A 59,838-nucleotide genomic window follows, 5' to 3' on the forward strand; every position below is an offset into this window, starting at 1 on the left:
TTTTCATATTGTTGCTCTGTGCCAATATTCATATATGACAGAATATCACTCACATGCAATTCTGCCTTTTGGTGGTGACTCATTCAGTGCCTGCTAGCTTAGCCATACTTTGAAAATTCAAAATATGCTCTTGCAAGTAGGTTGCAGCAAATGCCAATACAATGATTACATAAGGCAGAGCAATCTGCTGTCATGCATGGCTGCAGTTTTGTGAAATACCACATCACACGTGTCCTCACACATGCCAATATGTTTTTATGGCATACTGTGGATCGATTTGTCTGTGCCCTTATCAATGTATTCCATGATGATCTCAGTTTGAGGTGGTGATGCGAAATGGACAGGGCTTTGATCCGTGCTTCCTAAATCTCTATAACACTGGCCATTTGACTGGCAAATTTAGCTCCTGCTTCCCCAAATTGGAGCCACCTTTAAGCAGCCGCTGGGTCCCAGTAGCTTCCAGCCCTGACTGCTGCAGTGTTCACTTTTGGGAAGCTGTTAAAAACAATGAATACAGCTACAACTGACTTGAGAGTTGGAAACATTTGGTATGGTAATAAAAATGCTCCTGACAGAATGGTAGCAGCTAACTTAATAGATAATTTGCTTTATTCTCACTGAGCAATACCTACACATTTCTTTGGAAAGTGGATGCAGGGCTGAAGCAAGTGATATTATTCCCTTCCTGCCTCATATAAAGCTGACAGAGAAATCAGCAAGGAAGCATGCACATAAAGGTGTGATGCTATTGATTAGCTGATCAAAATAGCATTTGGATTTAGTAGAAAATGAAACACAAGTATTTTTAATATATATTTGAAATAATCAAACAAATGTATAGACAAAGTAAATTATTTACTGTAAAAATCTCCATATAAGCAGGTCACCATGTCAAGGTAAGGCCGCAAATAAAGTTCACTGAAAAATGAATTGCTTCTCTTCCTCAAATTTACTGCCACCTTGAATTAGTATTCCTCATGGTAACTGCTTGTCAAGCACACGGCCAATAAATAACGCAGATGGTGTAAACACAGCTATGTGATCAGGAAGTTAAAAATGGCTGAGCAATGCCTTTTGTGGTGTCTTTCCGTTTCTCAGATGTAGAGATTTGCCTACTCACAAAACTCTAAGTTATCTGTACGAGGCTGTGTTGGCTCAGCCAACAGTTCACCTCTGTTCTGCAGATTTTAGCCACATGAATAATTTCCAGTTCCGCTTTCCTATTGCCACTGATTTTCAAAAGGGAGCAGGCGCGATCAAGAGTATCGAGCCTTACTATTGTTATTGCTAAACCAAATGAGAGTGAAGTTGAAAAAGCTCTTGAATGGCCTCCTGGAAGCCAGTGTTTAACTCCTGGTGTTGGGATGAGAAATGTAGATTTTTCTACACCCTGGGAAGCATCCAATACTAGTCTGCATCAGAAAAAGGGTTGTTGAACAGACTGGACTTTGAGATCAAGCCAGAAGACTAATTCCTACTTTCTTGCCACAGCCTCCTTCCTCCTGGAACTGGAAACTGAGCCAAAAACCCCCAAGCAGCGTGTCTGGCCTTTGCTGTCAGCTGCCAGGGCCCTGGGCGCACCCACTGCCCTAATCCTGGGACCCCCATGTGCCCCATACCTGGCTGCTCCTCACTCAATGGCCAGATGTCCCCATCTGGTCATGGACGCATGATATGGGGCCACCTCTCCCCTCACTAAGCTGCTTCCTGGCATGGCCTTGTCCCCTCGTCAGTGGCTTTCAGGAGCAGAACATAGCCCCTGAATGGTGGTGCACAGGCAGAAGCTATCCCGTGCTGCCTCTAAAGAAGATAAGTTATTGCATTTCATTGCTTAGTGACTTAATCTTCAAAATAGTAGAGTCTAGAGCAACACTTGTGCCTTTTCGTGTAGATCCTGGGCAACATGGTTTGTTGGTGATAGATTTGGATGGATTGCCTTATTGGTGGCTCAAACCTTTGAGTATAAGAACAGTGAATAATAGCAAAAATAATTTTTAACTTTATTCCACTGAATTTTTGCTTAAACATTAAGTAAATTCATCATCTTAAGTAATTAGAAGTGATCTTTTAAAGTTAACGGAGCAGGATTACTTATTATTGGTAGATGTACTTATAGATTTGCGCACATATATACACAAAATCCTAATCCTACTTTCATTGTAATGTTACTCGTGCAATGTTTCTTTAGGTTAGAAGTTACACAAAATATACTTGGTTTGTCTAACCTTTCATGGGTCCCCAGAATAATCAAATAAACCCTTAGGTAAAGGGTAGCAGTTTCTATGTTTCATCCTGATCCTGGAACTCCAAAATTCAAATTGCACTAAATGAGGGAAAAACAACAGCATGGTTTCACACTGCCTCAGAGATGTCAGCGGAGTAACCTTTATTTGGTCCACTTGATGGTCTCATTCTGTGTTTCTAGATCAAATCTGACTTGAGCACGATGCCTGTTCAGACAGAATTAAATGTGGGTATTGTTCATCATGGTAATTCATTAATTAGCACTTGTATTTATCTCAGTCAGCTGAGTTTGTCTCAGGTTTTTCTCACTGCTGCACCAAAGGGGTCAGAAGAAGAACTGATGTCAAGTGTCGTGATCTAATGTGAAACATTGATGGTTTTGTGCATTTTATTTCGTTTCTCATCACATTTCTCATCAGGTTCCCATCTCCCCACCACCTCTCTCTGGACTCATCCGCATGGGCTGGAGGCTTTCCTCCACCCCCAGGTTTTGACCAAAGCAGCTGCGATGAGTAGAGGACTTGGGCTCTCTGGAGGAACGCAAACAATGCAGTTTTGTTAATGCAATGTCTTTTATGTATGTATTAAATATAAATAGGCAGATCCTCAGCTATGGAAGAGGCTGTCCTCATGTAGATGCCAGAATGTATGAGTCCTCTGGACAGCTGGAATCAGGTCCAGGCAGCAATCCCCGCCAGCTGCTGTACAGATGTGCCTGTTGGAAGTACTTATATTTTGGGAAACTCAACAAACACCATCTAATAAAGTCCTCCTCTCTTTGCCCAGGGCAGAGCCCCACCAGTGCACCGTTGTACCAAATTCCATTGATTACTTTGCAAATAATAGATATCTAAAAGATTTCTGGTGATAAAGTGCAATGATCTATGGAAGTGAATAGCTGGTGCATGCCTCAGAGCCTGATTTTAATCTAAGTTACGCTGCTGTAAATCCGGAGTGACTTTGAAAGACAAAGAGAGAGACGACAGAGAAAGGAGGTGGAGAAGCAAGGAGCGGGCAGAGCACACAGTTTTGCCATCAGGATTGCTGATAAAAGTGCGGGTGCTCTGCAGAGTGGGGTCATGGTGGTGGTCACTTCTCTTCAGATGAGTTACGATGGGTTTTACAGAAACTGCTCCTGTGTCAGGGGATTAAGACCTCTAAAAGGCTCTCCAGTAACCATCCTGGGAGCCCAGGCTCAAGCTGACTGGGAGAAAAGGTGCCGGAGCCTGGACTCCCCCCTGGTCCCTTCTGCCTCCTTGGAAGGGGCAGAGAAACCTCCCCGCATGGTGCTGGCAGAGGCAGTCCCTGTTGCACACAGGCAATAGGTGTGCAGAAGGTGCTTTTGACTTTGTGCGCCCAATCAGAGACATTATCACAGACTCCAGAAAGGAAAGAAATCACTCTGGAGCAAATTTTGTCACCCTAAACCAAGCAAGATGCCCAGCAAAATCCTGGAAAGTCTACTCAAATGAGGATTGCTGTGATTGAGCACAGCCATTTCGCACTACTCTTCTTCACCTTATACCTCCAGATACTCTAACCTGAACATAGTCCCCTCTTTTCCTGGGCCCTGTGCGCACCTACAACAAAGTAGGTTTATATTTAATATTTAGATATAATCTTACAGTTAAATTATATATATATAAATATACTTATATATTTACACATAAAATGTATGTGTGCACACATTGTATATAAATAAATATATCTCTACACATATACGATAATCTAAACTTCAAAAGAAGAAAAATAATTAAAGGTGGAATACAATCAGTAACTCATAGTGTTTCTGAAAGCCTGATACGAGGATATTGCTGAATAGGTAGGACAGCCCAGCTCAGGAACATCGGCTTTGATATTTTGAGTGGCGTGTAGAGAAAATTTCTTGCAATGATTAAAGAGCTGTAAACTGCTGCTGAGTAGTAACCAATGCTACATGCAAACGCGGAAATTGCTTGTTAAGTGTAATGCTCAGTGATAAGTGCTTTGATTACAGTCGTTTTAGGGAAGTCTGATATATGGCAGGAGCGAGATTGAAAGAATGTTAATTCCACCTTGGATCATCTCAAGCCTTGGGTCTGGTGAGAGACAGAGAAAACCTTTCTCTCCTGCATAGCTTTAAGTTTTAGACAATTCTGAATTATTTGGGGGTTTACAGGTGAAAGAAAGCTCAAGACATTGAGGCTATTAAAGCCTGTGAAAGCCAGAGTGCGAACCACCCCGTTGGCAGGTGCAGGTATGGAGGACCCACTAGTAGCTCTCCAAAGCTGGGCAGGCAGCTTCACTGGCTGAACTGTACTCTTAGACTAGTAAAACCAAATGAAATCCTGGTTGTAAAAAGTGATTTTTTTTCCCCAAGGAGGTAGGCACAACATTCGTTGTGAAACTATTTTTTATGAAGACACTGGAGATAAGATGGGAAGGCCTGCCTCTGAGGAGGCGCAGATTTGCACAGCTCAGGAAGCCAGCTGGCCGGAGCACAGCATTGGGTCTTCCTTCTCAGCACCAACTCTGTGCAAACCAGCCTCTTAAAACTGGTTTTGTCTGCGGACTATAGACTGGAGGAGAGTCTGTTTCTCCTCTCAGCCTGTCTCCTCTCCCACACTGGATTCAGGTTTGGGGATTTGCACTGCTCATTTAGTCTGTTGTCCTCCTGCCTCGCCAGGCATATCCCAGTTATCACATGCAGTTGCAGTAATGATCTCTAACTCAATTCTCTTTTTTTTTTAATACCCTCCCCCCCCGCCCCAGTTTCATACAAGGACAAAACATTTCATTTTTAAAAGTATGAATGAAAAGTAAGTAGCAGAATGTGGGGAGTATACATTGCTAATTCCTGATGTTTTAATGAACTCAATCATCTCATTCCTCCACTGAGCAGCTCCAGTCAAAGCAGCCAACTTAAGGCAATGCCAGGCTCATAACTGAACCTCATAAAATATTTTCTGCTGATTCTCTCCATTGCACATGCTACACAGACTGTGCTCATTGAACAAAGCAAGGAGTTTAAGGACTGTCTTTGACTGCTCACCAACATTTTGTCTTCCACAAAAGAGAGGCAACGTTAATAACCCAGAGAAGGAGAGGGAGGACTATGTGAAAGTCTGAAATTGTCCCTGTGTGGCTGAATGGGGAATGAGGCTGAAGAAGTAGCTGCAGGAAGACAAATGGAGGATAAGAAGATAGAGACACAGAAGCGGCAGGGGCAGATGGAAGAGTATGGACCAGGAAAGTGGGCGAGGGGTGAGATGCACAACAGCAACATGCATGGCACAGCTGGAGCCAAAGCCAAGCCCGGCTTTGATGCTCAGGGGTCCAAAGAACCTCTCTTTCAAAGTGTCACTTTGCTGTCATTCAAACTTTGAAGTGTCTCTTTTTTTATCAGAGTTTCGGGTTGAAATAAATGTGCAGAGTGAAATCTGGTAACATTATTTTGCTCCTACTCTTTGGTTCCTGACTAAAACCAGCCTTAGATGGGGATCAGGACATTTTCTAGATATATGTGCACAGACACACATGACCTTGCACAGAATTGCTTTCTGTCCTTTTCATGTTCAGCCCATCCATCATTTTAGTTGCTTTTTAACAGTTTGTAAATTCCCACTCACATTTGGAAACATCCCTAGGGAGCTTACATCCGCCCCTCACATTGGATGCCAGGGTGATATGTGTCTAAGAGGCACAATGCTGCACAGCGCTGTGCTACACAGGGACCTGCCAGCCCTGCTCGAGCTGCATGAGGTGCCAAAAATACCCAGCTGAAGAGCTAGAGATGCCACTTGAGCATCACAAGGGCCATTCCCCAGCAGGACATGTTAACCTGTGTAGAGGTCTATACCACCAGTCCCAAAGGCTGCCATTATTAGCATGACTACCTCAGGCACCCAGAAGATCCATGATCAACATGTTTCGTGTTGACAAGCCAGGTGCTGGTGGGTGCTTTAATAGTGAAGTAGATTAAATCCTTGATAATCCATAAGTGATGGGTATTGTGAATGTACCTAAAAGGACTGGCTTCACCACAAAAGTCTTCCAGCGCCATTAGTGGCATAAGGTTTGCTGGCCGCGATGAGTGTATGAATATATCAACCAAACAAAATGCCGTGTGGTCATTATGCTGCCCTTAATTAACTGGAAGGCACCTTCCTGAATGCCACAGAGAAATGCACCAGCTGCTGTTGAGTAGTCTTTCCTCTCTCCAAATAAGACCGTACTCAACAGGATATCTGAGTCCAGGCTTATTTTCCAGGCCCGCATCCATCTCCTGCTCTCACTCACTCAGTGTCAGGGCATTGAAGAGAACAAGTTTTATTCCATAGCTGAAAGTTTCAACGCAATTGGTTCTTCAGCCCAGCACATCCCGCCCAGGCAATGAAAGGGCGAAAGAGTATTTTTTGTCAACAGAATAAAGAATATGATTTTAATCACCCTCCTCTCTCATGCCTTTCATACCCTGAGTGATGGCGATGTCACAGGTTCATACTTTTACCTACTTGGTCTGCCTTCATTTCATTTCTACACATCAGCCACTCAGAAACAGCTAGCAGGAGCTGTGCCAGGCCCCAGACACGCAGTGATAAGGATTTCAGAGTTCATTAACTGAAAAAGAAAGTTTAGCAAAAATGTGGTTTTGGCTGTCGGAGACAGTGCAGCAACCAGACACAAGGTCTTTGACCATTATCTTTCTGACATTTCTAGCCAGGAAGCCTGTTTGAAATCCTTGACTGGAACAGGCTGTGAGTTTTCCAGCTTGGTATTGGAATATCATCCATGTAAGAATTACTTTTCCTAGCTTGCCTGAAAAGCTCATTGAGAATTGGTTTGCAGGTACCAAACCGGCCATTGCTATTTGCCTTGTACAACGATCACATATCTTGAGTTTCTCTTGCATGAAGAGATTACCAAACAACTTCATTTGGGAATGGAGGGAGATTCAGACAAAGGGTAACTTTACCTGCAGCACCAGGCTGCAAACCCGTGATTATCAATGCACCTGGAGTCTCTAGCCGTATGGGGCTTAGACAGAGAGGATCAGAAACTCAACACTGCTCTCCTCATGGGCTTGTATCGTATCATGAAGTCACTGGAACTGATAACTTGGACTGCTCGGGTAAATGATTTAATAACAGTGATGGCATAACTCTATGGCAATCTCTTGACATCAGTGTTGCACAAAGAGCTTCATGTATGAGATATACATATAAAAAAAGAAATGCCTATAAGAAATATGCACTCCTGCTTGCCCAATCCATAATCCCACTCCTTGTCTTGATTTCTTTTCTTTCCCCTTTATATATTTTTGCAAACACTTTGAAATTCATAAGAATGATGTGCCAGTTCCATGAGCAATCTTTCTGCCCTGTCTGGAATCCCTTGAATTACGGTGTACAGGCGATGAAGGAGGAGAAGCAGGAGAATCAAGGAGCTATGCACGTCTGAGCTATGCCCTTACTGCCATGAGTCCCCATCACTGCCATCCTATTGCCCCTGTCTCTTGTCTGAAAATTAACTCATCCAACACCAAAAGCTGCATATGGAGACTGGTGGTCCTTTCTTCTCCCTTGTCTGAGCAGAATCTGTTTGCTTGCTTTTGCACTACACAGGTGGACAAAGGGAGTAGGTAGGCTGATTGTTGCCACCGTTTGTCTTGTGCTAGGTGTTCTTTGGTTTGCAAATGTTCTGTGCAAAAGGGGATGTTCAGAAGGCATCTCCTAAAGCTGTCCTCCCAGCAACAACCTTGGAAAGCTTGTGCGTTCCTTTTGCTGTTGGGCTGAACATTAGGATGCCATCACCTCAGGCTCACTGGCCTGTGTAAGGCGAGTCCAAAAACATCGGACAGAAGAGCCACAGCTCATCTGCACTGTTCCTAATTCAGCCAAAAATATGATGGCAGGATGAAAGGAAAGCTCTTCAGGGATTATTTCAGAGTTACTGAACCCCAGCCCATCACCGTGCACTGATAAGATGCTCTTCAGCTCTCAGTCACTCCCTCTATCAACCCACCTATCTGTTAGAGGAGATTATAATAACCAGCTGCCTCAGATGGTGTTTTGAAGCTAAGCACTTGCAAATGCTTGAAGATGTTTGGATTAATGATAGGCTAAAAAAAAAAAGCCAATATGGGAAGTAAAGCTTATAATGTGCAGTAAGACGAGGGGCTAGATTTCAGGTTTTTCACTGGGCTTTAAATCATACATTTTCTTTTGAATAATAATGTAAAACCATGAAACCTTTGTTACTGAGAGGCACCATAATGAGCATATTCATTGCAATCAAAATAGTTTCTTGTAAAAATACTCAAGTTCTCTTTAAACTGCCAAGTTCTTAGTCAGATATTCAACCCCAGATCAGAACTTGAACTATTGCCATTTGCCTTAAAATTTTAAGAATCGGCATAAAAATAAACCACAAATAAATTCAAGTGCTGCAGAATACACAGACACAAGAAGTTGAAAGTCAATTGTTAAACAAGCAAGTGCTCTCCTAATCATAACAAAAAGAGAGCACCATAACACAAGGTGAAAATAACCAGAAAGCAAACAGAACACACCATTGATTTAGTCCTTCATTATCTAGGATAGCTTTTAATGGAGGAACCTGCGTGTGTGTCATTGCTCTTATCTCTCCAAAGGCAGTGTGCACGCACTGTAAAAATCAGTCTCTTCATTTTCTGCTTGAAAAGATCATTGCAAAAAAAAAAAAAAAAAAAAAGTGTCAGGGAGTGGAGGTCATGCTGATTTATTGGCAATTAAACCTGCAGGATTTCTGCACTCCTTTCAAAACAAAGTATCTCTGGGTAATTCAGCCTGGCAGATTACATAGTAGGCTATCTACTAAAAGGCATGAATCTTTTTGTTTGTGCACAACAGAAACAATTGACTTAGTCTTATTGAGGAAATTGCTGCTGGTTTCTGGAAAGTATTTGTAAAACCCATGGTGAGAGGGAGGTAAGTTATCTCTTAAAAACGTAAGATTCTTTCCAATAGTAAAAATGCTGGTTTTATTCCTCATTCATTGTTGAGGATACCAAGTCTACAGATAAACTTCTTCCCACTTAACAGTAAATAGATGACAGTGCTAAATATATATTCTAAATGCATTGCTAAGGAAGACCACATCTGCTTTTCTCCATGGCTGGTTTACCCATACTTGAGTAGGTACTTCTGCACGAGCTTTCAAGCGTTGGCCTGGTCTCTTTGTGATGATTTTCCAGCTGTATCATTTAGAAGTCTGAAAAAAAATGTCACCCTCAAGTGACATAACTAAACTGGCAAAATGTTCACTCTTCTGTTTTGCCAGAACTATCTCATGCAGGTTTGGTCTTATATCATATACTGAGCTAGCATAAGCTATACCAAACAACCAGATGCAAGTACGATTAATATTCCCACCCAAAGTGTTTCCCAGTGTTGCAACAATGTCAAACTCTTTCTGACTCAGATACCTCCTTATCTCTCTAAACAGTTTTGGATATCCAATGGTGTGGTCTTAATGTTTCAATGGTGATTCAACACATATATTTCCGTTCTTGGACATGCAGCATGTATTGCGGGAGGAATACTGCAATGAGCACCGAACATCTTTCCAATCAGTCGTTGGATGGTTGAGAAAGCACCTAATTATTAATTTTGCCAGATAATATTGCCCCTAAGGTTTCCTTTATAGTTACCTGCTTGTCTGATCCCTGAATGTATATTGCAGAGATACTCGGTAAAGAAGAGTGGACCCCAGGAGAAGTTAACAGATCCTCAGTCTTAGGAGGAGCTGTTAAGAAGGAAATTAAAAAAGCAGAGAGTGTATTCAGTCCCTAAAATGAGGGACTTTGGACTTGTCTGTGTATAGCTACAACCAGATCTGAACAAGAAATTCAGCACTGGGTCCCATTTAGGATATAGCAAGAGATGAGAGAGAGCAAATGTGGCAGGATGGTGGGAGAAGAAATCACGCACTGCACAGTTTCGCTGGTGGCTTTGCCCAGGGCGAGGGAAGAGATCAAATGCTAGGCTAGACTGGTGGCAGGAGAGAGCAAAGCGAGAGACATTCCCAGACAGAAAGCCCAAGCAAAAAGTTACGGTGTGGGAGGTGAGTAGGCAGACACACCAACCTGGAGAAAGAGGAAGTCCCTTTGAAGTTCTTGCTTCAAACAAGCTGCCAACGCAAATCGAAGATGCCGCTTGCAACAAGAAGTCCCAGGAGAAGCAGGTGTCCAACCAGTGCCAGACCAGCATTTCTCTCATGGTGTCCCTGGGCAGAAACAAAGGTTAACCAGGTCCTGCGAACAGCGCCCTGTTTTGCTCCTCTGGAGGAGACAACACCATTTCTGGGTGGTTTAACCTGGCAAACTCTTCTTATGCCAGCTTCCCGCAGGGCGATATGCCGGCTGCAGGTCATGGCGCAAATTGCTGAGGCGCTATGAAGCCCAGCACGACAGTTCACACGTGTGGCAGAAATCCCGTCACAGTAAACCGGGGCTCGCGGGGTCTCGTATCACATGTCCATGCCACTGGAACCCCAGCACTTGCCGTTCTGCTTTTTAGCAGTTCCTTTTTTGTCCTTCCTTGCTCTCTGTGCTCTTAGGTGTGACCTAAGAGCACTGATCATGTGTTGTACTTTAGATGACAGGATGGGTGACTGGCTTGGCTGAGGAGGTGCTTTCATGGCTCTGGGTGGCATGGGTCACATCCAGCTGATAACAGCCCTCAGAGAGTCCCTGCTGTGCCCTCTCCTCTCAGGAGAGGCAGATCGCAGCTGCTGGGCAGCAGGTTTCATCTTCCCGGTGGGTCTGTCCTCCACATAGCAGCTCTGGATGACCATCTTCTCTGCCTGGGGAAAGACTTATCCCACAGTGCGTGTATAAATGCCGCCTACCATCTACACCTCGGATTGAAATAAGAGAGAAGGTCTGAGGATTTTGACCCTGCCATGAGACAGGTGGAAGGGCCTCTTTTCTGCCCAGAGCACAAAAAAAACCCCAACCCAAACTGCTTCTTTTTTAATTTGTTTGTTTGCTTGCATTTCACCACCTGTGGAGAGCACAAGTCACCCAGAGCCGTGACTGTGCCCTGAAGGGGAGAGGACAGCCATCCTCTGGCAGCTCCCGTGCAGCAGCCAGGAGGGAGAGCTGAAGCAATGAGAGCAGCCTCAGCAAAGCAGCTGTGGCATGTCCTTGATCAGGAGGACCTTCATGGGCAGCCCTGCCTCTGCTGCATCTGTCCTGGCTCTGAGCAGGAGGTGACAAGGGTAGGGTGGAGGGCATCTCCTGCCACATCCTCAGCACCTGCTTCCACCTCTGCAGCCCGTGTTCCCCACGCCTCCTGCCTTGGGGGACTGCAGGGGTGCTGCACAGACATCCTGGGGAGCCATGTGAGGACCCGTGGTGTAGCACCATGACTAATGTCTGTCCCATTTTAAAGGTGTGTGTTGGGAAATAGCACCACATCCTTGTCATGTTTGTTGGACGAGTTCTGCTTTGCATGGTTGCTGTTTTGCTGTAGATTTCCTTCAGTAGCTCTGGTGCTTGTCCTGCCTGTGGTAGAAAGCTGAGATGGAGTGAGAGGGAAACCAAGGTGGTGTGTGGGCTTAGTCTGCTGGCATCTGCAGGTCTCCATTACCTTGTGGGACAGGGTAAGTTGCAGGAAGAATGGTTTAGTGCCTTCAATCCAAAATTTGGGGACAAGCAGAGTTCTGGGATTTTGCACAAAGCAGCCTGGCAGGGTATCCACCACGCCATGGCTTTCCAGCTTCTCAGAGGTGAGCAAACATGCAGCAGGGTGACACCGGTGGCCTTGGCTCTGACTGTTGCCATTGCTCCCAGCCCTCCACCACCTGCTCCCTCCTGCTCTCACAAATCGCGTGCAGGATTTAGCAGGCAAACCGAATCATGGCGAAGAAGCAGGGATCAAACTCTGCATGGACACTGAACAGAAACAAACACAGGTTCTGTGGTCATCTGGCAGCCGCCTGGGCACTAAGCAAAGGCGCTCTGATGCTGGCTGAGGCCGCAAGCCAGGGTTCAGAACAGGCAAGGACAGGCAGAGCAAGCAAACATCGTGAGAGATGTCACTGCCTCCGTGATGACACAGAAAGGCCCGTGGCGGAGGGCTGTCCCTGCTGGTTCATGAAGGGTGTGTGCCCTTCTCTCTGGCTGCGTGTTTGGTGGGGAGCAGCAGAGCCTGGAGCCCTGGCGTGCCCCAGCTCCTGCATGAGCTGCAGACACGGATCCAGGCTGCTGCTGAAGACAGGGTGGAAACCAAGCATTGCCCTGAGGTGCAAATGGTGCTCCAGCAGGAACGTGCTGGTTTTTGTAGGGCTGCTTCTGGGGGGCTGTGGCTGATGGGAACACGAACACCCTTGAGGAGCGACCCCCCAGCATCACTGTAGTGCTAGGGATGGTGCATCACATATCTGTGACACATGCCTGCCCTGTACCTGGTACCTGGCCTGGCAATGCCCACTCAAAATGCTCCGCGCCCCAGCTGAGCAGCTGGGTCAGCTCTGTGTCCTCCAACACTGCACGGACAAGCTGCTCCAGAATTGCAACTGTACATGCACCTCTAGAAGACATAATTCTGCCTCTGGCACGCTATTGAGATGAGTGTGATATGAGGAAGAAAGCTGAAACCGTTCTAGGGATTGTGCTGGGCTTTCTTTGGCCTCCCTTGGCCCCCTTCCCAAATCCACTGCTGCAGCCACCAGTCATTCCACAGGCAGCACAAGAGTGAAGGCAACTCTGGTTGATGTTGAAGGTGAAGGACCTGATGCAGAAGGCACTCCAGAAAGTGTCAAATCTTAGTTACTGCCTTTGACACACACTTGCTGGATTTTTAACAACATAGTATGATTTAAAGTAAAAAAAAAAAAACCTACTGTGAGCATGTTGAGGAGTAGAGAGGACCAAGGAAGATAAAGGTGACAACACTTTCCAGGAGGTATAGAAACATTTTATTTCATTTGCTACACCCTGGTTTAAATAAAATACCTGTTCAAAGGCCTTATTTTTGTTTCCACAAGGGGGTGGCAAATTCAGGGCACTTTCAGCTTTTATCTGTTTAGGTTTTGTTCCATTTGTTTTTTTTTTTTTCCACTAAAATATAAAAGGTGAGAGGGCATACATTCTTACTAAAACTCAGCTTGTGTTTTTAAAGGGTAAATGAAAAAATCTGTGAGCAGCTCTGATTTAAAGGCCAGGGTGTAATGCAACCAAGGGGTGGGAACAGGCGCCACGGGCTGTGGCCCACACCAAACCTTTCATGTAATAAACCGAAGCTGAAAGGATCCCGGATTCAAACATCTCTCTTTCAGGTTGCCACCTGGCCGGGCAAAAGGCAAGGCAACACACCCTGATTCCAAGAGGCAAACAATGCTCGGTTCGGCCTCATTCCTCCTCCCTCGGAAGCCACCGAGGTGTGGTAGCAACCAAGGCAAGCTGCAGCGCACGCTATCTGGAGGTGGAGGGATGGGAATTTAGGCAAAAGAGCCTCTTACAGGGACAGCGTTGCTGGTACCAGCAGTGCTAGGTCTGGTTTTAATGGTTTAGGAATGGAGGGTGCTTTCAGCATTAGGTTGCTTTAGTAATACATAATTAATATAAGTGCACTTCCATTGTCCGCCAAGAGGGCGGGAAGGCCCTGGCTGACTTCTGAAGCTGTAAAAAGAAAAGGTTGAATGAATCGTAATGTATTCAATCAATGGGAATTAGGTAGGAGCAAAATGAAAGTTGCTGAGAACAATTTATCCTGGTCGAAACTGTGCAGCTGGACTCTGTTTCCAAAGCACATGGTGCTTCACGGCACAGTAGAAGGAGCCTGTACATGCTGGGCTGAGCCTCCAGGCCACTGGATTCTATCCTCTGCCCTTGGGAGAAGATTCTGCCTGCTATAATCCTGGGCTTAATTCATCCTCAGTCTTAAAAAAACAAGAGGCTGTTCTGTGAAATTATTTCAAATTTTTAAAAAAACAACAACTGGTTCCTGCTAACGTGGAGAGGGGGAATTTCCTTGAAACACGTTCCCATCCTCCCTTATAAGTAAAATAACTGCAATGCATCAAGAGGCAGGTGAAAACTGAGCGTCCTTCAGAAGGCAAGGAAACCTTGGAAGGGTGAATAAACTTTTTTGCAGCAGCAGATCAGCCGCAGAACATTTCCCCCGTGAGCAACTTCCCAAGGTTCTCTTTATTGTGTTGTAAAACTGCAAGTGTACGCTGGACTGTAAAACCCCGCTAAGCAAACAGCAAAGTTCTCGCCCTGAAAAGCTTAAAGCCGAAGGCACGAGTGGAGGACAATGCGCTACAAGGCAAGGCAAACACGGCGGCAGCTTCATCTTTGTTAAGAGGGCAAAAAAATAATAAGGAAGGTTTAATGTCACGGGAGAAATGAGAAAAAGGGGAGGCAAAAAAATTGGCAAAATACACCAGCGCACGGTGGGCGAGGGGAAGAGGAAAGGGAAGTGAAACTAAAAGGAGGGTTTATGTTTTTAAACTTGGGGTTTTTTGGGGGGTGTTACGTGGGGAATGGAAAGTTTTCCCAGCAGGTGAGGATGCTCGGGGAGGGACGAGCAGCCCGGGCGCGCTCCCAGCCCGCAGCGCCCCGGCGGCCCCGGGGTGGCGGCGCTGCCCGGCGGGGCGGGCCGGGCCGGGGGCGGTGTCGGCGGCGGAGCGGGGGGGCGGGTTGTTCCCGGTTGCCATGGGGAGGCGGGGAGGGCGGTGCCGCCGCCGCTGCGCAGGGAGCAGCTGCTCCCTGACACATCCCCCCGCTGCCATATTGTGTCCGCGCTGCCGGCCGCACGGCTTCATGACCGCGGTGAGTGGAGTCGCCGGCCCCTCAGCGCCCCCCCCGCCCCCAGCTCCCTCGCTCCCCACGCTTGTTTTTGTCCCTTTTTTTTTTTTTTGTTTAGTTTCTGGGGGTTTAGAGGTTTTGGTGGGTTGGGGTTTTTTGTTTCTGGCGCTCTGGGAAGGTTTCCTGAGGGAATGGAAAGCGCGGGGAGCGGCGCGGCGGGTCCGGCTGGTGTCCCCCTCGGGGATGCTGCGCCCCGCGCGTGCAGGGGGGGCAGCGACCCGCCCCCTCCCCCCGCGTGGGGACGACGCGCGGTGGCGGCGCTTCCTCTTCAACCCGTGTCGAGGGCGGCGCGGGGCGTGGGGACCCCCCCACGCGGCGGCCGTGCCGGGAGCGGGGCCACCCCCCCCGCCCAGGTCCGTCCCCAGGTCCGTCTGTCCGTCCGCGGGTTTTCCGCGGGTGACCTCCCGCGGCCGCGCGGGCCCGCGCCTCCTACGCGCCTCCCGGCGGGGTGGTGGAGCCGGGGCCTGCCCGGGGCACTGACCCCGCAGCGCGGCCCTGCCGTGCCCCTGCTCTCCGGGTCACCCCACAAAACCCCGAAGCGGTTTATTTAACTAAACGATCACTCCCTTGCGCCCCGTTGTCCCCAAAATAGGTAGGAAGCCCCCCACGGGTGTGCGAGGGGTCCGTGGTTTGCAGAGGCGAGGGGAGAGCAGGAGAGGTGTTACGGGGGTCCCGCATTTTGAGGTAAAACGCTGGAAACTACTCGTGAGGTGCTCGAGGCAAGGCTGGGATCTGCACGTGGCCCGTCCGAGTTTTCTGGCTTTTGGGGGTTTTTTTTTTGGTGGAGTTGGGTGGTGAAGCGCAGCGGTGGCTGAGGAGCAGCATCCTGCTCCTGCTCGGACACGCAAATATTCCGGCTCTCCCGGTTTATGTGGGAGTGGGAACGGGCTTTTGTTCGTAAAGATTTGGATTCCGACAAGGCCCAGACAAAGAGTAGGGAGGAAAAAAAGTAAAACCAGAAAATAAGGAGTAACCTTGAGCAGGGCTCAGTAAACTCACCTCCCCACCTTGGTGACTGCCTAGGGGTGGACATTATGTGCAAAACGTAAAGTTGAAAATGCTGAGTTATGTTTGACTTGAATGCTGTGAAAGTCACTTGATTAGGTTCGTGGCTAACTTGTGAAGTCAAGATGTTTTTATATATGTACATATATATATATATATATATACACACACACACACACATGCACAGACACTCTTTCTCCAAATCTTGTTACCGGTGGACTTGCATTTACATGGACTTTGGTAACAGGTCGGTTGTAATATACTGACATGCAAATCAATTAACTTCTGTTGTGTTTCTTGGTTTGGGGTCTTTTTTTACCTCCTAGAAGTCTGTTGTGGTGCTATATCCATGCAAGATAAATTAAGCCAGTGTAATGTCAGAAAACTTGAACTCGTTTGCAGTTGTTTTTCTTTTCTTGGCAGGTGCTAACTCACATTTCCCAAGCTCTGCAGAAGATAGCTGGATGGATCAGCTCTGAACTGAAAACTGTGTAGTAGCAATTAACATGGCACAGGGCTTGAGCTGATGAACTTAGCCGAGTGCCAGGGTATGTTATTTCGGAGCTTGGCTGTGTGCTGCCGCAGCAGTTTGGCTTCTGCTGGGGGCACGCTTGTGTCTAGCTGCATGACTGGGGTTTTGTAGAAATACCGAGGAGGTGGTAATGTTTGCTTTGTATATTTGAGTTGCTTAAAATATGTATAGGACTTTTCTGTGCTCTTAGTCTTTTTTCCTGCCCCCCCACCCCAAATGACCCCCCACCGAGCAGTGCCAGTGCACAGGGTGTTTACGCTTGGAGAGCATGGTGGAGATGCTGTGTTGGCTCTACCTGCAGTGCTGCCCTGGGGAGCAGGGGGCTGGGAGGAGCTGGGAACACCAACCCCACATTGCTTCAGGTGTGTGGCCTTGAGTGCTCTTGAGGACCTTGCTGGAATGAAACTCGGCTGATGTCTTCGTTGTCAGCATCTTGACCAGAGAATGAAATTGTGACCCCTTTGGGTGCTGCTGCCAAGGCCGTACAGAAGGATCTCCATAGGGATTGCTCAGCTCAGAAGTAAGATTTTTTGTTTGTTTTACCCAAAAGGAACACCAATCAAGGAGCATGCTGCCTCAACAGCTCCAACTACCACAGGTTTTCTGCTAGAGGAGCCTTGCCGTGTCCTCTGGGGAGCTTGAGATGGAAGGCACCAGCATTCCCAGCAACTATCTCAGTGTCAGGACATGCTAGTCCAGTAACAGAACAGATACAGGGATATGTAGTGGTCCTGTCGGACTAGAAAAAGGACTGCCTGGTGAGCGGCTGTAGTGCCTGGGAAAGAAGGCAGAGGCTTAAAGCCATGTGAAGCTCATTTTTACCATCTCTTTTAACCATAGGCTTTTCTTGCTCAATGCAGTTGGCTTGGAAACCTGATGCATTGAGCAAAGGCAAACTCTTTTGGTGAAGGAGATAGTTTGGCACTTGAAGATGCTATGTATGGATTTAGTTTAAACTGATGAGAAACTGATGCAGTTCTTGCATGGAAACACTGCTTCCCATAAAAACAGTGGAAGTTTTGATGCTGGTTTCACTGCGTTGTAATTCCACCTTCCTCCCACGTTGTCATTTCTTGGCTTCTTATTGTTGGGGTTAAAAGGAGCTGGTATTTATGGCAGGAAATATCCCAGGCACACAGAAGATCTTTCCCAAATACAAGTTCATGTTACCTTATCAGAATGAGCTGGACAGCGGGATTATAGCTGTCAGGGTGTCAAAAAGTAGGAGTGTTGGCAGGAAGGATGGTGTGCCTGCAGCCACCACTGCTGTGCATCTCTTACATTATTCCCTCAACAGGGTGGTCTTACTGCGCCACTGTGGTGCAAAACGAGCTGTGTCAAATACACCTTTCCTTTCCTGGCTGTAATTCATGCAACTCAGCCTTTAGTCCCCGTAAGTAAAGGCTGTCGGCGGTATGGGTGCATGCTCACTACCTTTTAGCGCAGGTGTGAATTCTGTCCGTTTTATTCCATTTGGCTCCTTGAGTTTTCTTTTTATGGCTGTTGCGGTTCCTTTCCCTCCCGCTAATGAGGTGTATTGTGTGTAAGCTGTCACTGTATTGATTGTAACTTTTTGAGGGAAGTAGATGGAGGCAGTGAGTGCCTCATCCTCGCATATGTGCCTCGCCCCTTGACAACCGAAATGGTGTTGGGCAACTTCCTGCACTGAGATGCTGTTGTCAGCGGCACTGGGTGACTCACGTCAGCACGCGGCTCCGTCTCTCGACAAGTGCGCGCTTGCAGGCTGCAAACCCCGTCCGCATCCCGGCACAGCAACTGAGAGGGTCGGTTTGAGTGCGTGCGATGTGTCTCTTACCAGGTCAGTTTCCAAAGAAGATACCCAGAAGTAAAGCAAGAAAACCCTGAGATGCTACTTCAGTTTTATTCTGGCTGGACCTTTATGTGTGGTTCGTGTTTATTCGTTCCCTGTTGTGTTGCACGTGCCTTCTGTCTTAGTGCGTGCTCTGTGATGATGAACTGTTCGTCCCATGCTCGCCATGCTGGGTAAAAGCACACAGCAGTGCTCTAGGTTACGGCTGCAGAAGCACGAGGTTTGGGTCACACTCGCTTTTGGAGAGTGCTGCTGGGTGCTCCGCAGTGCTGAGTGCCCAGCGGTCTGCACAGTCAGCAAGCGGGAAGACTGGCTGTTGTGTCTGGGGTGGAAACACCCGTCTTACCGAATGGTTGCTCACGTACCAGGACCATTTTAAGAGAAGCCTGGAATTTGTGCAGATAAGAAGATTTATACCAAAAGACAACTATCTGGATTTTGACCTTTTTTTTTTTTTCCCCTCTAATGTGTTCATTTTTTTTTTTCTTTTGTGTTTAAACTCAGCTTGGAGCTCCCTACTTTTTTCTCAAAGGTTAGGGTGTGTTAGAGTCTCCATTAAACTGGCTACTGCTGCTGCAGAAATCACCCCCCACTGCTGCTCTTCTGCACACTCCGCAAGGATTAGTCTGTAAGTTGGGCATATTTTCACCCAGTTCCCACTAGCAGGAAATCCTAATATGATTTACTCGGGTCAGCAAGACCTGTGTGTGTTGGCTGCCTTGCAGGATAGCAGTTGCGGTCAACGGTGTTTGACGCTGCTTCTCCGGACTTGCTGGTGGGGTGGGTTTGAAATGCAGGGCTGGGCTGAGATCAGGTCTGCAGCCTCGAGCTCCAGCGCTTGTGGCTGTGTGCGGGACTTCCTCTGCAGCTGGTGACAAACCCGGTCTTTGCGTTACAGCCAAAGACCCGCACGCCTGGACGTGCCTTTGGACGGCATCATTAGGTACCTTTGACTCTGTTGTCGTGACCGTGTTTTCCACCTGTTAAGCACTGGATGGGTGTGATGTGGGTGACGCTGCTCGATCCTCCTGTTATTTTACTTACGCATCTGGGTGTCCCACCAGTGTGCGTCGTACGAATTGCCATTGCGTTTTTATTGTGGACTTCATGATGTGTGACTGGATGTATTCACAAAGCCCATCTCCTGGAGCAGTTTATCTTGATACCATGCTCAGGCTTTGTTTCTTCTCTCAGATTATTTTCAGTGCATTCCTATCTTGCTGGTTTGTAGCTGCTTTTAGTTTCCCAGTTCACGTGCGGTCCCCTGCTTACTTCCTTTTGAACACTCTTGCTGCATTACATTGTGCTTAGATTTGGGGCAAGTATATGGTTCCTTAAAAGCTGATTACTGGGTGTGGAGAAATCTCAGCAACTGGAGAACTTGTGCAAAGTAGAGCTGAGTGACTGTGAGCTGGGAAGCTTGCTGCCAAGCAGCAGCCAGTCATCCTTCATGCTCTGGTGTCTGAGGAACATCACCAGACCAGTTATCAGCCAGTTTGTTTTGGTTTAGGGATGTTGAGAAGTCAGAAGTAAGAGCTAGTAAGCTTTTGAGCTTTTGACCATGCCATATGAGAAGTGTCAGGTGGCATCTTGGGCTTGGACGGTCTACTTTTGCTAGCATGGGTGCCTTTCCTCTGTGTTTAGAGAAACTTCTATCTTCTGAAGGTGTACCTCAACATATAGATCCTGTATGATTAAACTGGGCAATTTTTCTATACGAGAAACCAACTTGGTCCAGTTGCCCTAGCGTGCAGCCACCATATAGAAGAAAATATGATTTTATGCTACAACCATTATAAGCAGAGGGATGATTCTGATATAAAGTGATTTGGAAACAGAAAGCCAAGTTCAACAGTTGTGGAGTAAAATTAAGAGCGAATTGGCCAGGGAAGCTCAGCACAGTGCAGAGCATCGCTTTGCCATGCCAGGGACTCTGGAGCAAAACTCGTGCTTCGGAAGCTGGAGCTGGGAAACAGTGATCGGTGGCAGCTTTGTGGTCACGGAGTTGTGCTGGTAATGTGGCGGTGGCTTTGTGCCACAGCTGCGATGCTGCTTTTAAATTGAACCTTGCGGAAGGGTCACTTGGAAGCTTCAAATTTTTGGTTTTCAGCTGGAAATAGGGAGTTCCGGTACTTCAAGGCTGAAGAAGGCAGAAAAGCTGGATGGAAATGATAGCGCTATGTTTTCTAGTGTTGGTAAATTGGTACTGACACCAGCTGAAATGTAACTATATTCACTTCCATTTCAAGGTGATGGTAGGGAAACGTGTGAGAGAGTTACCCTGGAAAGAGAACTAGCATCAGAATTATTTTGCAAGGCATTTGCTCAAATGGCTTACTTGTGAACATATCAATGGCTTACATTTTTTTTGCATTTTAGTCCATTTAGCAAGCAATGTACTCAATTTAAGGAACATGACCCAAAGGCATGTTTTGAAAAGCTGCTATTAGCAGTAAAGCATTTTTCTTTTTTTTTTCCCTCCCTTTCTGTGACACCAAGGGTTTTTCTTAATAGTTTAGATTTCGCTGCTGGATTTTTTAGAAAATTTTTTTCACTTGCCAGTTTCTTAGTTAGACTGTTTTCATGTGCATGTTTTAAATCTGAGGCACAGGGAGCCCTGTCCAACAGTGACTGCAGCCTTTGGAAAGGCTTCACGATTGCAAAGTCCCTGCAGACAGCGCTGGAATGAACAGCCCGGAGCCTCCGGGCCATGCACAGGGTCTGAATTGGGGCCTGGGCCTGTTCGTGACTTGACATATCATTTTTGTTGCAGACATTTATTTCAATCACAAAACCCACTTGTGCGTGTGTATATGTGTACTTCAAAAAACAAAAAACCAAACTTTTTTCATACAAGTTAGATCTCAGATGAAATCTTTCTCTCACTCCCTGACCTTCCCTGGGCTATGCTAAGGGTTTGATCCTTTCCCTTTTTGAATTTTACAGTGTTTCTTAACTTTTCTTGGTACTGGACCTTTTAATTGGTTTTCATTACTTTTTTTTTTCCTCCTCCTTCCTGCCTTTAATTAGATCAGAGAGTGTGGGAGAATATTGACATTAAAGGGGTATTAAAGTGGGAGAGGCTTGGAAGTATTTCAGCAAATACCTGGAAACACTCTCTTATCCTTTGAGCCTACCGATGCCAAGGTTAAAAAGAAACCCCTGAGCTTGCTTACGACTCTTATGGCTTGTCTGGTCCTTGGTTTTTTTGTTGTTGTTTTGGGGTTTTTTGGTTCATTTGTTTGGTTTTGGTTGTGTGGGTTTGTTTGGGGTTTTTGTTATTGTTTGGTTTTGTGGGGTTTTGTTGTCGGTTTTTGTTTTCAGACTGGATTCGAGAAGTTGATAACCACATTTTAATGTTTTTTTTTTGTTGTTGTTTTTTTTTTTAAACAATTATTTTTAATTTCCCCCCTGTTGCAAGCCAAGAGGAGCTGCCCACTCTTCTCTGCAGACAGCAGGTCCTGGCTTGCTGACATCTATGGCCGAGAGGTGGTTTTGTCCCTGGGAGACTGTAATGCTTTTAGTCGTCTTGGATACGTGACATCATATACTGTTGTAATCAAATATAGGCCTTTTGCAGGGCTGGCGGGGGGCTTTTGGGCTGACCTCCAGACCACTGAGCCGCCCGTGTGAGGTGGGCAGGGGCTGGAGCTGGGCAGCCTGAGACAAAGGAGATGAAGGAGGGGGAAAGGTTAAATTAATGGGGGGAAAAATGGTCTGGTGTCATGCTCTTAATGCTCCAGGTCAAGCGGATGTGGTGCTTTTCATCAATGGGTTTTCACTACTTGTGCCAAGATTTTTATTGTTGCTCTTCCTTCTAATGCACGAAAACTTGTAGCTGGTCCTTTGCCCTGTGCATATTGGCTTGAAAGTTCATCCTAAACCTGTATAAGTGAGCGGTGACAGTAATTTATTTGTGTAATTCTTGGGCTGTTTTAACAACACGATATCTACATTGGTGTATTTAAATCAGGACAGTCCCTGCTGTCAATATGCTTCCCATAAATGCAAGGGAATATGAAAAATGAATAGAAGAGTTTGCTATTGGTTTAGTTGTTTGCATGCAAAAGCATGTACTGATCTTTCTAAATACTCTCTCAGAGCCTGTATATGTTAGTGCTAAAGTTGCAGAGTACACAAACAGCCCAGTTCTGTGGCTAAGGCTGGTGTGCCCTGAGCTTGTTGCAGAGAGGGCAGTTGCAAAGCTGCTATCATTAACATGTGATATGGCTAAAAATATCTTATTTTGGATTGAAATAATATTCTACTCCTTAGACAATGCATGGTGACATTTGGGAGGGGGGTGTTTTTTTTTTTTTTTTTATTACATCTGGAGGTAAATGACTGCACTGTTAGCAGGTTCCAGGTCTCCCCACTGCTAGCAGAGGTGACCTAGTTGCTTGGCTGGTCCTACAGAAATAAATAGGTTGTAGAGAGGGTTGTCCTAACCTGGGGCACTGATGTTGTGCAGATGACAAATGGCACCTTTCATCTGACACCACTGGAGAGTGAAAAAGGGTCAAGCAGCGGCTCTGCTCATGCACTAATTTGGCACAGACAAGGCTGTGCCATCTTTTAACAAAAAGGCTGAAATCTTTCTTGCCGGGTAGGTGAGTCCAGGCGTGGTGACTGTAGTACTAAAATAGTGGCTATACACCATCATCTGCAATGCTGCTGGTTTTGTAGATCGTCGCTTTTGGTGGGATGGAGGTGTCTGCTACAGCTTTTTCCCCTGGACCTGCCCCAGCAGACTTCCAGTGTTGTTACCCGGTTGGCCTAGGTTAAAGCAGCTTTGTCTTCATGAAATGCTGACGCATCAAAGCACTCATTTCTGTGGCAGAACATAGAGATGCTCAAGGTCTTCTGTCAAAATAAAGTTGTAGCTGGGGGTTTGCAAACCTGGTTTAACCCCAGATGTGCTCTGCTAGTCTGAGGACCTTGCAGCCCTCGTAACTGTTCATAAATTTAGCTCTTCAGTGAGTTTGAAAGAAGATTGCGAAAAATATTGTCTTGTGGTGTTGAATCTCTTTCTCTGATCTGTTAGGTCTTCTCTGGACCTGATTGCCTCCTGAATATACCTCCAGCCTTAATCAGCCCCTTTGGACCTGGGCTGTGCTGTCTGGGTAGCAAGCAGCCTGGAAGAACAGGACTTCACTGGGCTTTGGGTGCTGGACCAGTGTTTATTGGAAGGGAGCTCCTCTCCTGGCTTTTCCATGCACTCTTGAGTGATGCCAAAAATCACAAGACTGCCGGAATGAAGGTTGTCTCTCTCGCCTCATTTCTGGTGCACCCTAACATTTATTCGAGTACTGTCATTTGATTTTGCAGCCTTTTAATCTTCTTACCCAAGAATCATAGTCCTCTGTCTATAATTACCATGCAAAATAACGTGGACCTCTGCTGCAGTACTTTGTGTTTGAGGAGTAGGTGTTTTGGTTCGCTCTTCATTTGAAGGTGTTTACACGAGATGGATGCTTCAATTCCTTAGGATTTGGATGCATGATGCTTTTAGGTTTTGAATACTTCGGCTATCGGTTGCAAATGTTAATACTAATTACCAGCAGCGTGCTGTGTTACTGCATACTTACTGGTAGGTCAAAGCTCATGGGACAGAGCGTAAACTCTTGCACGTTTTTCAGAGGTGTGCTTAAAGCACATTATTTCTGCATTTGCGTAGCTGGGGGTTGCCTTTCGGCCCTGCTTGAGGGGCAGGGACTGTCCCCAGGGGAACTGCAGCAAGTCTCTGGGCATTCAAAGTGCCAGCCGGAGAAGTGGGTTAAATGGTTGCCATCTGCCATCCTCCTTGGGTCAGAAGTGGCTCAAGGAGAGCTGTAGGAGGGCGACAGGGAGTGTGTCTCAGCAGCTGAGCAGGTGCGTGTCCTTTGGAGATGGTTTTCTTCCAAGGCTTCTGCTGTCCCTGGAGTAGCTGAAGAGGTGGGGAAAGTGCCAGTAAAGAAGTGAAAGATACATTTCATTGAGTGGCCTCGCAACGCTCCTGTATGCTTTTAACCTTGCCTTTCTGCTAAGTTTCCCTCTCCCCATCCCTGTTTCAGATCAGCTTGGGTGGGAGCACTGTGGAGAGCAGGTCCTAGGGCCTACCTCTAACCTCGTTTGCATCAGCCCTACTAGCTGTTAACAGTGAGAAACGTTAGGAAAAAATCTGAGCATCCAAGTGTATATGGTTTTATCACGATGTTGCATGGGAGAGCTTCTGTGGTCTTCTTAGTCTGCTCTCCTTGCTCTTCCAGTGGTGTTCCTACTGGGTCATCCCTGACCACAAGACCCTGCTAGCTTACAGCAAAGATGGCTTTGGTGAATCATATAACCCTTCTATAAAATATTGAACCCAAATACTGGAAGAGGTAATCTTGAAAATGACAGCTTGGAAGCTGTGTTCTCACAGTCCCACCTGGTTATGGCCAGGCGGAGCACACATGGAGAAAAAGAAATTGTGAGGTTTGGATGTCATTAAGGGTTTGCGTGAGTGAAGAGGGGCTTTGGAGACCATGCAAGCTGACCACTTGGGTGTCTCCAGATAGACTCTGGTGGCATTGCTGTACCTCCCCACCAGGCTGCTACCAGCAGAAAGCAGTGCTGTCTCAGATGAATAGATAGAGATGGTCCTATGGGCTGCATGGCCCTTGTGGGCTTGAGAGGTGAGGAGATCCTGTGGTCCACGTGGCCCTTGGGTGCTTGGGAGGTGAGACAGGCGTTAACATATCTGTTAATGAGCCCATCTGTGGAGTCAGTACCCCTTGGAGTTGTGGTGGTTGATCTTTGCCCAGGGGAACGGCGAGATTTGATGGCTTTGCAGCCCTTTGTGGTAAGGAGGCTGCCAGTGTTGGCGTCTGCTTCGGACTGATGCAGCAGGAGGCCAGAGTAAACTGGACAGAATTAGAGGTTACAATATTACGAGATCAAGCAAAGCAAGGGTAGGTTAGCATCGTATAAAGCACATTATGCCATTGGGGCTGAGGTGGTGCTGTCCAGGAACACTGGCTATCTCCAGAAAACCAGCTCCAACGGTTGATGGTCCTTGACGTTACCACTCACTGCTGCCATCATAATGGAGTTAAGTATTACTTAATTAAAATAACTCTGCTGTTTCTATATTTAAATTATCCTCAATGCAGCATTCAGTTTAGACCACTGGAGAACACCCTTTGAAAAATGCAGTAGTTACAGAACTGTGATTTTAATTTTTGTCTTATTTATTAGGTTATAATAGTCTAATAATGGCCTTCATAGCTTTCTAGAAAAAAACGTTTTCATTTCTGCTGATGTATTCATGTAGAACATGTGCGAGGTGGTGGCCTAGGCACTAAGAAGGTAATATGAGATGTGGATTTTTGTAATGCATCTACTAAGAGAAACACGGCACTAGCCTACATTATTTACTGCAAGCGTATTGCTTGCAATTTTTTTTAAAGTAGGGTATTAATTATTCTAATGATTCTCTGCTAACATATAATAGCATGCAAACAAATAGCGCATTGACACCACAAAGCCTACCTGATTTTATGTGCCAGTTTAATAAATTAATATGATTTTCTTTCCTCTATATTTTGAGACTATAAGCGTGCCCAGGCCATATTTGAGTTGTAAAACAGACTTCGTTGCCCCATTTCACCAAAGAAATAAATATAGGGACCTAATACTTGCATGTGTTTGTGTGTGCATGTGCATTTTGTTGATCTACTGTGTTGACTGAAGATTTGCAAAGGGATATTTCGTGCAACATGAACTGAGTGCTAAAATTATTAATACATGGCTAAGAGGTGTAAGCTAGTATGTAGCTGGCAGAAGAGGCGCTGAACAAACAGGTGAAGTGAATCGTTACAAGGAAAATGGTGCAACTCGTGTTGTAGCAGATTTGGGGTTTTTCTCACTGCATGAATTTTATCACTAGCTCTTTGTTTTTTTTTTAATTTCAGAAAGGGTTGAAAAAGTGACATAAACATATGTATATATTGCTGTGTTTAACGCCAGCAGTCACTGACTGCCAATATAAATCTGCTCTGGGCGCTTGGGGGAGAAATAAATTGTAGGGAGAGCAAAGCTATTTTTGACCAGCTATTTGAGCAGTTCGCTTTATTTATTTATTTATTTATTTATTTATTTAAATAACCAAGCTGGTAGTTAATCATGCCCATCCCTGCACTTAAATAGAAAATTTGGGGATGGTTTCCAGCACTAGTACTAGTAAGCATAGGTAGAGGTGTTACTGTCAAAGTAGCTTTGCACTTGCTGGTGCGAAAGCATATAAGCAGGTGAAGAGAGAAGTCGTTGCTGGTGTGAAACCCAGTCTGTTTTCTGGAGGAGTGTGCTGGTTTTGGCTGGGATAGAGTTAATTTTAATTCTAGTAGCTGTATTTTGGATTTAGCGTGAGAAGAATGTTGATAATACGCTGGTGTTTTGGTTGTTGTAAGGATTTCTTTGGCTTCCCATGCTCTTCCAGGTGCACAAGAAGCTGGGAGGGAGCAAACCCAGGACAGCTGACTCAAGCTGGCACAGGGGTGTCCCTTACTGTATGATGGTGTGCTCAGTATATAAATGGGAGTTAGACAGGGTAAATGCCACTGCTTGGGAATGAACAGATTATCAGTGCCATGGGCGCTGAGCGATTGCATTGTTTTGTATATTCTATTATTATTATGTCTTCCTTTGCTGTCCTATTAAACTGTTCTTATCTCAACCCAGTTGTCTGGGGTTTTTTTTTTGGTTGGTTGGTTTTGGTGGGTTTTTTTCCCTTTCCAATTCCCTCCCCCATCCCACTTGAGGAGGAGAGTGAGCAAGCGGCTGCATGGTCCTGTTTGCTGGCTGGGGTTAAACCATGAGAGGGAGGCACAAATTCTGGACCCCACGCCTGCCTGGAATCAGGCAGGGGCTGGCAGGGCTCTGGCTCCTGCTGGAGAGCATAATACCGTTGTATCCTGTTGCCTTTCTATGTCACCGCATCGTGCCTTCATCGCATACATTGCTCCCTTCCTCCGAAATAAGTAGGCTGGGGAAATACACCTCCGGGCAGGCTGGGCAGTGTAGTTACAAGGACACAGTGAGGCTGTTGAGTTGGAGCCAGCCGACGGTGTGATTTTTTTGTAGGTGGAACAGCCAGAAGGTGTACACAAGCTGGCCGACTCCTTGCCTTCGCTTTGTAGAAGATGCCAGTGCATGAAGCCATGTGTTTACTAAAATCGGTTGTAAGGAAATATCCAGTAACTGCATAGAGCTGTCTGGTGAGACATGGTATGGAAACTGTCCTAGTCTTGCAATTGTGCTCTTGGAGTAGGAACTAGAGCATGAAACCAGGATGATAGCACATGTACAGTGACACAGAATTGTGGTGGGTCTTTCCTTTTTTCCCCCCCCTTTCCTTTTTTCCCCCCCCTTTCCTTTTTTCCCCCCCCTTTCCTTTTTTCCCCCCCCTTTCCTTTTTTCCCCCCCCTTTCCTTTTTTCCCCCCCCTTTCCTTTTTTCCCCCCCCTTTCCTTTTTTCCCCCCCCTTTCCTTTTTTCCCCCCCCTTTCCTTTTTTCCCCCCCCTTTCCTTTTTTCCCCCCCCTTTCCTTTTTTCCCCCCCCTTTCCTTTTTTCCCCCCCCTTTCCTTTTTTCCCCCCCCTTTCCTTTTTTCCCCCCCCTTTCCTTTCCTGGATTTTACAGTTAATACAAACCTCAGCTTTGCTGTTAAACTGCACCCATAGTTGGAGTGTCTTATGTTTATAGTAGGCTGGTATAGCCCCTGTACATGTAGATATACACACCAGATCTTTAGGGTGGTTTTGTTGGCCTGTACTTGTGGTACAGTTATGTTGGCCAAAGCCGTAGGTGCAGCGAAGCTCCAACGTGGTCACACCAGCAGAAAAACAGCTGTTAGCATAACATAGTTTGCTGGATGACATCTTTAAAACTCTGAGTAAGAAGATGCTTTATGGTAGCGTAATGCCTCTAAAGCATAGGTAGCCTGTTAGACCTGGCATTCTGGGTGGCAGTTTTTAGTATGTTTATTGTTTTAAATTTAAGGAAATGTTCAAAGCAAGCAGTTAGCTGTTCTTGCTGCAAGAGGCCTGAGCTGCCACCCCAGCAGGTGGTTCCTTCCCATTGAGAGCTGGTCGCACCACCCTCTGCTCTGCGGGGAAGCCGCAGTTAGAGCAGCAAGCCCTTGTGGGAGGGGAAGGAAGCTCTTTCAGACCTGGGCAGCTCCAGCTGAAACGATGGGCTGGCCACATCTTTCCCTGGTGGGAACAGGGGGGCAGTTCTTGGGAATGACTGCGGCTTGTAGAGGGTCGTAAAGACTTCATTTGTGCTGAGGCCACAGATTCACTTTATGCTGATTTAAGTTCTGCAACTTATTTTTTTTACTCTTTAGGCACCAAAGGCAAACACACCTAAATAGGGTCAAATTACAATACAATGACTATAACTGCAGAGTTAATGTGAGAGCTGAATGGATCAAATCCTACCTGTTAAGGTCTTTTTTCAGGTTTCAGATGTTGACATCAAAATAGCCATTATTTCTGTGTCCTAATTGGCATTTCAAGATAGATACAGCAGTTTCCAAGTCCTTACCATAAGTTCTGGTTATAGAATCACAGAATAGTTTGGATTGGAAGTGACCTTCAAAGGTCATCTAGTCCAACCCTCTGCAATGGACAAGAGAGTCCCAGTCAGCCCAGCCTTGAATTTTTCCGGGATGAGGCATCTACCACCTCTTTGGGCAACCTGTGCCAGTGTTTTACCAGTTATAAACCAGGGGGAGTTAACATGTGCTCATGAGATTACCAACACAACCAGCTTGTGTTGGACCCTGTCTCTCATCAGTGACTGCAGTATTCTTGCACAGCGTGGAGATGCTATAAACCTGTATTTGGGTTTGGTGGGCTGCCATTGAACATGATTTTGAAGGTTTGCATTGATTTCTGATTGTCTCTTTTGTTGCAGACTGATAAAGCTAAATGGGTCCAGTCACTGGAATGACTCCGGATAAGAAAGCTGAAACGCCAGGAACAGAAAAAGCTGCAGGACTACGTCAGTGTCATGGGATGGGAAGCTTGCCCGATGCAGGCGATGCCGGCAGGCCAAAGGCCACTGTGGTGGACAGAGATTCAGCAGATGATGAGCTCACAAATTTGAACTGGCTGCATGAAAGTACTAACCTTCTAACAAACTTCAGCCTTGGAAGTGAAGGTCTTCCGATCGTTAGCCCCTTGTATGACATTGAGGGCGACAGTGTGCCATCCTTCTCACCATCCTGCTACCAGAACCCTGAAAAGACATCCTCCACTTCCAAACCCCCTTACTCTTTCAGCCTTCTCATTTACATGGCAATTGAGCATTCCCCCAACAAGAGCTTGCCAGTCAAAGAAATCTACAGCTGGATCCTGGAGCGCTTCCCCTACTTTGCCACGGCACCCACCGGCTGGAAGAACTCGGTCCGACACAACCTCTCCTTGAACAAGTGTTTCCGAAAAGTGGAGAGAAGCCATGGCAAGGTGAGGCCTGGCGGGAGGGAGGTGGATCAAGGTTGAAAATCAGGGGAAAATGGAGAAGACTCTGTGGTTCTCAAGGATTTTCTTTTTTTTTTTTTTTTTTTTTCTTCCCCTTTGTGTCCTCTAACACTTCATCTGCAGCTGGAGATGGTTTGGAAATATGACTTCTGACAAATCACAGGATGACAAAAGTCTCTTGATTTTCTTTAGTACTGACCTGGGTATAGCCAGCTGTGCTGCATCCTTTTTAAAGCTGGCTGATGTGATTTGCAAAGGACCCTGTTTCCACTTACTTGTGATTTTGTTATCCTTCAATACCCACCTGAAACTTTAGACATCTGTCTTAGGATGTCTTTTTGCTGAAGCTTCTTAAACTGATGCTCTCTCTATTTTCCCATACTGAAATTTTGGGGTGTGTTCCTCCTTCCCTGCTTTTCTAGCACAGGTGTTGCCCATTCGAGTGCAGATGTGGTCTTCTGTAGGGTGCCCTTGCTTACAGGCGCGCTGTATGTACATGGCTGAGTGTTTCTCAGTCTAATAGCTGTCTGGAATATTAAACTGACTCATTCTTTCACTTGTGATCTTCTTTTACACTTAGCACAGCTCTAGCTTTCCAATTACCCTTAATTCCTGCATTTAATATACTATGTTGCTTTAACGTCTGTCATAACATAGCAGCGTGTGTCTCTGCATGGTGCAGACACAAGCTTAACTTCTTAAAGTCAAAGATACTCTTTTCTGTACAAATTCTTTCTTCTTCTGACTTCTATGATCTTACCAGTGACTTCCTTCCTCCCTCTCTCATTTCTCATCCTATTCCTTAAAGAGCCAGCTCTGGCTTAAATAAACCAACAAACCACATACCAAAAGTCAACAAACAAATCCTGGACCCCTGTGCTTGGAGATCAGCCTAAGTGGTAACAGACTTGTTATCAGAAAGGCATGCGATGCCTGGCGTGCTTGACAGCTTCTTGCTGTAGAGAGAGGTCCCGGAGCTGCGTGGGCATTGGGAAGGACTGCTTTGTCCTGTTCGCACTGAACATCACCACTCCTCAGTATCCATGCTTTTACAATAAATTATTAGGGTGTTGTTTTCCCAACCAGCAGCTTTGCCCTGAATAAAAAAAAAAAAAAAAAAGACTTTTTACTGCTGTGTGGCAATGCCAGAAACTCCCCCATAGCTGAGACCTGCTGAGTGTTAGGATGGGCTTTTAATGTGGCTCCAGGGGACTAAGATGCTGCAAGCTGTGTCTGTGTGAAGGACACTGACCTGAGCAGCAACCACAAGCTGCTGCAGATGGCAAAGGTCCCCTTAAAGGGCTGGGTATCTCTCTCCAAGAAGGGAGACATGAGTTTCAGAACAATTGGGGCAGGAAAGGGAAATCTAGAACCATAGAATGTCCTGAGTTAGAAGGGACCTACAAGGATCATTGAGTCCAACTCCTGTCCCTGCAGATGACAACCCCACAGTTCACACCATGTGTCTGAGGGTGTTGTCCAGTCTCTTCTTGAACACTGTCAGGCTTGGGGCTGTGACACCTCCCCTGGTGCATCTTCCTGCCATTCTCTCAGGTCCTATCACTGGTTGCCAGAGGGAAGGGATCAGCACCTGCCCTTCCTCCTCCCCTTGTGAGGAAGCTGTGGCCACCATGAAGTCTCCCCTTGGTCTCTTCCAGAATCCTAAATCTGTGTATGAGTTCCTGCTGTCTGTGGATCTGCCCTTTAATGCTCAGCCGTTTCCAGCCCGGAAACCCTCACCGCTAAGTAGTTATCAGCCAAACCTTGTGTCCTGGCATTTGGGCAGAAGGAGCTTGAGAGTGTCCGGTCCTCTCATCACCCTGCTGACTCCACCAGTGTTGCTGGGCTTGGAGTGGCTGAAAGAAAGCCAAAGGATGGCTTGCTGCTCGATGTGACACCTGTGGCAGGAAAAACAAAACATAAAGTAGGTACCACCACTACCGGTAAGGTGGTGCCAATATGCCCTGTCAGTGTTTTCACAAGGCTCTGAAGACTGCACATCTCTCTTAATTCTTAACAACAGAAACTGCATTTACCGAAAACAAAAAACAAACAACAAAAAAACCCCACACCAAAAAAGCCCCTCCTGAAACTTTGCTGAAGCTTCCTCATTTCCAGCACATAGTAGTTAAATCTTTACTTAGAAAAGGACCAGATGAGAACACTGCTCCAAATTTTTCCTGCAAAGTAAGTCTGACATATGCAGACTCCTCAGGGCATGACTGGAATGCTGCAGACCCCTTTGGATGAGCTCCTTATGTGTCACTTGCAGTGAGCGGCTGTAGTTTGCAAGCTCGTCTTGCTGATTGTGCCGCCTGTAACCATGCACTAGCAATGCCTCTAGGTGCTTCCCTGAGAGGCCAAGATAATTTTGTATTTTCTTCCTTTTTTCTTTGTTAATGGCATCTTAATTGTGTCTTGAAGACAGTATGGAGTCAGCTTTCTTCTGTCCAGAGTGCCCATGGAAGCAGAGGTGCTTATGACATTGTTGCATGAGGAGCATGTTTTGTTTTGTAATATCAGGGTAAGAAGGGTTTTAAAGCCTTTCAAATGAATCTGGGCTCTCGGATGAGAAGAGTGTAAAGTCTGACAGGAGGGGAGGGTCTGTGCCCCCGCCCATGCCAGGGCAGGCTGCATTCTGATACCTCCCTGGCTATTGGTGCCAGCTGTCAGCTACAAAGTCATCTCTTGGAGGTCTGGCAGCAGAACTAGGAAGAGTTCTTCCTCATCGTTGCCATAATGCTAATATTTTGGTTTGGACTTCACGTTTCAAAGTGAATCTCCTCATTTCCCCCTCCCCCACCCCCCCAGTTACCCGCATGAGCAGGCACTGCAGGGCAGTTTTGGGACTCAGGAACTGGATTAAGTTTGGCTGGTGCTAATCTGGAAGAGGTGCTGCAGGAGCATGCTTGCTGTGCCCTGACTGTGCCCAGACATTGTCCACAAGACCCTGCTGTAGGAGATGTGGAGTAAAGAAACCTCCCAGGCACATGCAGGTGATCCCCCAGCACCAACTCTCTCACTCTGCAGAGCTAATTCCACCAAGCTGCATCTCCTGGTGTTGCAGGCATAGTTGTGGGTGGTCATTCTGTTTGCACATATATTTGTATCAGCCAGATAAATACTCTGCCTGTCACAGCAGGCTGTGGGTGTTCAGGAGTCTACGATGGCATTCGGAGATTGAGGGGAGGCTGTCCTTGCTTGGATCACTGAAAAATATTTTATGTTGTGTTTTTCCTTTAATGAGTTGAAGGGTGCTGAGGGGAAAGTAACTGCTTTGAGATGTCTCAGGAACCAGCACTTCACTTGAGAGGAGGAACTTCTCATGCCATGGAAACAGGATGTATGTGCGTCAAATCTCTGCCCTACTAAAATATACATTACCTTTTCTGTATGCACATATTGTGGTGCTGCCGTGTTTGAGTGGTTTTCAAGGTACACCCCAGGTGATAGACTCACAAGCTGAAATACCCTTTATTAGAGTTGCAGTTGAGCTCATGTCTGCAGTTACCAGACAAACGAGATTTCGGTGGTTCTCTGGTAATGGTGGGTGAGAGCTGCAACTGATGAACAGTAAGGAGACAGTGCTGGAGCTGGTACCTGGGACACCTGCTTGACTTCCAGCGTACTTGCTGTGGCCATGGTGCCCCTGAAGATGAGGTGTGATTGTGGGTTAGTGATCCTCAGAAGTTACAGGCGATGGTCTTTGCATCTTAAGAACTGTCACACAGCTTGGGGTCAGGAGAAGAGAGGTCTACAGTGGGATATGGCTTTATTTGAGGGAGTGGTGTCTGATACGCAGCTGGGAGGACCTGGAATGAAAAGTGGTTTGGAGTTGGAAGTGCCGAAGAGCCCTCCTGCTCTTTCCTAGACTTGTTTTTACAGCTGTGGGTTTGGGCTTTTTTTTACTAATACCACTGGGGAGAAAAGGTGCGAGGAGGCGGGAGCAGCGTCCATGTCAAGCATCAATTTGGCATTCCACTGCTCAAATGGATGTGGCCCTGCCACTGTCTCCTCTGGCAGCTGGGGGAACAGGGCTTGAATATGTTCAAAAGGTCTCCCTTTGGTTTTGGTAGGAATGTGGTTTAGGTGATTTTTTTTTTTGCCTTCCTTTACGGTTTATCTTTTTTCTTTTTTTTAAAGTTTTTGAGAAGAGATCATGGTAAACAATCTTTGTGGCTGTTCAGATATCCAGACAAAGAGCAGGTCCCATCTATAAGCCTGTGGAGCTAGGAGAGAGATGTCTATTATCTGATAAACTTCTCGGTGAACGTATGATATACCTTCACGTATACAGACAATATTTTCCAGTGGTTGACCTAGCTCAAGTGGAAGCAGCTGGTGAGAGCTGCCCAAACCCAGTGGAGCCTCTGCCCAGGCCTGAAGCTCATGGGGGGCTTTCTGCAGTGTGGAGGTGGGTGCCCACCTCTGCAGCAACCCTGAGCCACCGGTACTGGCTGATTCCATTCACTTTGGTTGCTCCTTGGGCTTTCCTTGCTGGTCTGGTCGTACCCAGTGGTTGAACTTCACTGCTGGCAGGGCAGGAACCACTGCAGGTTGGTGGTGAAGGTAAAGGAGAAGTCTGCACCATGGGGGGCATCTTTTTTCCAGCACAGGTTGCTGTAATCAAGCCCCAGAATGCTGGGGGCTGGAAACTTAGTGTCTTTACAAAATAGCCCCAGTGCTTCAAAACGCGGGAATTATTTCCCTTCCCGGTTTCCTTTATTTGACCAGGTAAAATCCTACAAGTGAAATTAGAAATGTTAGAAATATGCAGAAAAAGATGATAGACAAAAAAATAATCTTGGAACAGTGTAACTGTTCATTTTGAGATGAAGAGTCAAAATGGCCTGGTGGCTGCTCCGCACTGACTCTGGAGGGCTGTTTCTGTACATGTTAAATAGAAGTTATGTGTACATTTCAGCTAGCACATCAACAGTTGCCCCACTGTTGATGTGAAATATTGACCTCCAGGGGCAGTTTAGCATTTTGGGTCATCTAGGCTTTGTCTTTGCTAGGAGAAGTGGCACAGTGTTTTGTTGTTGCTGTAGTTAGACTGCTGATTTGCTTTAAAGCTGGATGTATCTGTGTTCTGTGGGGTTTTCAGCTCCAGTTGTGCACGGCATTCCCCTAAAGCATGGCACTGACTTTGGACCTGTGTTGACTTCCCACTGTGTGTCTTTGCTCATCAGCAGATGCGAGTGCAAGGATGCACAGGAACAGCCCCATGGGCATCATCTCTATTGCTCAGTGTCTCCATTTAGTCCAAATAATGGTGGGCAGGAGTGTGATTTTTGCTTTACACCTAACCTAATCTTACTGCACAAAGAAGTACCCACCCCAAATCACTGTATTATATTATCAGGGCAGCAAGCTGGTGGGAAGATGAAAGAGGGGAAGCTAACCCCATTCTGGCTGCAGCCCACAGTTGAACCCAATTAGGTGTCAAGTGGAAGTGCTTGTCCTAAGTAGTAGATAAAAGGGTGTAGAGCAGTGGTGTGCTATTTGGGAGAGTTCCCACTGCTCCCTGAGGGCAAGAGCCTCAAAGCTACTGATGTGGGGGGAAAAAAAGGCAGAGCTGGGCAGGGTTGGGATGCGGGGGAAAGGGTTGGGGTCCAGCAGAGGTGCAGGGTGTTTGTCATTGAGATGATGATGGAGCCTGTTGGGAGGATACCCCCTGTAAGTACCTAGCCAGCTATGTCACCCCGCTAGCCACCAACAATGAGGCAATTGTCTGTTTAATTAAAGATAAGCTTCCTGATAGGTATCTTAAAGGCTGTACTCAGTTTTAGTATGAAAAGTTTAGTATAAGAAAGCTTCGGGTTAAAAAACAAAACAAAACAAAAACCAACTTTGAGAGATGCTGCAGCTCAGAGACATCTGTATGGACAATAGCTTCAACTAAAATTACAGAGCAGCATCTTTCTTTCTCAGCTGGAGCTCTCCCTGTTTTGATTTTTCACTATTGAGAGCAAATTATTTCCTCTTTTCAAGAAAAGTCCTGTGACTTAAACAGGACCACAGACTTACACACTTTTTGTGGGTCCATTTCTGTCTTAAATAGGTCATGGGGTATCCATCCATCTATAAAATGGTATTAATACCCCCTTGATACTGGCTGGAGGAGGCCATCTGGCTTCTGTGGGCTCGCAGGAGGTGCTCCATGAAGCTTGGGGTTTTGCTTTTGAGACTTTTCCCCAAAAAGTCCTATAGAAAGATCTTCTAATTCAGGTGTAGAGCTGCCCCATCCTTCTGCCATGTGCACGATCGCCCTTGTAACATCTGTTTTCCCCAAAAAAAACTGGTGCTTCTGCCTGTAGAGCTGTTAGCTGGAATATCAGGTCAGTGATTATAGAATTGTTTTAACTTTTCCTATATAATTTTCCTCTTTATGCTGCAAGAACTAGCAGGCTTGAAAAACAGGTTTTATAAATTTATATAGTAAGTATGTGAAGAAACCCTTGAGAGGAGCAAGAGATGCTTTATCTTGCTGAACTTTTGGCATATCAAATTTAATATCAAGAATGACTAGCACAGTGGTGCTTACATTGTTATGTGCATCAAAAAATACATTAATTAGGTTTTCAGATTTTGAAAAAGTGGAATAATCCTTTTCGTAGCTGAGCATCCAGCAAGTTGCTTTGACAGGGTGATGTAAAGTTAAATTAGTACGTGGCCATATCTAAGCAAAGGGGAAGGTGCTTTGGTTTCTTACTTAGAAACCTGTTAATCAAAAGGCTGCTGATCAATTCACTGATGCCTGGATGGATCCTTAAAATCACAGCTGTGTTTACCAAGTGTTTAAATAAGGTTTCTAGCTTTCAGTGGATGAGCGTGAATGGAGGTGCTATCCCAAGCTGCAAGACGAGTGTTTCCATACCGTATAACAAGGGTCTAGGCACCATGCGCTGAGTTTTGGAGCGTCCACTTTTTGTGCAGGTGATGTACACCAGCTGTACAGCGGTGGATGCCTACATCATTGCATTTTGCTGCTTCTTGGGAATACTGAATTAGAAATGACTGCAACACCCTGGTCCCTGGATTTTCTAATTTGCAGTACTTCTTTCTTGCAGGTGAATGGAAAAGGTTCGTTATGGTGTGTTGACCCAGAATATAAACCTATTCTTGTGCAAGCACTGAAAAAGCAGCCTTTTCCCTCAGCACTTGCGTTTTATACTCCGCCAGCATCACCATCAAGGTAGGTGAATTTCCTCATCGGAGCGTGGTGCGTGGTTGCGTTACTCCACCAAGCAGAGGAAATGCCCGGGCGGATGTAGGGTGGCTGGTGCTGCTAGCTTGGACGGAGGTGTGTGTCTTCTCTAAGTCAGTCATCTGGTTATAAAATCTGTATGTTCTATGCTGTTGTCAAAAACAATCAACTTTCCTACAATCTGAAGTGCTGAGAGAGGCGGGTCTAAGAGCAGGGTGTTTTTCTTTGAGGCTGTTAAAAGCATTTTGCAGCAGGGATGGGAAGACCAGCCTTTACCGTAAACATACTCTGAGGTGGAGCAAGACTTCTGAAATCAAGGCTTCCTCATCTGACACGTTTTAATATTGGGCAATAGATTTTGGAGAATTTGAAGTCAATGTCATGCTTTCTCAGTAGAGGAAGAGGAAGGGCAGCTTGGTCAGCCTATAGAGGCAGGACGGTGAGGAGGAGGACAGAAAGCGGAGAGGAATGCGTTGCTGTTTGTGAGCTCAGTTGTTAGGAAGGCATGTGGCTGGTTTAGCTAGTTCAGCAGAGAATTTGGGTGAGATAAGAGACAATTAAGGTCTCTGTACATTGCCCTATGCCTTAACTTTACTGCGAGGAGTTTCCTTAACAAACAGGAGGAACTGGGGTTACTGGAGCAGGATGTAGAGCAGATAACATTAAGCAGACATTTCTAAGGGTCCAAAAGCACGTTGACGCTGGGAGCTGGCACCCTGGTGCAAGCCTTCGCTGTCTGGCAGCAGCTGACGGTTTGTGTGGCCCGGGCTCTTCCAGTTGGGCTTGTAACCTACGAGATGTAAGAGTCATGTCTGACCTTCCAGCTGTCTTGAGCCACAAAGGGTCATCTTGGGTTTGAAGGAGCCAGGCACAAGTGTCCTGTTTTCCAGCTTCCCCTGGAACAGCAGCATTACTAAAATAACCCCGAAGTATTTAAGTATTAAGAAACAGTCAAATCGGAAAGTATGAGAAGGCTGATGGTATTGTCAGGCTTTGTTTTGTGGGAACAAAGACTCTGGAAACTACTGTAATTGGTCTCTAGATGATAATGTTTTGACAGGCATTAATGTTTCTCTGTAAGGGCACGGACTTCTGTTTTTTCAGTATAACTCGAGTGAAGATGTGGTCCTTGAAAGCTTTGTTGACGCTGTGTCTGTGTTAACACAGTCAAACTTTAAAATTTAGACAATACAGATGGGAAGGGACCTCTGGATGTTGTCTGTCCAGCCAGAGGAGCAGAGGGCCAAGACAGACTCAGCCTAGGGCAGGTTGTTCAGAGCCATGACCAGTTAAGCTTTTAATATCTCCAAGGTCTTCAAGATTAGTCCGATGATACAAGCATTGAAGTCTGACTTACCTAGCTTGTGTAAATACAACATACTGAAATAAGGTGTAGGGAGGGAGAGATAAAGTACTTGCAAGATCAGGGCTTTGATTTGGAGCTGTTGTTTTTGGTAACTTTTTTCCTTCACTGAAGGACTAGTCACACTTGCCAACAATCACAACTACAAGGAAATCCTGGTCCTAATGAAGCCACATGGCAGAATTCCCACTGACTCTAATATGTGAAGGATTTTACAGTGCTTGTATTTATGAGGACAACAAAACAAAATCAGCATTTTAAGACACCTGACTTCTTCCTAACAGAAGCTAGTGTATTTTCCTTTAATAATAAAACATTTGTACAACTTTCATATGCAGAAAACCAGATTTTTTTTCCCTTCCATGTTTAAAAATTCTTGGATTAGATTTAAATTCTGGCCTAATTTTGGGGAAGGGGCCTCAAGGGGCTGCCTTGTGTGTGGAGAGAGAGAATGCCCAGAGGGTACAGCTGGAGAGAGGCTGGAAGGACTGTCCAAATTTATCTACAGAGTGATGCTAGAATTTGACTGTGAGAGTCTCTGAATTTTTCTAGTGTTCATAATTATTTTACAGTGTGTTCATAATTATTTTACAGCGTGTTTGCCATGAATATACCTATAATTCAGCAGGATTTTAAAATTTAAACTGTTACTTTGAGCAGAAACTATCCAAAACGGTAATCTGTGTCTAGTTACACTGAAATTTGTATTATCGTAAATGATTGGCATCACTGGTGCATTTTATTCCTGCACAGCTTGTTCAACAAGTCGGTGCAAGGCCCCTAGCTGCATTCCGTTTCTAGTATTATGCTACATGTACTATATCCCTGGGCTGTGGGGATGGCCAGGGTCCTCATCTTGTAAATACCTTATGCATAGCTTTTCTTAATCAATACTAAGCATTAATTTGCTGTAGGAAAGCTCTGTGTGGTTATGATTCTTAAAGCATCTGAGCTCAGACAAAAGTATGCAGGTGTTTATCATCTCTTTGTACAATTTACCTGCAAACGGCAGAACCAGCCACGTTGGGGTGGGTCCATTGCTTTCCTTGTGATTATTTTTAATTTTTTTTTCGCCCCCCACTTCTGAATCTGTTGCCTTTGCACTCCATCACCCCTACAAGAAAACGTACCAGTGAACTCAAGTTCTGCACATGTTCATGTTCAGCTGCATTGGATCCTTTCCGATTGTTTAGCACACTGGGAAATGCTTGAATACTACTCTCCTTTTCAGTAGCTTTGGTTACCAGTGCCAGGCAGGCTGCAGTGCTGCAAGAGCTCCTTACGTAGCTCGGGCGATGCATTTCAAGCCACCTTGCTTCGAGATTTTTTTTTTAATTTTTTTTTTTTTTTCCCCTCCTGTACTATCCCAACCTTCGGAGCTGTTACCAATGGCCAGCTGAGTTTGGATATAATGATGGCAAGTTGTAAAAATGAGAGTATGTTTTAAACGGACATCCCTCATTAACAGCTATGCAGAGTAGCTGATCTCAGGGCTGTTGAGGTGTGTGCAGCCACAGCACCAGACAGTGAAAAATATTTTCTTCAAAATTCAACTTAAAGAATGAAGATGTTAGTTTTAAAAAAGGTATTTTGAAAACTGAACTAATTGTTTGGGTTTCAGTTGATGATCTAGGCAAGTAATTTAAAAAATTGAGCACTTAGCAGCTTTGTGGGGATTTGCGGCTGTCCCTTATTTTGGAAAATAATGCTGCCAAATCTGATAAATATAAAAGGTGATAGAAATCACCGCATTAATCTCATAAGGTTGCTATTAAAGGTTGGGCTTGAAAATTCTGCTAAATGCCCTTTGAATTCTTCCAGTGACACTATAAAATATGCATATTGCTATGTTTCACGCAATTTTAATTGTTGTGTACTGTTTCTATTGTATTTATTTCTGTGTGCTAATATGTTTATAATTAACTGAGTAATTAGGACTGAATGCGTAGCAGAAAACCCTGTGAAAGTTTTAACTTGCCCACTATTCTGTAAGGTATTGAGCAGTACTTCACCAGGTACAAAGCTGATCTGATAACGCAAAAAAGCAAACAGCATCGCCAAAACAGCTCAGCTTCACATAACTTCAAAATGAGCAGATATCTTTGTTTGGTTTCTTTTTGTTCTTCCTCAGCTTTTTGCACGACACTATCTTTTGTTTTTGTTAATCTCCCACCACCATTTCCAGGAGCAGATGGACACAACTGGTCCTTACCTGTTCTGTTGCTCCTGGCCTCTCAGCATTCCTGTATAAGCTAATGTTTTGTTCATATGTAGGTTTTACTTACTATAAAAAAATAGATCTATTTATTAAAATCCAGCCTTTAGGCAGGTACATAAAATCTGTTAGAAGTTAGTATCTTTTGCCAGCAAGACTTTTGCTTAGAGTTTGTGTTTGGAGATGTTTTTACAAATGCTGATGATGGCTTATAGTGCTACATAAACCATCAGCCAATGTGTCAAGCCATCTACTGAGGGCAATAGAAATTGCTTGCCCACCAAACTCTGCTGGTTGGGTCGGTTTTGGTTTTACCTTTCTGTGATCGTAGTATTGTGTTTACTTTACTTTGTACAAATCATTTAGTTAATTAGGGCTTGACTTTGACCTGTTGAATTTCTTTTCAGTAGGTCAGCATCCCCTCACTATCTAACTTCAGTCCTTCAGCAGAATCATGGCCGATCTCTCAAAGGTAAATATTTAATTTTCTTTTGGCTGCTCCCTGGGTTTTAGTCACAAGCATGTACTGAAACCCAGCTGATGATGTGTATGGACCTGCTCTGAAGAGTCTGCTAGATTATGATAGCTGATGTAGTAGAATGCATGCTCATTATGTTAGCCACTTGTGTATTAAGTTAAAGCCATAAGATGAATTTCAAGATGTAATACAGGCCATCTAGTTTTGCCAGCAAGGTATTAGCAGACACATTACTCCCAAATGTGACCTAGTTCAGTAGAAAACAAATCTGAAAGCCACATATCTCTACAGTAGTTTTATTGCTAACCAAGAACTGAGAACAAAAGGCAGCAAACTTTAATGTATAAAACCTGGGGATGTGGCTGCAGAAGTGCCTTAAAGTTGTTTGTTTGATACAAGTGGGTGGGAAAGCACGACAGGATTTGCAGGGGAACGTGGAACTACAAGTGTACTTCACATGAGTATTTCACAGCTGTGTGTTACTTTTCACTCCTCGCCAAAAAGCTGGGCACGAGCTGGTGTTTCTGCCAGTGTTGTTTTGCAGGAAGACCTAAGTTCTGGATATTAACCCGCTAACCAGAATATCCTCATGATGTCTGTTTAGTTTAAGGTATCACCTTAAAAATTGAAAAATGTTCATTTTAACTCCTGGGATAGAGGAATAAGATGGCTTTAATATATGGACTCCAAATACAGGTCTTGATGCTGTAGGCTGCACTGCTGCTTCTCAACCAAGTTTATATCCTTCTGCGGTTCCTGCACTAGTAATGAAGTAAGTGCAGGAAAAAACAAGTCACGTCCACAACCACAAGCTTTTGCATTGTATAAATGTTATTTAACCATAGTCAAAGAAAAAGCTTGGATTGGACTGAGCCATGCTTAAGATATTACTGTGGATGAATGATCTCTTCCAACCATGGCAGGAACTCAGTAGCACAGCGTATTTCCCCTTCTAGCAGGTTAACCGTAGGTGTCTGTAGATGATGCTTCGGACGGTGTCTGTCCCTCTTGGTTGTCCCTGCAGTCGCTGGCACTGCTCTTGGGGCAGTTGTTCTGCACTTGCAGACCTGCCCAAGCGTGCGAGCTGGGCAGGAGATGTCGATGTAGCTACGCTGGCGCTTTTGTAGCAGGGACAACCCCGAAGTCGTGTTGCTACTGAGAAAGAATGCAGGTTTTTGGGGGGTTGTTTTGCTGTTTATTTTTCAGGGAATCCCTGCTGAAGTGCAGCATTGCTTGCTTTTCTGGTGTCCCCTTCCTCAGCCCACTGGGATATACCCACTCTTACAGGTTTTAACAAGCGTTGGAGTAACAAGGACTTGGCCACGGTTCTGTCCTAGGGATTTCTACTTTTGCTTTCCACAGTGAAAAACATCCAGACAGATTCAGATTTTTTTTAAAGTGTATTTAAGATAGAAATATGTTTTTCATCGACAGTCAAATGCAAATAGCAGTAGCAACAGCTGTTGAAAAGAAGATAGTTATTTCATGTTCCCGTATGTGCTTTTTAAAAAGTTTTCTTCATTTTAAAACATGTAAGTGGGCCTTGGTACCAGGAGGGAGGTAGACACCCATGCTGAGATATCACAGCATTTCTTTAGAAGCCTGTTGAGCACAGGTCTTCTACCTCAGTAATAAAGCTTAATCCACTGAAGGCTTATCCTCATCAAAAATAGTAATTTTTTTAGAAGTGCTGAAAAGTGAATCGTGCTCATTTTTTAAAGGGCTGATCCCAAGAAAAAGCAGGCATATGTTAATTTGTAGTGGAGGAATATTGCTGAAGCTCTTTCAATAGGATAATAAAAGGCCACCGATGAAGCGAGGCTTCAGCAGCACAGCAGACATCCAGCTCTCTGGTGTTGCTAGCGCTGTGAGCTGTGGAGGTGAGAGGGTTTCTTTTACTTTTTGGCCACAAACCAGAAACATTGGTTAGGCAGCAAAGCCAAGGGTTTTTTAAAGACTGAGCAGCTGCCTGGTAATTGCCACACATCCAGATGGAGGTTTTCTGGTGGTACCCAGGTAGCCAGGCAGCGTCCTTGCTGGCTGGCTGCTGCAGGGCTGATGAAGGAAGTTTCCTTGGGCAGACCCAGGATTCTCAGGGCTTGTTAGAGAATACAAGAAATGCCCCTTCTCCTAATGATTTTGCTGGTGTGTCCTGTGGCAAGTTTGGAGATTTTGCCAGTCGTCTGCTGCTCTAAGTTGCTACACTGGAGGTGCTGAAATAACAACGTGTATCTGCTGTCATTTAATTTCTGCATCTCGGTGAAGCTGTTCAGCATCTCCCTGGCATTAAAGGAAAGCCATTAATGTTCCTGGGGTCATGCAGGGCAGCTGTTGTTCAGATGAAAGAATTCCTTGTAATAAGGTGCCTCCTCAGCCATTCTGCTGGGGAAGCATAAATTTGGGAACGCTGCTCTGTCGAGGAGAGCGATTGCAAATGAAGCCAAAGCACGTTAACGGTGACGCAGAGCACTGCTAAGAACTTGCTACGTAAGTGTCTCTCCTCTTTCTTTGGGGGTATTAACATGCAGAAATGCGATTTGCAGGTAGTAATTCTGTGTTCCATTAATGCCTCCAATTCCTTGTCATTTTAACAAGGTGGTACTTATATACCAACATCATATGTTCAAATAAAATGTCTGTGATAGCAAGAAAGGAATGGGAATATTTCACTTTCTGATTATGGTAGTGGAGGAAAGTAACTCCTCATGCTTTTTTTTTTTCTTTTTATCAGATGGATACATACGACTTGTAAATTCAGGAGCCCTATTGCTGCCAAAAAAAAAAAAAAAAGACAAAATGGGATAAAATAAAATAATTTAATGAGTGCAATGGGACAGACCTTAAAGTGTACTGCTTTTAAAATGATAGAAAGTGAAAACACAAGGAGAATGTGTATATTTTATAACCTGTGTTGGAAACAGCAGCTCAGTTCCATGTTGGTACAACATTCCCAAGGCGAAGGCGATGTCATTATACTAGTATTTCTCCTTGACTAAGATGAAGATAGGGACAATTATAGAGTCATAGAATTGCTTAGGTTGGGAAAGACCTTTAAGATCATGGAGTCCAACCATTAAGCTAATACTGCCAAGTCCACCACTAAACCATGTCCCTAAGCACCACGTCTACATGTCTTTTAATCAGCTCCGGGGATGGTCACTCAGCCACTTCCCTGGGCAGCCTGTTCCAGTGCTTCACAACTGACAACCCTTTCATGAAGAAATTTCTCCTGATATCCAAATTATATAAGGAAGCCAAACTGACGATTCTATAGTCCCTTTCCCAGTACTAACTCTCCCCCTCAAATTCAGTAACATAGTTAATGCACATGATGGAAGCTGGGTGGAAGGAGGGGAAGAAATGCTATCAAAAATGACATTGCTGATGTTTCACTTCAGCAATTCTCACCCCGGTTCCAGTTCGGCAGGACTGAGAGCCCGTTCTGCTCGCTGCCGGCACCTTCCAGGCATTGTCTTCCAGCCCTGCTTCTCCACTCATCACTCATACGTGCATACATATGCACACCTCGGATGTGGTCTTTTGCTCTGAGACATGAAGGCTCTTGTGGGAGCTCACCATCGTTTTGCTCCTCTTTTGCCTGGTTAGTCCACCATATATATAGATATAGTCTTACATATTTCTCTCCTGTATCAGGAGAGGGATATATAGCCTATATCTCCATCATCCATAGCTGAAGTGAGCAAAGGAAGACTTTGGATTTCCTGGTTTTTTTAAAGTGCATGAGCATGTCCTGAAATGAGTGGGGAAGGCATGGTGGTTTCTTTTCCTTTTCACCTGATTCTGGTTGGAAGTGTCATTCCTTGCGATAATATCCTCAAAGTGCCCTTTTCGAGATGTAAGTAGTCCAGTCTGTGTGGCAAAGGATGGAGTTTTACAGCAGCGCTTGTCACTGTAGTTAAAATTGCCGCCGTTCACCTAAATCTTTTAAAGTGCCTATTTATTATTTAGATCCTCATGCTTTCTAGATCAAGCAGTTCAGTGCCCTTTCCCTGCTCGTCTTCTCAATTTCTTCCATTTGGCTTGTTGTTAGTGTGAAAAATACTGCTGGAGGAGAGAGGTGTGCTGAATTAGTGCTTCATTAATGAGCGTATTCACTCCTCAGCCACTTCGCATAACCGGGGTATGAAGCTGCTGAGATGCTTTGCTGTGGCATACACATTATCTTTCTCTCTCAACTGGTACAAACAAAAGCCACTTGTTGATAAGTATAGCAGCAGCATCGTCATATGAATGTCTAATTAATAATGTTGCTGATTCTTGGCTTCAGCTTTGGTAAGTGCAGTGTGAGAATTCAGCTTTTGAAAATTCAGGTTTTGAATATGATAGTTAAGATATGAGACTGTTCCATAACTGTCCTGCACTGTAGAAGAGTCATGCTCTGTCTAAATTCATCCATTCCCGCCCCCCCCAGCTCTTTATTGCAGGCCAATATATGCAGATAGCTCTTTTTTGTATGTTCTAGGGACCTCATTTTGTCAGGCTTACCTGAGATCTAATGTTTTGCTACTTCTTCTTCACAGAATCCGATATTGATGCTGCTACTGCAATGATGCTCTTAAATACTTCCATTCAACAAGGGATGTTGGACTGTAAGCATAAGCCATTTTACTCAGTTTTTCTTCTCTACCTTCTAGCTAAATGTTTTCTCTGTAAGGTTTCAGGAAATTAGTATGGTCTAGTTTCCAAATAGTAAGAGCAGTCAAGAAGCAATTCTAGTTTGATTATTCTTTGTGCTAGCATCACAGAGTTGTATAGAGCTACCTTTTTTTTTTTTCCCCCCAGTTAATTTTGGTTTTCTTCTGCAAAGTTCTTCCCCTGCCCTCTTTGTGTTAGATGGTAAGAAGACATTCTTGGCTACTTCTGCATCTCCGGCTCTTATTTGTGATTAGTTGAAGGCCGTTGTCTTCTGTGCATGACAGTAAATGTGCACAAGATATTATGACTCTTAAATGCTCGCATTCAGCTTACTTTGCAGTCAGCCAGCCACAGCATGCTCATTTTGGAGGTGATCCCATTGGAGCATTTGCTTACTGACGGATCTTGTTCTTAATAGGTGAGAAACCTCAGCCTCTGAAGGCACCTAAGAAGAGGAGTTATGGCAGCGCATTCAATCCTCCCAGTTCCATAAATTTGCAAGAAAATGATTCTGCAGCCACCAATATCGATCCGAAGGAGGATCACAACTACAGTGCCAGCAGCATGGGTTCCCAGCGCTGCGCATCTCGGTCCAGTGTGTCTTCCTTGTCCTCCCTTGATGAGGTGTATGAATTTATCTCCAAGACCAGCCACGACGGAAGCGATGGCAGCGAAGGATTTCACAGCGAAGTGGATACAGATGTTGACTATGAAGATGATCCTCTTGGAGACAGTGGCTATGCATCACAACCTTGTGTAGATACCTCTGAGGGATGTCAGCCTAGCAACAAAGCATTTGAGGAGTTATGTCAAGAAATCGATGAGGAATTGAAAGAAGCAGCAGGGTCTCTGCTCCACCTTGCTGGCATCCAAACGTGTTTGAGTTCCTTAATAAGTACTGCAAAGACCCACTGTCACAAGCAAAGGAAAAAATAGTATGTTTGTCTGTGTTGAATATATACATATATTTTTTTTAATTGTGGCAATACTCTTCTACTTTTACCCTTCACAAGGGAGATCAAAGCCATAAGAGGACTCATTGCTTTTTTATTTTTGGCGCTAACTATAATTTAGCCATTTATTTTTAAATCACTGCCTAAAAAAGAAAAATAATCTTCTCAAATTAGAAGAGATGCATGACTTGTGAAAACCTGAAAGCATACTTCTTAATGATCCCTTTTATTTTTTTTTCTTTTTAATAGTTGATTTTTTTTTTCTAGAGATACGTTTATTCAGATGCACATTGTGGATCATATTTACATCTCTGCTGGCCCCATCTGCAGAGGAGACTCTTGCCCTGTCTAAGGGCTCTGACTTCCATGTAAAGGATTAAAAAGGAGGAGAAAAAAGAAAGGGGGGGGAAAAAAAGGTTTCTGGCCTTGCTTGCCTCCTCCCACTCATCCTCTCTTCGCTCTTCTGAGACAGGTCCTGTGGAAATGCTGGTGAAGCAGCTCCGAGTGGCTGCAGCTCTCAGCCCACCTGACACAGCAGCTGAAAACCTGTAGCACTGCAGGAGCTGCTTTCAGCAAGATGCGATGTGCCGCCTGGAAGAGTGGGGATAGGGGTTAGCTGAGGTGGGTACCACCCACAGCTTTCTCTTTTTAACTCCTTCCCCCAAATCTGCTGTGTGCAGGTCAGATCCCTGAAGGAAAACTTTTTTTCCCCCCCCCCCCCCATCTTAAGACAAATTGTCTCTTTTTTTGGGTGGTGTGTGTCCTTTTCATGCAGATGCACAACGTGCATACACGCACCTTGGATGTAGCCAACAGTGAAACTTGCCACTTGCCAGGTTTGATGTCCTTGTATTATCCTTGTGTTATCACTACTGTTGAACATGTAGTAGCTGTGCAGTCCTGCAACATCTACCCTACAACAATTTAGGGGAAGAAAGGACCCAACAATTTGATGGTGGTGACAACATGGACGAGGTGGAGGCTTTAAGTAGCCAAGGTGATGAATGGCTGCTGAAAAGGGGACATGTTACCCCATAATCTGAAACAATATAGAATAGCTTCCTTTTGGATCAGTGAACCCTAAATTGCTTTGGGGGTTTTCGCCTCTTCCTCCCATCACTCGGGTTTCTGCGTGGTTTTTTTGGTTGGGATTTTGGTTTGGTTTGGTTTTTTTGGTCACCTGGGCTGTCCATACCTTTTGTTTCTCGGATCACTGTGCCTTGTGCTGTGTGAGTCCTATCAGCCTCCTGCCACACAGAGGTCATCTAGCGAGCAAGGCTTCAGCCTTCGGATGTACATCGGAGCTCAGGAGGATCTCTCTGTTATGGGAAGAAACTCCTTCACAATTCATTTTTGCAATAAAATAATCTCTTGGTAGTTCCCAGACAGTTCCCAGTTCCTAGACATCCCAGACATGTTTTAGTGGTATGGTGAACTTTTTTCCTCTATTGTGTTTTATTTGTTGTTGTTTGTTTTTTTTTATTTTAAAATCAGTGGTAATTGCTTACATCTTCTTATAGATTTTTTTTTTAAGTTTTCTGATCAAAAATGGCTAAGCAGTTCTGTTGGACTGGGTTTTAACAGTACTGTAAGTATAAGGATGCCTTAAGTATGTTGCAGAATCTTATACAACTATCAAAGGTCATCTTTCCTGTTCCCAAAAGGTAGCATGATGTGCCATAAACGTTCTCCCTAGCACGTGAAGCTAGTGCTTCCAGCAGGTGTTGGGCTAGCTGGTTGAAAATTAGGAGCAGAGCCACCTAGGAAGCCAATACCCACTGTTTGGGTTGTTGAAAAACAGTGTTGGATTCAGCCAAAAGTTAACTTTTCCCTAATAGGGTATTTTTTCTGGCTATTTGGAGGCCTTTCTTAGATCAGTGTGGTGGTTTGTTTTGTTTTGTTTTTAAATTATTTGTCAGTCTCCTCATGAATACTGCCATAAACTGTCTACTTATATACGAACACAGCCATGCTGCTGAAGGTCTGTTGCTCTGAGGGCCTCTTCCAGTGCCTCTTGAAGACAACACTGGTGCTCCCGCTGACTCAATGGCTGTTGGATCAAGCCTGAAATATTTCAGGTTCTTTGCGTTTTGGAATTTAAAGCCAATATTATTGTTTTTTGAAAGCACAAACACTAGGGAAAAAAAAAAAAGTTGCGTGGTGTTTTTTTTTTTTTCTCCTTCAATTACTTCAGTTTTGAGAATGTTTTATTTCTTGAAAGGGAAGAGAAATACTCTGCTGCATTCCTGCTTTGTGTGAACACCCGTACACCTGTAACAGGGCACCGTGTGTGCAGATGTGTATGTCTTCTGGGTATCACAAGTGGTGCATTAGCCAATTACATCTGATATCACGTGTGTTACTGATGGATTGTAGGGGTAAAACTCGCTATTTAAAGGAAAAATTAAGTACCAACGCAGTGGTTCTTAGGATTTGCGGATATGGAGATGTGAATGCTTGGTGGAACTCATGGGTTGGCTTTTGTACCTTGATGGAAAACGGCAAAGGGCAGAGTTTGTGTTGATGCGAAAACAAGGATTCAGCTACAGAGAAGTACTGTGAGCAGTCCGGGATGCTGCTGGGTGCTGCGATTTCAGCCGCACGCTGTTGAAGAGGGGTGCTGCCCGGCTCCTGCTGAAGGTGCTTGCAGCTTTTCTGTAGCTTCCAGTGAAAGCTGGATCGAGGGCCAAGTATTCTGGAAACTGCGGTTGTAGTCAGCTCCATGGTTTGGTTTAGTTCTGAATCACTTGTTTGCCTCAGATAAAATTTAAGAAGGTTGATACTTAGTGTGGCTGTGCTACTGTTAAGCCTGAAGCTGGTGATAATGACTTCAGCATTTCTGAAGGGATGGGGTTGGGATGCTAACAGTGTGTTTAATTAGCATATGAAACAAGCAATAAAACCATACTAATCAGAAGTTCGCAGTGAAAGCTGCATCCATCCTTACGGCGCTCAGCCTGGGAGGACCGGAACCATGGAAGGGGGAAGTGGGGCCACGCTCTCCACGCTTTGCTACCTTCCCTGTCCCACTGCGAAGGAGAAAGCAGCTGATCCGTGCTCCTGGCCCGTTCCACCACGTTGTCCCATGCCTCTGCCCGTGCGGTTTGGGAGGCAAAGGCTTCCAGCTCAGTCGTAGAGCTCCCTTGGTAGTGGGAGAAGAGCTGCCCTTCCTTTCGCTTACGTACGTAGCATTGGGTTCGGGTTTTTTTGCCACCTCAGTTAGAGACCCTGGTGTATATAGTATAAATGGAGTATAATTAAAAGTTATTTTGATTGTTGGGTTTCGGTTTTTTGTTTCGTTTTTGTTTTTTAAGTGACATATGTAAAATGTTCATGCCAATGGTTGACTCAGATATATTTTGGCAAGAAAAGTATTAATGACCACATTCAATTCTTTAAATACAGTGAAGAAGTGTATGAGACTTGTGTACAAGGGAGGCTACTCTGTTCAGGATAAATCTGATGTGAATACTGTACAAACCTGTATTGGCCTTTCAGATTCCAATACTAAATTACTGCTTTTGTAAAGGTCACATCAATCATTTTACAATCCGACTGTAAAGTCGAAGTTGTAGGGTTTGCAACTTTTCATCAGCCTGAAAGTAAATACAAGCTTTAGTTAAAGTACACTCATACACATTAATAATGGTGTAGTCAAAATATTTATTGAAAAGGTAGAATATTTTAAATGTTGCACCTGCCATTATATCTTAAAGCACATTCTTCACACCTAACTGCCAGTGCCATTATCAAGTCTGTTTTATAAATGTACATTTCTTCAAACTAAAAAGTGCATAATTAAAAGTATTATGTTACTGCCATATAGTGATATAAAACATTTTATAATTGCCAATTCATTGTAACTATTATTTATTTAAAAGTGAATTGTAAGAATGCTTTCTGATCAAATGAACCAGAGTTGTTCTTAAACTGTTCCCATTAGCTTGTTTCTAATGTAGCATAAGCAATGTCCTTGGGTTTGTTTAGAATAATTTTGCCAGTAGGTGACCAATTCTAACCCTTTTTCTCCAGTTTAGTCCTTTACCCCTTTTAAAGACGATTTACAGAAGTTTAGTTTTTTGTATGCTAATCTCTGTTAATTAAAATGTTTATAAAGTTTATTTTTACCAAAGAGATGCAATTCATTATGACAAAACGTTGCAGAATAAAACTTTGTTTTATAACATTTGTGACTTTTCTGCCCACATTTTTCATTCAGATGATCAAAGGGGCTTTTCTAAAATAAACAGCATTGCAAACAAGAAAGGACTGTGTTCTCTCTTTATCTACAGACCCTGGTCCCAGGTGGTGCGCCAAGTCCCCGACCTTGCCATTTAAATCTCTTCCACAAGACTGGGCTAGTGTTAAAAGCCAAATATGTAATTCGTTGTAGGTCTCCGCTTGGTTAAGACTTGCATGCGTGTGCATGTCATCTGTACAATAACAGAACCCTATCAATCCATTGTACAATTCGCTTACAGTCAGGTTTACCCATAGCTGGCCCATAATATTTGAAGAGCATCTTATTAAGGCAAGATTTCACCCTTTAACCTGGAAGCTGAGCTATATTTTGACACCTTGGAAATTGCTGAGATACTACTTCATACCACTTGCCTTCTTGTGCAAAGATTTGTTTAAACAGAAATAACTTGAATCTTTTCCTGATGAAAAATCTGTGATGACTTACAGTTCTGTATTCATATCATTACGGCTAAGTTGCTTCTATGACACTCAAAAGATCAACAGCATTTTACAGGGCAGGTAATTTTACAAGTGTGTCCCTGGATAAAGCTGCATAGGTCTTGTGTGGTATTTTTTCAGTATTTACTTTTCTTTAGATATGATTTACTGCCTCCCAGGCCCAGGAGGCAGAACTACCAGAGAGGGAAACTATATGACATGGTGCTTATGTCTCTTAAAAGCAGGCATTGATCCATCTCTTCTATTTTAATTTTTTTTTTTTAGCCTACTGGTATCACTGCGTTAAGTCTCCTCTGTAGGATCTGATGGAAATACAGTTCCTTTTGCAATACTTGAAGTGATACAGTAGATTTTAACAAAGGCATGCCTTCATCACCATATCAAATAATATTTAAATCACAAATTACAGAATACATATGTTCTATTAGTATATTTGATTTAGTGTTCATCTTAATATACTGATAAGATAACAACTGCTCTAATGAGTTTGGACAAAATCACAGCTATGTATCATATGTTAGTGATATCTTTCTAATTGTTATCCACTATATTGTGCCAAGAAAGCCTTAAGTTCATTGTTAAATTTCCCAAGAGTGTTTTCCTCTGTGTCAACTTTGCTGAGAACCACTCTCTGTATAGAGCCACAACTCTCAAAATAAAGCATTAACTGAAGCAATTATCTGCTCACACCAGCTGTATTTTAAGGACATTTGTTGAGGAAATACTTATTAGATTTATTTAGTGAAGGTGGCTGTCTAAATTTGACACAGAATATGGCTATGCTTTCACAGATCTTGAGTTTCCAGATACCACTGTTTAAGCTTAGTTTGAGTGGTCTGAATAAATACACGATCTGGTGTGCTTGGAGGCAATCACATATCAGTGTTAGTCCAGCAACGTTCCTGTGAACTTGCCCAGCATGTTTGGATACAGAAACTCTCGGCCCTGTTTTCACCTGCAAAAGTTGGTTTTGCACGTGAGAAAGCAAAGCAACATCACCTCTGCCCAAATGCCGAGTCTTCAGATCAGCCGGGTTCCTTGTTCTCCCTTTTCTTCCCAAAGGCCCTCCTGAAAGCTGCCTGCTCCTGCAGCTCTCAACTGCTTACAGCTAAAGCAAGATTATTAACTGCCCTCTGCCAGTGTTAGTTTAAAAAGCTCTTCATTAAACATCAGAGTGTTTGTTTTCCTACCGCATCAGTACAAAAGCGATCATTTCACTCCTTAGGCTCTTATTAAACAAACTAAGATTATTTGGTTTCCGTTTGGAAGACACGATCTTCGTTCCTCTTAACCACTTTTCTGTACGTTGACTCCGGTTTGGATTCAGCCTGTTGGCATGTGCATGAGAAGAGCTACAGCCACGCTATGAGAGCGCTGGTGCTTTTTGTAACGTGCCCTTCACGCCCTCCCTGCCTTGGCAGCACCACTCCTGCCTGCTACGTCCTAGGCTTGTCATGGCCTTTGCCGTGCTCATGGTCAACTAATCCTGTTATCATCTAATATGTCCGCGTCTTTGTTCTGTCACTGCAAAACCATGAGGAGCAAGTAAGCAGAAAAAAGTTGGTAGTTCGTGAGCTGGAACTGGATTTAATGAGATCTGTCCTCATCCTGACTCTTTGTGATCTCTCCTGGTAACCTTCCTGCTCGCCAGGAATTCCCTTTCAGCACAGCCTGTCCGAATAAAGGAAGAAGGACAAGATTTGTCAGCTGTGATATGTATTCCATCAATGCAAGTTGCAGTTCAGCTCATTTTGCGGTTTACCTAAAGGGCCATTTTTGTTTAAAACAGTGGGGACAGATCAAAGGTGTCTTTGCCTCATGTCTGGATAGGAGATGCTACATTCGCCATCGTCACACTTCACGTGAGTCATCAGAATGTCCACCCACAACGAAGTTCTCATCCGTTCTCTTTCAATGCTCAGAGAACAACATCTAGTTCCTTTAAACTAGGTATGTCTAGCTGAGCGTTGCTTTCATGCTGGGCACCATAATCTCCATTACCACAGCACATTGACTTCCCAAGCCCTAATGGGCAGCACACCAGATCAGACTGAGTCCCTAATTTCTGTATCCATTCCAAAGACGCTGGTAGCAGTTAAGCACTTGGTTATTTTCATGTCTAGAGAGGCAGGATGGTCCCTATCAGACCGACCTCAGGAGCACTGATGTGCTTCTGTGCTTTGCAGTTGGCAGACAGGTGTTCAGACAAATCTCTGTAGGTGCCTGTATCAACCAGCATCACTTTTAAAAATAGATTTCATGCCTCAAAGGCTTTTTAAAAAAATTAATTAACTTGGTGTCTTGGTTTCTTATTAAGATCCAGTAAGTTCCCAGTTGTTTTAAATGCTAAAATTAGCTCAGCAAACTACATTTTTTTAATTTTCAGTAAGGGTACATTTTATTCTCTCATAAGCTTTGTGCATGTTTTCTGAACTGCTGGTGGAGGTTTCCATGCTCTGAATACACAGTTGGACCTCCACAAATTACTGGCTTTTTGCTTTTCTTTTGGCTCTGAGTAATTTGGAAAGATTAAAAATCCACCTGTTGAGTCTGACCACGGTGTGCTGGCTGAAATGACCTGCTGTTTTGCACAGAGGTGTAGGCAGAGCTGAGCCATTTCAAAAGAAAAGATGTTTCCTTAAATCTCCGAGCGGCTACACGAATCTGGGTATTAACTCGAGTGCGATCGTGTTGTACGCTACCTTAAAAAAATGATGCCGCCATGTGGCATGATGTCACCTTGACCCAATCATAACCCATTTTCTGTCAGCATAATGTTAACTCCCCAGAGAAGCATCCGCTGAGTGACAGCAGCATCCCATGCAGCCGTTGCTAAGCGACAAGATTGGGCTTTCAGCAGGATCTAATTTTAAAGTATTTAACCCTAGATCTGTCAAGGCTCATTATTTCCGATGTGGTTGTTAATCCTTACTTGTTGGTGTCCAACTTCGCAGGTACCCTGTTTCTGGTAGCGTTGCTGGTTTATTTATCGTATATGGTGGCTCATAACAAGGAGAAGTGTAAGCACCCTGGGTCGATCGTGATACCAAATTTCATTTTAGTCCTGATCTATTAATGGAAATATGGGATGCAATTAGAGGTGGAAAAGAGTGCATTGTCGTTCTGTGAATCCTCCTTTCTTTGCTGGCTCGTGCCAGTGGTTTGCACCTACTTTCTCTCTAAGAAATGCTGGTTTTCCAGTGAATGAATGTGTATGGAAGGGTGGCTGACAATAAAAATTAAGTGTCAATTTTTAGTAATATTATGTGTCCTCTTACTTCTAGCTGAATTTCATCTAAGTTAAGAAGCTTTTGTCTTCTTATCTAAAACCATTCCAATAAACTGCTGTCATTTTGAAATTTAGGATTGTTCCTTTTACACTGAAAAACTTCAACCCTTTTTAAAACATTACACAGAATATTTATCATGAAGTTCCAGTGAGTATTTTTTTAATAGTTTGCTACATTTAATTCCTTTCTAAAGTGTAGGGGCCTGGAAGCCTACTCCTATATTTAAAAAAAAAAAAAATCTGACCAACTGTGTCATTCCGTGATTAATTACTACACATCCCTGTATGTGCACTCAAGTTCACTGCTAGATTCTTAAAGGTGTGTGATATTTCACTCAGCCTCCACGATGCTGCTTTTACTGATAGGTATCATATCCACACATACAAAACCAACCACCAACCACTGAGAAATGACCAACGCCCCACCCCACAATGTAGTAAAACACAAAGAAAAAAAAATTAGACAATAGATATTTAAAAAAATGCTTATACAGTCCACCTCAGCCCCGTAATCCTCCCTAAGATTATTCCTCCTCCCATTGTCAGGATTCAAAACTGACACTGCTTTGCTCCTCATGCTGTTTTTTTCCTTTCCAGTTCATACAAATCCACAAAGACGAACCTATCTCCTCCAAAGCATTTTCCCAGCAGACAATTTGACTGTAATACTCCCCTGCTGCCTTTCGATCCTCCCAGGGCATCCCCCCTTCCACTGCCTCAAGTTCACGTTTCCCATCTCTGGGCTTGTGATGTACAAACAACAGTTTATCGCCCCCTCCTTCTACATGGCATGCTGTGCCTTCTCCCTGTGCTGTCGGTGAGGAACCCTGCCCCACACCTCCTCCATGCCTCTTCTTTTTCCATGACAGTCTTTATGCACCAAAGACCAGGCTTTAGCTCATTCCAAAAGCGCAAATTGTTTCTGAAGGTGCCACAATATTTTTTGAAAATAATTTTAAAAACCTTCATTAACAGGAGCAATTCTGGTTAAAATGTTTGCAAACCTACTGGTAAATCTTCAGATCTCTCTCCTTTCTTCACTCATGTGTCCATCTCTGGAGATTTGAGAAAATTAAGACAAACTCGTGCCGTCTTTGCTGCAGGTACCAGCTCCTGGTTTGCTGATGTTACTTGCAAAGGCTTGCAGGTCTGTGTCCGCACTTGGTGTATGTGAAAGAGCATCCACTTCTCGCTGTACAATATTGATAATGCTCCTTCTCAATTCAGTCTTTTTCTCTATGAAATGGGACATTTTGTCTCTCTGGAATTAAAGTACAGTGATTTTGTTTTTCTTTCTCCACCAAACATGGAAGACTCCAGACTCTGAGTGCAGGTAGTCTCAGCTGGGCCATGCTTCTCAGCTGTGGCCCCTGCAAGCATAAAGAAAAGCAGGAAACAAGGCTGTGGAAGATGTGCACACCTTCAATAAAAGACAGCAGAGCTAGGGAAGAGGTTTCATTTTCCCAGAAGAGTGGGAATTCTGCGTTCATAAAAAAAAAAAAAGAAGAACCATAAACTTTTTCAGGTGTAAGTGCTGCTGTTTTATAGAGCGAATGCCAGGAAGGATTTATTGTGAAGACACAGAAGTTGCTCCTGTTGCACTGAGCGCCGGTATGTGTTGTACCTGAGCAGAGCCTGAGCTGCCAAGTCAACTCTGAATTATTACAGGCAGCTGCCTGCTTAGTTTTTCTATTTTCTCGTTCTCAACAATTTCTTTCTACACAAAAGCACCACTCCCCTGGCCATGCACACACCCTATAGATGACTCAAGCTATTTATCCTATGGGCTGGGAAGGGACGCGAGAGACAGAGAGACTTGTTTTAATGTCTATTTTTAAATGCCACAGAAACACTGGAATTATGATAATGAAGATTACAAATAATTAAAAGAAACTGTTCTGTGAAGTGCATATCTGTACATGCATATACATTTTTTTGAGCACTTGGCAATTTAAAATTTTTATCAGAACAACTGGGTTTTGAAAGAGGTGAAAGGTTATACATAACGAACAGTTTGTTACAGAGTCACCATGAGAAATAACAAGCGCATATCGTGAGCACATATCCTGCTGTTCATACTTGCCGTTGCTAAGATAACAGAAACAAAACACCAGTTTAGGGTGTCTGCAGCTTCCGAGGATGTGGTTTATGCATTGCTTGTGATAGTCTGCTGACTGAAGATGGCTCCCTTCCAATCTTTTTTGATTTTTTTTCTGGATCGTAGAAACCCTTTTGTTGTGAATACTTGTAAGCATGTGATGACAATGAAGTTTATTTTCCCAAAGCACAGAAAACATCCTGGATTATTCAAAGTATATTCCTCGTTTGTTTCTCTACCTGCACCTATTCACAGGGTGTGTGAGTACAAGTTCTGACTAACTGGACAGAGGGGAAGGCACTGTTTGAGCAGAGAAGGGAGAATAAAAGAGCTTGAAAACAGAACACATTGAAACGATCACTGTAATTCTTAAATAAATTATTTGTCTTGAGACAGTATCTAAAATTCAACACCCATTATGCTAGCCGCTAGGCACAGACATAAGAAAAGGACAGGTTCTGTTTCCATGTGTAGCCTTGGCTCTTTGTTCTTCCCCATTAAAGCCAACAAAGACAAGCAAAAATGCTGTGATCCTTGTAACAGATTTCCTTGCTCAACACGTCACGTTTTATCTTGCATGAAGCTCTGCTGCCGTAACGTGTACTAAGATCATGTGGATGGATTTGCGGGAGGTAGTATTTCGGGGGTCCTGTGGCAACCACCCCATGCTGCTCGGCATTTCAGTCAGTTGAACTCTTCTCGCTCTGAACTTCTGGTGACAGGATCAGCCTCTGCGGTGACACATGGAGTCGCTGACACGGAAGCATTACGACACCACGCTGCACCAACTCGCATTGTGCGCCTCTCCAGTGCAGCGCTTGGATAGACTTGCTCTCTAGGGAGAGATGAGCATTAGGGAAGTGCTTGCGAGGAAACAGCGCAATAAAGACATTTTTTTCACAGCTGAAAGTAGGGGAAGTAGCGCTGCAGCTGCAATGACAAATCAAAAGGATTAATCTGAGAACTTCCTATGCGTAAGTAAAAAAAAAAACCACAACAAATCAAAACAACAACAAAACCTAACATAAGCCACATAACTTTATTACCTGGATGTTTGGGGAACTTTGACTCAAGTTGTTCACCAAGTATCACCATGGAATGGTGATACATCACATTATATGTTCCTAACATTATAGGGACTCCAGGATCCATGAAACTGAGTAAGAGGCAGGACCACTTTAAAATACAAGAAGCTGACCTGATGCTTTAAATACATTGAAACAGAGCTGTTCTGATGAGCCTAAAAATCCTGCAGTCAGCTCTCAGCCTTACAGCCCTTAAGCAAGAAAAGCACCCATTTTTTTTATTCCCTCCGTCCACTTGTGTTTTAAGAAACTGGCATTACCTCCTATGATAAATGCCCTATATAATGTATATGTGGATCTTGCCACTCTGGATGGATGCAGGCAAATAAATTCTCCATTCCTCCCGCCTGAATGCTAGCTGCCCAGTCAGAAACACCGTTGTGGTCAGTGGGAGAGCAATTCATTCTGCTACAACTAGGCACTGTAATTCCCTCAGCTCCCTTTCCCAGCTTTCAGCTGTGAAACCCCTCTGCCAGCATTCACCGTGCCAGATACAAGGAGAAAATTTTATCACAAAGGCATCTTTGAACACAGCACAAACTGGGAGTACTGTATTTTGCAAAGTATGTTCAAAGCATTTCAAGCTAACATTTCATGTAAGTCATATCCTAGAAAATGCAAACCTAAAAATACAGGCTTAGAATAATTGTAAAGGTTTTTAATAATTTTCCAGGAGAAATTCTACTGCACTGTCATGTCAGGACATACCATGCAAGGCATGTTGCCTGTTAACCCTGATGTGCTGAACGCCAATTGCAAACTCCATTTACTGTGTTAAGGGCCTCTGTAGGGAACACAAAATGGGGTAGAAGGAGCAGTCTGTCATAGCTCTAATGTTAAAAACTAGAGCTTCCTTATTTCTTATTCCAGTATTGCTATTTAAGCTCTTTTGGTCATGCAGAACAGCAGCAAGACCATTTAGATGAACAGTGACAAGATGTGTTTCGCTTTTTTCCCCTTTTAAACTTCCTAAAAATGTGCAGTCTCTGTTCTTGGCAAAATGGATCAGTGACATGCCCTCCAACATTAAGACTTCCTGTGGAGATAGAAACACATTTAATAATCTAGCCACCATATCCTATTTAGTGCTTGCCAACTCCATTACTGTGATAAGCAAAAGCACACCATCAAAGTCTCAAGACTAAGGAAAAGGATCAGCTTCTGTTACAGGCACCTACTATCTCGTCCTACTTAAGGGAATCAAAGAGAAAAGAAGGCAAGAAAATGATGATTTAGCATCTCTAGCACTACCCACTCCTGAGGAAAGGCTATGAAGACACCATGCTTGAATCAAGTGGAAAAAATGATACCATGGAAACTGCACAAATATAATAATTTGCTGTTGCCTGTCTATCCTAGACCAGGACGCCCTTAACCTGCAAATCATGAGATGCTCAGCATATACTGGTGAAGTATCATCACATTTTTGCCTTATTATTTTTTTCTTTATACATCTGTTTCCAGTCATTTTCAGAAACAAAACCCTGCATTCGCTGGGTATCTCGCAGGACCAAACACACCTGTTACGATGTCTTCGGGTTCTGCTTAAAGAGTGCTGCTGGTATGTACACATTTAAATGCTTGGGGAATCTGAGGATAAGGAAGACCAGGAAACAACCAGCACGGTCTAAGCAATCTCTGAAGGACGACGCCCGAACGGCGAAGCTAAAGCGGGTTCTCAAACAAAGGAACCTGCAGGCTGGAGGCGGCACGGAAGGGCCCCCGGGAACCACAGGGTGCAGATATTCAAAACGACCCCCAGGCCTGTGGAACTCGAGGCTGTGCAGCTTGAGAGCGAAGCGGGGGCGGCGCCTCGGGCTGCCCGCGCTCCCCTCCACCCGC

The 59,838-nt window shown here is 44.5% G+C and overlaps 1 protein-coding gene across 5 annotated transcripts; it reads left to right on the forward strand.

The window, feature by feature from the left end:
- The first annotated feature begins 15,000 nt into the window (after window positions 1-15,000).
- On the forward strand, window positions 15,001-51,089 carry FOXN2 (forkhead box N2). 5 transcript variants are annotated; one of them, XM_065632626.1, is made up of 7 exons: window positions 15,022-15,043; window positions 16,508-16,632; window positions 29,383-29,933; window positions 37,022-37,146; window positions 41,144-41,208; window positions 45,756-45,824; window positions 46,289-51,089. In XM_065632626.1, the coding sequence occupies exons 3-7, from the start codon at window positions 29,397-29,399 to the stop codon at window positions 46,804-46,806; spliced, it is 1,314 nt and encodes a 437-aa protein (XP_065488698.1). In that variant the 5' UTR covers window positions 15,022-15,043; window positions 16,508-16,632; window positions 29,383-29,396; the 3' UTR covers window positions 46,807-51,089. The 5 variants fall into 5 exon arrangements, with proteins under 5 accessions (XP_065488697.1, XP_065488701.1, XP_065488698.1 ...); XM_065632627.1 differs by lacking the exon at window positions 15,022-15,043 and adding an exon at window positions 27,550-27,693 and having other exon boundaries at window positions 16,599-16,632; XM_065632625.1 differs by lacking the exon at window positions 16,508-16,632 and having other exon boundaries at window positions 15,001-15,043.
- Window positions 51,090-59,838: the final 8,749 nt, after the last annotated feature.

This window comes from Caloenas nicobarica, chromosome 3 (genome assembly GCF_036013445.1).
Source record: "Caloenas nicobarica isolate bCalNic1 chromosome 3, bCalNic1.hap1, whole genome shotgun sequence".
Classification (NCBI taxonomy): domain Eukaryota; kingdom Metazoa; phylum Chordata; class Aves; order Columbiformes; family Columbidae; genus Caloenas; species Caloenas nicobarica.

Excerpts from the sequence above, each read along its gene's own strand:
- FOXN2 (XM_065632625.1), top strand. The coding sequence starts at position 29,397 with ATGGGTCCAGTCACTGGAATGACTCCGGATAAGAAAGCTGAAACGCCA. Across the intron at positions 37,147-41,143 it reads CCGCCAGCATCACCATCAAG|TAGGTCAGCATCCCCTCACT; the intron begins GTAGGTGAATTT and ends ATTTCTTTTCAG. Across the intron at positions 45,825-46,288 it reads TCAACAAGGGATGTTGGACT|GTGAGAAACCTCAGCCTCTG; the intron begins GTAAGCATAAGC and ends TGTTCTTAATAG.